General features: G+C 38.7%; 8 protein-coding genes and 1 long non-coding RNA gene across 25 annotated transcripts; 6 read left to right on the forward strand and 3 right to left on the reverse strand.

The window, feature by feature from the left end:
* Positions 1 to 1,666: 1,666 nt before the first annotated feature.
* LOC149927278 (uncharacterized) lies at positions 1,667 to 2,692 on the reverse strand. Its single transcript, XR_016473927.1, has 2 exons — positions 2,557 to 2,692; positions 1,667 to 1,960 (listed from the first exon to the last, which is right to left on the reverse strand). It is a non-coding gene; the product is annotated as an uncharacterized LOC149927278 (long non-coding RNA).
* Positions 2,693 to 11,245: 8,553 nt separating this feature from the next.
* Prp19 (pre-mRNA processing factor 19) lies at positions 11,246 to 14,747 on the forward strand. The gene is made up of 12 exons (XM_090158110.1): positions 11,246 to 11,374; positions 11,593 to 11,742; positions 11,808 to 11,884; positions 12,216 to 12,273; positions 12,342 to 12,484; positions 12,552 to 12,629; positions 12,696 to 12,812; positions 13,427 to 13,612; positions 13,684 to 13,909; positions 13,974 to 14,230; positions 14,320 to 14,381; positions 14,462 to 14,747. The coding sequence occupies exons 1-12, from the start codon at positions 11,356 to 11,358 to the stop codon at positions 14,601 to 14,603; spliced, it is 1,515 nt and encodes a 504-aa protein (XP_090014236.1). The 5' UTR covers positions 11,246 to 11,355; the 3' UTR covers positions 14,604 to 14,747.
* A 4,229-nt stretch (positions 14,748 to 18,976) lies between these two features.
* LOC149927280 (smoothelin-like) lies at positions 18,977 to 28,108 on the forward strand. 6 transcript variants are annotated; one of them, XM_090158074.1, is made up of 10 exons: positions 18,979 to 19,404; positions 21,058 to 21,194; positions 21,292 to 21,367; positions 21,445 to 21,801; positions 22,025 to 22,099; positions 23,687 to 23,759; positions 25,950 to 26,037; positions 26,094 to 26,245; positions 27,206 to 27,357; positions 27,390 to 28,108. In XM_090158074.1, exons 2-9 carry the CDS (start codon positions 21,123 to 21,125, stop codon positions 27,330 to 27,332), a joined length of 1,020 nt encoding a protein of 339 aa, XP_090014200.1. In that variant the 5' UTR covers positions 18,979 to 19,404; positions 21,058 to 21,122; the 3' UTR covers positions 27,333 to 27,357; positions 27,390 to 28,108. The 6 variants fall into 6 exon arrangements, 5 of the variants coding, with proteins under 5 accessions (XP_090014203.1, XP_090014200.1, XP_090014199.1 ...); XM_090158073.1 differs by having other exon boundaries at positions 27,206 to 28,108; XM_090158075.1 differs by lacking the exon at positions 18,979 to 19,404 and adding an exon at positions 19,973 to 20,450 and having other exon boundaries at positions 27,206 to 28,108.
* Positions 28,091 to 29,523, reverse strand: LOC149927281 (zinc finger matrin-type protein 5). Of its 4 annotated transcripts, none has more exons than XM_090158082.1 (5): positions 29,440 to 29,523; positions 28,925 to 29,054; positions 28,792 to 28,854; positions 28,636 to 28,710; positions 28,091 to 28,442 (listed from the first exon to the last, which is right to left on the reverse strand). In XM_090158082.1, the coding sequence occupies exons 2-5, from the start codon at positions 29,049 to 29,051 to the stop codon at positions 28,207 to 28,209; spliced, it is 501 nt and encodes a 166-aa protein (XP_090014208.1). In that variant the 5' UTR covers positions 29,052 to 29,054; positions 29,440 to 29,523; the 3' UTR covers positions 28,091 to 28,206. The 4 variants fall into 4 exon arrangements, with proteins under 4 accessions (XP_090014208.1, XP_090014207.1, XP_090014206.1 ...); XM_090158081.1 differs by having other exon boundaries at positions 29,272 to 29,517; XM_090158080.1 differs by having other exon boundaries at positions 29,135 to 29,517.
* On the forward strand, positions 28,585 to 44,103 carry LOC149927282 (uncharacterized). Of its 8 annotated transcripts, none has more exons than XM_090158071.1 (14): positions 28,624 to 28,712; positions 35,499 to 35,682; positions 35,761 to 39,061; positions 39,127 to 39,236; positions 39,304 to 39,540; positions 39,600 to 39,712; positions 39,773 to 39,951; positions 40,018 to 40,264; positions 40,337 to 40,472; positions 41,069 to 41,263; positions 41,330 to 41,504; positions 41,563 to 41,667; positions 41,748 to 41,826; positions 41,897 to 44,103. In XM_090158071.1, exons 3-13 carry the CDS (start codon positions 37,227 to 37,229, stop codon positions 41,782 to 41,784), a joined length of 3,369 nt encoding a protein of 1,122 aa, XP_090014197.1. In that variant the 5' UTR covers positions 28,624 to 28,712; positions 35,499 to 35,682; positions 35,761 to 37,226; the 3' UTR covers positions 41,785 to 41,826; positions 41,897 to 44,103. The 8 variants fall into 8 exon arrangements, with proteins under 8 accessions (XP_090014195.1, XP_090014197.1, XP_090014198.1 ...); XM_090158072.1 differs by having other exon boundaries at positions 43,031 to 44,103; XM_090158066.1 differs by having other exon boundaries at positions 35,761 to 36,752; positions 36,818 to 39,061; positions 41,748 to 44,103.
* On the reverse strand, positions 43,931 to 48,687 carry LOC149927283 (large ribosomal subunit protein mL63). Its single transcript, XM_090158083.1, has 4 exons — positions 48,566 to 48,687; positions 44,825 to 44,870; positions 44,220 to 44,331; positions 43,931 to 44,152 (listed from the first exon to the last, which is right to left on the reverse strand). The coding sequence occupies exons 1-4, from the start codon at positions 48,591 to 48,593 to the stop codon at positions 44,009 to 44,011; spliced, it is 330 nt and encodes a 109-aa protein (XP_090014209.1). The 5' UTR covers positions 48,594 to 48,687; the 3' UTR covers positions 43,931 to 44,008.
* A 17-nt stretch (positions 48,688 to 48,704) lies between these two features.
* mRpL44 (mitochondrial ribosomal protein L44) lies at positions 48,705 to 50,314 on the forward strand. Its single transcript, XM_090158078.1, has 9 exons — positions 48,705 to 48,830; positions 48,897 to 49,008; positions 49,073 to 49,257; positions 49,319 to 49,394; positions 49,459 to 49,543; positions 49,610 to 49,681; positions 49,740 to 49,888; positions 49,951 to 50,033; positions 50,107 to 50,314. Exons 1-9 carry the CDS (start codon positions 48,743 to 48,745, stop codon positions 50,262 to 50,264), a joined length of 1,008 nt encoding a protein of 335 aa, XP_090014204.1. The 5' UTR covers positions 48,705 to 48,742; the 3' UTR covers positions 50,265 to 50,314.
* Positions 50,315 to 50,760: 446 nt separating this feature from the next.
* Positions 50,761 to 53,730, forward strand: 14-3-3epsilon (tyrosine 3-monooxygenase/tryptophan 5-monooxygenase activation protein epsilon). Of its 2 annotated transcripts, XR_016474096.1 has the most exons (6): positions 50,761 to 51,050; positions 51,791 to 51,990; positions 52,129 to 52,235; positions 52,318 to 52,667; positions 52,805 to 52,963; positions 53,019 to 53,730. XR_016474096.1 is itself a non-coding variant. In XM_090159391.1 (5 exons), the coding sequence occupies exons 1-5, from the start codon at positions 50,987 to 50,989 to the stop codon at positions 52,858 to 52,860; spliced, it is 777 nt and encodes a 258-aa protein (XP_090015517.1). In that variant the 5' UTR covers positions 50,761 to 50,986; the 3' UTR covers positions 52,861 to 53,730. The 2 variants fall into 2 exon arrangements, 1 of the variants encoding a protein (XP_090015517.1); XM_090159391.1 differs by having other exon boundaries at positions 52,805 to 53,730.
* Positions 53,731 to 54,597: 867 nt separating this feature from the next.
* Snr1 (SWI/SNF related, matrix associated, actin dependent regulator of chromatin, subfamily b, member 1) lies at positions 54,598 to 56,567 on the forward strand. The gene is made up of 6 exons (XM_090159390.1): positions 54,598 to 54,916; positions 54,989 to 55,094; positions 55,157 to 55,549; positions 55,608 to 55,774; positions 55,842 to 56,164; positions 56,223 to 56,567. The coding sequence occupies exons 1-6, from the start codon at positions 54,842 to 54,844 to the stop codon at positions 56,260 to 56,262; spliced, it is 1,104 nt and encodes a 367-aa protein (XP_090015516.1). The 5' UTR covers positions 54,598 to 54,841; the 3' UTR covers positions 56,263 to 56,567.
* The last annotated feature ends 11,471 nt before the right edge of the window (positions 56,568 to 68,038 follow it).

The following is a 68,038-nucleotide window of genomic DNA, read 5'->3' on the forward strand; positions in this document are numbered from 1 at the left end:
TTCCAAGGGCTGTATTTACGCGTTATTCCAAAGGCAGTATTTACGCGTTATTCCAAGGGCTGTATGCGTTTTTACAATGGCTGTATTTACGCGTTATTCCAAAGGCAGTATTTACGCGTTATTCCAAGGGCTGTATGCGTTTTAAAAATGGCTGTATTTACGCGTTATTTCAGTGGCTGTATGCATTATTCCAATGGCTGAACGCTTTATTTCAATTACTGTAAGCGTTATTACAATAGCAGTACGCGTTATTCCAATGACTGTGTATCAGATTTGTAGCCCGGTGTACCGCAAACAGAGTGCACACCACTGGAAGTCCTCATCATAATGCCCTACGCCAGCGTCCACAGCCCGGACAGGTGACAGAACAGACAAAGCAGCGAGAGAACCCTACCGCTGACGGTCTCACCTTCGACGCAACCCGCTTAACCCAGCAGAAGGTGCAAACTAGGAGCAACAAACACAAGGAGAACGCAGCTAATCTTTAAACACGCTAACGCAGTGTTGTGTACAAATTTCATTGGACGAGCCTTTACGCTGAACGTTTTACGGGCTGGGGTAGACAATTTACGAATTTTCCCCTTCCGACCGTAGCAAGCGCTAAAGCGTCTAAGCAATGAACACTGTACACAAGAAAATGCACGACTTTTGACGGGTTGCGTTATCCTTGAGTGGGGTTCTGTGTTTGTTGCTCCTAGGTGCAACAATGGGAAGACCAACCCCTCACTTCGCACTTAGCAGTTGGAAAAAGAGCGGATGCCATAGCAACACCAGCCGGCACCCTACCTTTTGTAGGTAGAGAGCCATACCCTTCAGAAAGAGCTCCTAAAGGGAAACGACGTTCACACAGCGGCCCAAGTAACCCGGCACAGCTGGCAATGGTGTTGCCCCAAAAGGCCGGGAAACAGGGCCCCTTTGCCTCATACGGAGCAGGCTACACAGTCCTCCATGGCGGCCAGTTTTCCTGGACCCTCTCCGTTTGCCAGAGCCGAAGCCCAGTTTCAAGCCCATACCTGACCGAAGTCGGAGATGGAGATAGGACCACTTGATCAGACCGAACATCTCCCATTGCACCACCGCCCTTAAGGTTTACAAGAGCTGGACCTCGACTCCCCGATAAAGCCACCAGTTATTGCACACTCCAACTTCTTAAGGGTCTTATTCCAATGGCTGTATTAACTCGTTATTACAACGGTTGTACACGTTATTCCAACGGCTGTAGGCGTTATTAAAACGGCTGTAGGCGTTATTCCAACGGCTGTATGCGTTAATCCAACGGCTGTATGCGTTAATCCAACGGCTGTACCTGTTATTACAATCTCCCCGTATCTAGTATACTGCCAGCCAGTAGCGACGCTAAGGGTGGGCTGAAGTGGGCTGTAGCCCCCTGCATTTGTGAGAGGGGCCACATATTTATATTAAAAGGGCCACATATTTATAATTAAGAGGCCACATATTTGAATTTATGAATTTTCTTTATCACTAGAGAGATATTTTTGTTCAAATCCACATCTACGTTTCAAGTAAATGAAGCTTACGAAGAAAAATCATTAAAGAACGCGCCAGCGTATTTCTCCCGCCGTGTCAAACTGCCAATTTAGGCTCCCATTCAATAGATTGTATTCACTCAGATTTTAAGCCTAACAAAAGAAATTGGACAAATATATGACATTGCAAACTTTTATTGAGCGAAGTTCTACAATTGTTTTGAAAGATTTCTAAGAGCATTTGTACTGGACGCTTCCTTTGCACGCCTTGTTGCCGCAGTGGTGAGTGACGCTGCAGGGGCAATTGCCGTTCTGGTCGTTCTTGCAGTAGACGACGGTTTTGCAGTGGCAAGTGCCATCTTCGTCCCTGGTGCACTGGAGGTCGTATGAGCAGTCGAAGCCACCTTTGCACTGCACTGAGACACTGCAGCACTCCTCCGCGCTACCAGCTCCGCTTTTGCAACATTGTTTGTCTGCAACAAACAATGATTCAAAAACAAGAATTATATTTCAGATGACAAATGGTTTAAAACTTAACAATGGATTTGATAAACATAAAACAATGTACAGATATTACCAAGCTATTTCTATCATCAGGGGCGTAGGAACCGGGGCTGGGCAGAAGGCATTGATACCAAATATATTACTTGGAGGGGCAACGAAAGAAACTGCCCCTCCAACTTGTAGCTCGGTTCCCAAGTCAAATTAACGAATTAGAAATATAAAATGCTAACCTTAATGAAACTAAAATCACCTGCGACCAGTAAAGTTAACTTTTGAAATTGTACTTGACATTTACTAAAGTCAAGTCCTTTTTGATTGCAAAAAATTTCAAAAACAGTCATGTTGACTTTGGATATTATCTATTTAGAATGACTTTCTTAACGATTTTTTTTAAAAATTATCTATAAAATACTCTTATATCTAAAGAACTTAAATATGTTCTGAAAAATTACAACGCAATGAATATAGCCCGTGCCTTAGAACTGTTTTTGGGTTAAACAAATAACCGCAAAAAATACTTGAGAGTAGCCGCATAAAAAATGTTGCAAAACATAATGAATATTACCAGCCATGTCGACGAATTTCCAAGTTGTTTCTCGATGAGAGAATGAAGTGGTTGTATAAAGGCGTTCAGTGGATCCGCCCTATTTATAAAGCGTCGTTTCGCTGAGTCACCCAGGAAAGAGCGACGAGAAACACGCGATGTCGCACTCGGAAAGTTCTGTCGCGTACGAGAGATAAAACGCGAAGAGTGACTCGGCGATTATCTCTCAATGCATTTTCCCCGAGCTTGTTTCGGAGATAAATGAGTTGATTGGCATTTTTATCCTTTCTCTTTGGGTTGTACTGGAATTTGTTATTGGGAGATTTAAAAAACACATAAAAACATTAACAACAATTAAACAATAATAAAAACATTTTTCCAGGTAGCAAAAACGTCAATTCGTTGGTTCATTTGGACCAATTTACCAAATTTAAGTAAATTTAGTAAAAAAAAACTCTTTCTGTTTTATCATTTCAACTAGGGATAGAGAATATAGCGAATGCGACCAAATAGTACTTTTAAGCCGCGTTCACACTAGACACTTTGGAAACGTTTTAGAACGGTTTTGAAAGATCATCAAATTGTAAATTTTTTGTGTCTAATGTATTTATCGTATGCATATTAATACCATTGACACATTTTTTAAACGTTTCCAGGCTTTAGTCACCATAGTGAGGGTTCAGAAATCAGGAAATACAACTACTCCAAAACGGTAGACTTTATCACGTCTGGGAATTGAAAGCCTATCTAGCTATTCGATAAATTATTTTTACCTCTCCGAGGGGACTTTGTACCCTAGGAGGGGTTATACAACCACCGTGTCTGTCTGTCTGTCTGTGGGTCTGTCTGTGGGTCTGTCTGTCAGGCCTGCGAACGCGTTCGCATTTTCGGGGCAAAGGGTAATCACTGCGTACCCAGATTCTTAGAATCAGGGAAAAGGTTTTTCCAAAAGCGACCTCTTTTTGTCATTGGGTGTAGTATAATTTTTTAAACGGCCGGGATTTGAACCCGAGCCCTCTTGCACGACAGGTGAGCGTTCATTGTTTTACTTTTGTGATTCGTTAATATTTATAATTTATTTTATATGCATTTTTTTGTTTTAGTGTTTTAGTTTTGTTATTCTTATTTAGATTCCTATAAATTTTTGTTTTTTTAATTCTAATTTAGTTACGAATATTAATAATTAAAATTTAGTTTTTTTCTTGATTATGCTATTGCTTATGTAAATTTGTTTCATTGATCATATTACTTTATTTGTTTTTGGTTTTCAGTTAAGGTAATTTGCTTTACTAAAAATAAAAATTTAAAGTAAGCTATTTTGTGTCATTTAATGAATATACATAAAAGAAACGGGAATTCGAGAGGGAATTACACGAGTGAAGCCCCATTAATTTTATACCGACAGGCCTAGTATAGTTGGCTCGCGTCCAGACGGAAGTTTAAACCAGTTCCGATAACGTGATCGGTTCACTTCGTCGTAGTGTGAACAGAACTAGCTCACTTTATTATCAAACCGCGATTGGCACGGCTAGAAAATGTTCGGCTTAAAGAATGTAGTTTTTTACTAATAATGTTTTTGAAGTACCGTATACGTAATAGACCTAACAGATATTTAAATAACAAAAGAAAGAGAAAATATAGAATCGAAAAATTAAGTCTTCTATTTAGGAATGCCCATTTGAATTACAAAACAAATTTTCTGGACATCATTTCATCGATGGTTATCGTGAAGAAACGGGTAACATTTTTATTTATATTTAGGATGAATGATTAAAGTTAAATGCTTGATCATTTTGACAAACCATTCGTCGTTTTTATAAAAAAAATAATATCAGACCTTAAATTTTACACATACTTCAAAAAAATACGATAGGATAGACAATATTTATTTTTAATAGACTATTCACAAATTGGCGATAAACCACGAGTCTGAACACCGTCATACCGATATTGATAAAAGTATAATATTAGGGGACTCAACGATCATCTTGGGTGAGAAAAAGAATTCAATTTCAATGGTTTGAAGACGAAGTCATGGTATTTTGGTCACAAAAGCTTTGGCTTCAAAATTTCCGTATGACGAAATCTACCTTTTTGATTATCCGCGATCAATTAAAGCCTTATATTGAAAAACAAGATACGCAAATGAGAATGGCTGTTCCACTAAACAAACGCGTTGCAATTTCATTATACAAACACGCGACGAATGTATAGAGTATAGAACAATTGCCAATTTATTTTGTATAGGTACGTCCACTGTTGGAATAGTTGTTCTCGACTTTTCTCGAGCTGTTACCGAAAACATCATCGAAAATTATTTATTTATGTGTTTTGGCCAGGAAAGGTACATGACGCCAGGGTTTTCGCTAACAGTGGCATACGTGCAGATATCCGCCATGGTTCCCTTAATGCACAAAACAAAATTGAAATTGAAAACACTGATATTCCGTACATGTTAATCGGTGACGAGTGGATAACAATCTGAATAATGTCAACGACATCGTATCTACCTGTTGGGTTTTGCATAACTTATGTGAAGTCGAGGGCCTTGTTCCGATAATTTCTTTGATTAAATTGAAAAATTTGCATTATTTTCTTCCACGACCAGAAAAATTATTGTTGTCAACTGCATCTCTATAATCTTTCTTTATTTTTTTTAATTTTATCGCGGTACATACAACTATTTTACCTAAAAAAATGTGCTTAGCAGTAGCATTTATAAAGAAATGACCGAGGGTTATTAAAAATTGTTGTATTATTTAAAAAAATTGCTCGATAACTTATATTTATTTTAGATAAACGTTCACCTTCATACTGTATATTATTATTATATTTAAATAGACTTAATTTTAAAATTTTTAATATTTAATATGTTAGGTAACCAAAAGTAATATATTACTAACTTTATTCGAAATAAATATTTAATTTAAAGATTGCCAAAGAAATACTTTTTAATAATATGTTACTGGCACGGTTGGTGCGTCCGCACGCACTTTAAAAATGACGGAAAGCGCGCCGAATACGGTTAAGCCGGGTCGAGACTACCTCTCTGTGGGCCCAGGATCTCCAAGTCCGGCCCTGGTATGAAGTCTTATCAGACTTTTGGTTACACGTACAGTCATACGAATAAAGAGTTACATAAAATCACGTAACGAAATATTTAAAGCAACACGGGACTATTTTCGGGGAATTTAAAATACGAGTAAATAATGCCTGTTTCAAATGATTGTAGACCATTGGACCGAAATCCCATTCGTCCGAAAGTACCATTCAACCGAATTCCAATCGACCGAAAACCCGGTTTTGCGCGGTTTTCATTCAATATACCGTTAGTGATACATATTTAGATATCGTAGGTTACGTGACGATAGTATATCTAATTTGGACTAAACTATGTCTTAAATATTTATTATTTCGTACCGACGTGTATTTTTAGACCTTTTTTCCCTTGAAAATTTGATATTTTCCGGGTTTCATTTTGGAAAATAACCTTGATAAGACCCGACGTGAAATAGTTGCCTGATTTAAATTTCCCATTCCACTGAATCCCGCCATGTTGGGCTATAAAGGAAAATACTTTTCGGTTCAATGGGATTCGGTCCAATAGTATACAACCGTTTCAAATAGATCATTTTACCTCAAAATTACAAGTTTCTAACATACAATATTGAAACACCTTCTAAAACCTTGACTTGCTTTAACGCCGTTGATGATCTATAACTTGGACCCTATAAGTATTTGAAGTACTGGGCCTCCAGTAGTCTAAATCTGGCACTGATTCCATTTAGTCTGACTTCACAACCGCTACGATTTGTTACTAAATCCAATCATCCCTAGCTTTTGTAAAACCAGTTGGCAGAAATGTGAAATTCATTGATCGACCATAAACATGGAAGTTCCTACTCTATTTAAATATGGTCGCTTTAATCCATGGTGATATATACGTAGAACTGTGGTATTTTTTAACTGACACCACTGTTGTATTAATCTGAATATCATTTTATTTCCAACCTTTTTTTTGGAACTTTGCGCCCGGATAATTCAAAAATGTATGGCTCTCCCATTGGACGAAGCGATCATGTAGTTATACAGTTTAAACTTACGTTCCCTGTTTGACAGCCATCTATTCCCCAACGCTTATGTCGTCATTTCTTCCAGGGGAACTACGATGCACTCAACTCTTATCTCCTAGCCATCGACTTGTCGGATACTTTTTTCTTCAAATAATATTGACCTTGTTTGGAACTCATTTAAAAGTATACTCCTCCGCGGTATTGAGCAATTCGTTCCCTTTCGTATTCCTTTTGTGTCTAATAAGCGAGGGGCTAACCACTTCCCGTAATCGGTGTACACTCGGTTCAAAAAGTCTTTGCCCGTGGGAGATTTCGAACATTTTCACCCGTCATTGCTTGTATAGTTGCATCAAGTCGAAGCGGACATCGGTAATAGATTAATAAAATGTTTAGCTACAAATTGGCCAAAATCATTTTCTGGATAGACTTATAATTTGGCCTATTTTGGCCTAAAAGAGGGGGTGTCAACTTGTTTATTTTTTATCTCAGGTCGTTTTAAACCCGATTTTAGTGTTCTACGGGGTTGATTTATATTTAGAAAGTGTTAGAATTATTCAAATCGACGCATTGGTTCAAAAGATATTCACCAAAGAAGTTTTCACAGAAATTGAGAAATATCTAAACAACTCACCAAGCCATTTAAAATAATAAATGTTGACGGGTTTTGTCGCCATCTATAGTTCCTAGAAGTAATCTTTTTTGTTTAATTCTAAATATGTAACAAAATTCAAGGTTAACATAAATATTTTTATGTGCTCATTTGAGAAACGAACAGGGGCGACGCCAGAAAATATTTAGGTGTAGGCAAAGATTTTTAAAAGTGGGCTAATTGTTCTTCAAATACTTAAAAATTAAATTTTTAGAAGTTTTTTTTATACATTGAAAATAGTTTTAAATTTATTTTACAAGTGTTAACTAACTTTAAAATATAAATTTTAAATATAGTGTTTATTTTAGTTACAAATTTGAAAAGTTTTATAATGTTGCGGTTTTTAAACTTTTACAATTTTAACTAATGTCGCAGCAGCGCGTGAAGGCATCTTAAGACGACGAAAACAAATCTCCGCGCTTCACCCTGAAAAGTGAGAGGCGCTTAAGGTAACAGGTTAAAATCGAAATAGATAATTGAAGGTAGTATCGTCTGCTATGCTATTTCGACGCCCCGAGATAAAAGTTGGGCAGCATTTTCGTTGAGCCGAGTTCCCACTTGGTTACTTTTGATAGTTTCGCGACGAATTCAATTTTCGCCCTAGTAATTTTATGCGTAGGCGTAAGTCCAATTAACGAAAACTGGATTACTCGTCTGTAACAATTTTAAAGTTTTGGGTTGCCTGTGTACTCATTGTAATCATTCTGTACTCATCGTAATCATTCTGTACTCATCGTAATCATGTGTACTCATCGTAATCATGTGTACTCATCGTAATCATGTGTACTCACCTTAATCATCTTTACTCATTGCGCAATCATGTGTACTCATCTGTACTCATTAATGATTACGTAATCGGTGTACAGGCAAATTCTTACTGGTTAGCCCCTTGCTAATAAGTACACTCACGCAAGAATATCCATGTCCCGTAGGCATGCATAGATTGAATACTTGAGAAATACCAAGTATAATCCTGAGAAACTTGCGGAACTTCACTCTAAATATAAATAGTCCCGTAATGCTTAAATCAATGCGTCACGAAAATGCAAACGTAGGGAAGAAAAACCCTTAACCGGACAAATATCTTTGAATACTAAGGTCTTCTGGAGCCATGTGCGAATGACGAAAACCTCACGTTTTACAATTTCGGAAATGGCACTCAGTGATGGCTCCCTGACCATTGATGTATCCTCCAACGTACCTCCTGCTCCTACCGTGGATGCTCTAACAGTCAATCACTGCATATCTTCAGCTGCACTCCTCAATATGTCATTCGTTTATTACGAAAATTACAAATTACCATTCAGCCGGTACAGATGGCCTTCATCCCGTTCTTTTAAAAGCTACTGCCCACTCTCTCTGTGTGCCTTTTTCTAGGCTGTTCAATATTAGTTTTTCCTTAGGGAAAGTACCAGAAGCCTGAAAAATTGCTCACGAACTAAGAAGGAAAATTATAGGCCTATTACCAAAACCAGTCATATTTTTCGTGTACGTGAGTGCATATCTAAAACCCAGACAGAAGAATTTCTCACGGAATCAAATTTTCTATCTGATGCCCAACACGGATTCAGGCCCCGCCACTCCTGCACTACCAATCTTCTACCAGCAACGCTAGAGTACGTTAACTAGCTCGCAGTGGCGGCTTAAGAAGGCTGGGTCCCCGGGGCGGCGGCAGTGTTTTGCGACACCCCCCAGGAAGTTTTCACAATTCCGTCTTCTTCAAGTGTAATCGTTCTGATTTGCACCCCCCCCCCCCCTAGAGCTCCTCTGATGGCACCCCCTGCTGCCCTGGTACCCGGGGCGGACCACCCCCCCCCCCTTAGGCCGCCACTGCTAGCTCGATAGTGGGTCACCGGTGGACATTACTTCCCTAGATATGAGCCGTGTGTTCGACACTATTCCTCACAGTCATCTGCTACGGTCTCTCTCGGATGCTGGGATTTGCGATGTGGCCCTACGTTGGTTAGGCGATTTCATTGAAGGTCGCTTCCACCACGTAGTCCTTAAAGGCAGCTCTTCTCCGCTACGTTCCACCCTCAGTGGTGTTCCATTGTTATTTTCTATCTTCATTAACGCTCTGCCTAAGTGTATTAAGCTCTCCGTTCCACACTTGTTTGCAGATGACACTAAGTTAGCCAATAACGTCAATTCTGCTGTAAATAGGGAGGGCTAGCATACAATTGGACCTAGATAAGGTCGTTGATTGGGTTGACAAATATGGTATGAAATTTAATGCAACAAAAAGTGCCGTCCTTCACTTGGGTAACTCTAATATTCGTCATACATGTACAATGGCGCGAGACACTATTTCTAGTGTGCTTGTACTACGCGATCTTGGAATTCTTTTTGATGAAAATCTAATATTCTCCGAGCATACCCAAAGCGCCCTTAGTCGTATCAATTCTATCACTGGACTCACCCACCGAAATTTAATTTATCACTCCAAGACCCTAATGCGTGTTATCTACAATGCTTTAATCCTTCCCTCTATCGACTATGGCTCTGTCATCTGGTCTCCCTCACTCGCTGGTGACCGTGAAATCCTATCGAAAGCTCATTAAGTGGTTCAGTGTTGAGGCATTTGGTTGAGGCCAGGCCTTACAGTTTTGCCACACGTGACCGTAAATTTTCACTTAATCTTTTTGACCCAGTTTACCGTCATAGGGTTAATGACCTTGTATATATTTTTGAAATTTTGAAAGGCAACGTTTCCCTGAACTTTTGAAAAAAATTTACCCTGAATAATACCAGACGTACGAGCGGTCATTCTGCGAAACTTTTCAAACCGCGTGTGAACTCCACCGTGCGACAACACCAACTCACATTTCGGGATCTAAGCGACTGGAACTCACTGCCTCAAGATATCCTCAACAGTCATTCAAAGGGTTCTTTTCGTGTTAAATTAATAGATTGGGTTAAGGATAATAGACGCTTAAATAATACCTGTTCAGTGATTGGCCTAGAATGAGCCTAGAAGTAGTAACACAGAGAGCCAGGACATACTTGTAAAAGCGTTATATTTTAGAGCACGCGCTGCTTAATATTGCAATACCGAAGGGCTCGTTCAATTACGCACGCGCCTCCTGAAAGAAAATAAAATCAACTTAAGCCTTACCAAGAATGTATTTATATATTCTCAGCGAGAATGAATATGTCGAGATTATTTTTGGCGTTTCTCCAATTCCACCCGTTGGGCCCCCCGGTATGCTCCTCCGCTTTAATAAAATCAAATAATACTGCAATCTCATTGGTTCTTAAAAATTACGTTTTTCGACGCGATTAACGCTGCTGCGAGGACGCAAAAAATAAGACCGCCTCCTTTTTCCCTCCCCCCCCCCTTAGCGTGACGGGGTTAGGGCCTCAACGTGTCCGTCGATCCATAGACAGTTACTTAGGGATATGTACTGTCTATGGTCGATCATAGTCTCGACATATTCATTCTCCCTGAGTATAAATAAATACATTCTTGGCCTTACAAATAAAACTAAATAAAACACGAAACAATTTTATTCAGTGACTCGCGCATGCGCGTAAAGGAGGAAAGAAAAAGAGAGTGGCATTTGTTGAAGGACCTATTAACTAATTCCCAGGGCCGGCGCTAGGATTTTTTGGGCCCCTGGTAATTTTTACTCCAAAATTTTGTTTTTTGGAAATAGTCAGAAAATTTTAGTTAGGCACCCGTCCCGGTGGGCCCCTTTCGGAGGTACTTTTGTCCCGCTTACCCCCCCCCCCCCCCCCTAACGCCGGCCCTGCTAAGTGCTAACTCCTCGTGTTTCTTACCATTGTATTGTATATATATATATTTTTTTTCCCAAAATTATTATTTATTTTAGGTGTATTTTTGTTTTTGTGTGTTTTTTTCAGAGGGCGCCACAGAAGCTTCTATTGGCTTAGGCGTATTATGTACCCTCTTAATGAATAATAAATAAAAAATTCTAGTACCATCTTAATCTTGTTTTTTTCTCCGTGGTTTTAGGCTTTTTGAATTTTTGCGGGCTACCGAAAACTATTGCTACGCCAGTCTTTAACAGCATCTATCGGAGACTTCAGCAAATTTTTCATTACTTTGCACAGTTCATTTCGAGGCGCGTGTTAAAAATGGCTCTCGTGTGCGCAAGTGAGTGTTTTATACTATTTTAAATTAAATATGATTTATTTATAGCTGTATTAAACAACTACTTTTCAATACATATAATGTTTAAACTTAAAATTGTCAAATTTTATTGATAGAACGTTAATTTTATTGTCATCTTTACCGGCACTGTACAAATAGCCAAGGCTTACGAAGGTTATAATAAAAGGCATCTGGTTTTAATATTATTGTATGTTTTGAAGTTACCAATGAAGTTCCTGAACATCCAGTTGTCTCACCTCTATCAGGAAGTATCTTCGAGAAACGTGTCATAGTTAAATACATAAATGAAAATGGAACAGATCCTATCAGTGGAAAAGACTTAACAGAGGAAATGCTAATAGATGTAAAAGGTAAATTCAAACAGATTTCACTATTATTTACATTTGTTAACTAAAATAACCTTGTTTCTTTAAAGTTCCATCAATTGTAAAACCTAGGCCTCCTTCAGCCACTAGTATACCTGCAATTTTGAAAGCTCTTCAAGATGAATGGGTTGGTAATCACTTGTTAATTAAGTTATGGCTTTTAAAGATTGAGATAATTTTTAAACTCTCATGAAAGCGACAGTTTCTTATCCTACATTTCCATTGGTTGGAAAACTTTTTTCAATCAGACTAGACTGAATAGTTCATTAATGATAATCTGTGGCTAATCTGTCATCTTGTAACCCAAACAATCAAGTGATGAAAGTCTCTTGATGGCTTAGGTTAAGGTCTACTCTTTTTATTAGTCTCTGTAGGGTGCCCAAATAAATTTAATCCCTGACCAATACTAAAACATGGAGTGTCATATGCTAAATAGCTATTTAAAATTTTTCATTTAGGACGCAGTCATGTTACATAGTTTTACACTTCGACAGCAATTGCAAACAGCCAGACAAGGTACATAGTATATAGACACTTATCATCATTTATAAAGGAGTTAATTTAATATCATATTCCATTTTTAGAGCTTTCCCACGCCCTTTACCAACATGACGCGGCTTGTCGAGTTATAGCCCGTTTGACAAAAGAAGTTACAGCTGCCAGAGAGGCCTTGGCTACTCTCAAGCCCCAAGCTGGTATCGCAGCTGGTCCAGGAGTTGCTCAACCGGTAGGGCAATATTATTTGAGATAAACCTTCCCAAACATTTATTTAATGAGTTTTTTGTTTTTTGCAGCAATATGCCAATGAAGCTGGTGCGGGTGGTGAGATACCAATGGATGAGGCAGGAATGACTCCAGAAGTCATTCAAAAAGTATGTGATAAAGAACCAATCCCGCGGCTTTTAAGTTACCTAAGTAATATGTTTAATGTTATGTAGCTTCAAGAAAAAGCCACACTTCTTACTAGTGAGCGTAAAAAGAGAGGGAAAACTGTGCCAGAAGATTTGGCCAAAGCGGAAGACTTGCGTTCTTATAGGACTCTTGCTTCTCACCCTGTGAGTTTTTGGTTTTTATTAATAGCCTTTCTTTTGGTTGATGACTTTCGTTTTTAATTTAATGTTTTGAAGCCTTGTTGCGTTTTTAACCTGAAATTACACTAAAATATCTTGTATGTGAGAAATTTAGGGATGCACCGATATATCGGCCTATTTTTCTAATATCAGTATCGGCCCATATTGGCCCATACCAATTTTAGGAAAAATATTTTATTTTTAGAAAAACATTTAAAAATAAGAAAATTATCGATTTAACTAACTATTAATAACTACTGTTATGATAGATAACGTGGTTAATAACGGTCAATATATCGTCCGATATTACCGTCGATATATATCAGCTGTACCCGTATTGGTGCATCCCTAAAGAAATTAAGTCCTCTATTATCCTATATAAGTTTTTATGTCCTATATAGTCCTACAAATTGAGAAAAATGAAACAATTTTTCCTATAAATGATTTAAATTTTTGGAGGCTAAGACAAAGAGGCAATTTCCTGCCATTTAACTTACACGTGTGACGTGATCCTACCCAAAGTCATACCATTATGATTTAGTTAGCTTAAAAATTTTATAACTTTTCTTTATTGATTGGTCCTTATATTATTTATTCAGGGTCTGCACAGTGCTAGTATACCTGGTATCTTGGCCATGGACATTTGCCCCAGTGACACCAGTAAAATTCTAACTGGAGGAAACGACAAAAACGCCACTATTTTTAACAAAGATACGGAACAAGTTATCACCATTCTTAAAGGACATACTAAGAAAGTCACAGCTGCCATTTACCATCCGGAAGAAGTAATAAACATAACTTAATTGTTAGCCTTTGATTAAATTTCAATTAATTTGCTTTTTTTTTAAATAAATAGGATACAGTCATAACTGCATCACCTGATTCCAGTATTCGAATTTGGCATGTGCCGACTTCTCAAACACTCCATACCATTCGAGCTCACGATGGTCCTGTTACGGGACTTAGTCTTCACGCAACTGGAGATTATCTACTCAGTTGCAATTTCGATGAACATTGGGCTTTCTCTGACCTTCGAACTGGCCGCGTCCTTACCAAAGTTGGTGATACCACCTCACAACATGGTCAGTTAAATATGTCTTTTTGTCATCCTTTTGAACTTGCTTCATGAACTATTTAATATTTCAGCCCTAACTTGCGCCCAGTTTCATCCTGATGGTTTAATTTTTGGCACTGGAACATCTGATTCCATGATTAAAATTTGGGATTTAAAAGAAAGAACTAACGTAGCTAACTTCCCTGGACATTCTGGACCAATATCAGCCATTGCTTTCTCAGAGAATGGATACTATTTGGCTACTTCAGCTGACGATTCCGTTGTTAAACTGTGGGATTTAAGGAAATTGAAGAATTTTAAGACCATCACGTTGGATGAAGGCTATGAGGTTTGTTTACGTATTGTTTTTTTGGGTTAACTTGGTGGTAAATAATCATATATTACTTGTTAATTTACAAATATCAATGTTGGAAATAGGTTAAGGACTTGTGTTTCGATCAGAGTGGTTCATACTTGGCAGTTGCAGGAACTGATATTAGGTATGTGTTGCCATTTATCTAAATTTACTCTAATCTGGTCGATGAAAATAGCTTAAGATTGCCCAACCTTGAATTTTTAGGTTGTATTTGTGTAAACAATGGGATAGTCTTAAGGTGTTCACCGATCATACTGCTCTAGCCACTGGCATTCGATTTGGTCAGCATGCGCATTACGTTGCTTCTTGCAGTATGGATAGAACTCTTAAAATATACGGACTCTAAAAAAAAACTTTTCATTTTGAACTTTTCATCATTTATTTTTCATTTTAAATGCAAAAGTGTGTAATCAATTTTTAATATCAAAAGCGATAAAGTGTCGTGAATTTAGGCGTACATTTTGACAAATAAACTAAAATCATCCTTACATCGCCTGGCAGTTGAATTTTTATTGAAACAATCACTATTTTAACTTTTATTAGACCAGCGGTTCCCAAAAGGTCATTTGGTCACCGTTCGCCGCCTTTTCAAAGTTACACTCTGGTAACGTTTTTTGAATTGACTTCCGACCCCCCCCCCTTGACACGGGCGGCCCAGCACCAAGCACGTCATCATGCTTCTAAGTATATTCCGTTAAAAGGCAACTCAATCCATTAGGCTGCACCAAAAATAATTAGTGTGTTGGTGAGGTTAACGGTAATAGTTAGTGTAGGGCGCTGTTGGTTCGCGTGGTATCTAGGAGCAACCAACACAAGTAACTCAAATCTGAGAAAAATCGGTTTTTATTTGATGTTTGCTTGATGAGCGCTTATCGTCGTAGTGACGTGCTCAAAAAAAATCGTACAGTAACAAAATGTTGGCATCGATTACTCAGCAATGTTTTTGATGAGCGTTACTGCGCAGCTAGCCTTTAAACACGCTAACGTAGTGTTGTGTAAAAATTTCATTGGATGAACGTTTTACGGGTGGGGGGGAAGACAATTTCCGAATTTTACCCGTCCGACGGCAGCAGGCGCTAAATCGTCTAACCAATGAAAAATGTACACAAGAAAATGCGCGACTTTTGACGGGTTGCGTTCTCGTTGTGTGGGGTGCTGTGTTTGTTGCTCCTAAGTGGCATGAAGTTCTTGCCACCACCCTCCTACCCATTGAAACCCGGCCACCTGAATTAATGGCTTTAAAATTCATTTGATGACTTAGGCCTAAGGGTGCTGCCTTGGGTATTAGCCTAGCGGATGATTATTATTAACCTTACTCCAAACACAATCTGTCGAAATAAGGTGGGAATTACTTGCTTATTCGATAAATTACGGTATTTTCCATTTGACCGCTCTCGAAATCGCGCCCAAGGTTCGTAAAAAAGGGAACTATAAGGTTGCCTCGATCGCATGGTTTTTTTATCAAAATATTACGGCTTTTGCGTTGCTAGGTAAAATCGTGACGAGATCGTATTGAAAATCAACGGAGGCTCATCTGGGTGACGTCATCAATTTTAACTCGTACACAAATTGATCGAGACCCCCTTGAATCGCGCCGATCAACATTTCAATATTCCATTTGTGTGCTCGGATCTACTCTAAGCGCTTATCGCGTGTTCCATTTGCGTGCTCGGGTGTGCTCCAATCACTTATCACGTGTTCCATTTTTGTACTTGGATCTGCTCTGAACGCTTATCGCGTGTTCCATTTGTGTGCTCCAATCACTTATCGGGTGTTCCAATGGCGTACTCGATATTCGCTTCTAATGCATCGTCGACGTCAATGATCACACGTACACCGCTCTAGTGTGAAATGGAATAGGTTTCCATGATTCGAGCGCTTTATCCCAAGCTAAAAAGGAGCACGGGAAAAAATTTGGTCCGACCAGACTGAGCCTTGGAACATTGTAAAAACTTGCTCCGACCAGACTGAGCCTTGGAACATTGTAAAAACTTGCTCCGACCAGACTGAGCCTTGGATCATTGTAAAAACTTGCTCCGACCAGACTGAGCCTTGGAACATTGTAAAAACTTGCTCCGACCAGACTGAGCCTTGGAACATTGTAAAAACTTGCTCCGACCAGACTGAGCCTTGGATCATTGTAAAAACTTGCTCCGACCAGACTGAGCCTTGGAACATTGTAAAAACTTGCTCCGACCAGACTGAGCCTTGGAACATTGTAACAACTTGCTCCGACCAGACTGGGCCTTGGAACATTGTAAAAACTTGCTCCGACCAGACTGATCCTTGGAACATTGTAACAACTTGCTCCGACCAGACTGAGCCTTGGAACATTGTAACAACTTGCTCCGACCAGACTGAGCCTTGGAACATTGTAAAAAACTTGCTCCGACCAGACTGAGCCTTGGAACATTGTAAAAACTTGCTCCGAGAACAATCTCATTGCGTTTTCCATTTAATTGCTCGAAATTCACTCCGAATCGGTCTCTGATGTCATAGATCTCGCTCCGATCGACTAGAGTAAAACCGCAAGTAGAACATTCCATAAATATATTCCCGCGCTTTTTTGTTGTTAGTCTGCTAGCATAAGTAACATAATAACCATAAGTATGACAATTTACGAGATTTACAAACAAACTGATTTTCATAGTTATTGCGTAATCAAGAGGTTTTCTCAGCACAGAGCCCTCTAGTGTCTAAAATACGCGAGACTTTCGCTAAGCCGAAATATCTGGTTTCCGATAGATAGGCGGAATATTAGGCTAAAATGATAAAAATTAAAAAAAGTTTTTCTCGAGCTCATGTTTTTTTTATCCCCTCGCGACTCCAGAACGTTCTCTCCGATATTACGCTTAAATTTTTATCAAAAAGTAGTCATCCAAAACGGTAAGTCGCGAGTCCAAGTCACTTGCCGAAAAGAGGTTCGGTTAGAAAATTAGCATTAAAGCAATAGGAAGTGTCATACTTATTATTATTATGTTACTTATGCTTTCGCGTCTTTCTAAGCCTTGGTCTGCCATTTTGCCAAAAAAAATCTAAAAGGAAAACGCAAAAATTTGTTCGATCTCGATCCGTTGATATGTCGAAATCAGAAGATCGGTTTTGGGCGATCTCGGAGCACCCGAGAGCTGGCAATGGAACCCGCGAAAATTCCGAGCACGCAAATGGAACATGAAATTTTGATCAGAGCGATCTAGAGCGCTCGAAAGTAGTGAATTGGAAAACGCCATCAATCTGTCAAATTTGGGATATCGGTTTAGAGTGATCTTGGAGCGCTAGAGAGCACTGAATGGAGCCCAGACAAATTCATCGAAGGTGATCCGAGCATCCGCATTAGCAAATTAAACGTTAATTATGGGAATCTCGAGCAATATTCTAAAAATTAATGAACGGAGTTTGATGGAGCAAACAATCAGATCAATCATACACGTTTAATTCTTGGAATGCTTGACTAATTTGGTCGGCGTACTACGCCGTACCTTATAAACTATAGTTTTTAGTATTTAATTTCTGATATTTCATCAATATTTAGCCATGAAATCAAACAATTTGAAAAGTTTCTGGAATGTTTATTTTTTGTTGAATACCCATTGGTAAATCCCTTGACGAAAGTGATAGTGTTTCTGGGATGACATCAGTGAAAGGGTTTTTAATATGTCAAGGCGAATAGGAAACGAAATAGCATCATTATTCATCACGTCTGCAGTCCTGACGCTGCAAACTGAAAAGGTGGTTTTCAGGGTTTATGGGGTAGGAGTAGGCAAGGAAAACCGTTGGACTTTCCTCTGTGGCCTCCAATCAGGCGTGGTACCGCGGCTCTTAAAACAGAAGACATACATGGCTGCTACCCCGATCTTTTTTGTTTTTAGTGGTGCCGTGCCAAAAATTACGAGCATTTACAGTTTTCCCAATTTTTTTCACCGAGTATAATTTTTAAAACGTTAAAAATTGGCATCATTTTTTTTTATTTCTTTTTCGGAGCCTGGAAATTTATACTTACTAGGGCGTGTTTGTAGGCGTAAAAATATTGCTGGAAGACCTTGGGACACTCTTCTTGACTGAAATGACCAACGGCGTATCCGTGTCAACCGCTATTGGGCGTAGCTTTAACTATAATAAATTTTCATAATTTCTCGACCCTGCTGAAATTTTACAAATTTGTGTCTACGCCACTGAAAATGAACAAAAGCCAATTCAATAATTGTGACTAAGTGGCGATTTTGTGTTTAAAATCTCGGGCTTTTTATCTAATGTGTTCTTAAAGAAGTTAATTGCTGTTTGCAAGGCTAATTTTAGGAGAATATTACGCAACATTAAAATCCTTAAGATTTCCGGCTTCAATGCGGTTATAGACGGTGCCAATTTCTACCGTAGACAATTCGCGATGTTACCCAACCGATGGTAATCGCATTTCGCTCTTGAAACAATTGAATTTCGGGCCCGATCTCCAAAAGTCGGAGAAAGAGAATCATTCGTCTTCGAGTGTTACCGTGATCATCAGCCTCGTTTCTTTGGCTGGTTGGCAAACTGGGACTGGAAGAAGTGAGTCACCACCTGAAGAACTCCGGGTTATTATGGAACTAAGCGAGTTTCCAAAGCGGTGGAGAGTCTATTTTGAGGTTCTCCTCGTAATGTTTTTAGGTCTACTGTTATGCCAATCGGTGGTGGTCGGGACGTAATTAAATTTTTAAAAAGTACCGCGACACAAATCCCAGTCTTTGCCGCGCCGTACTTTTGATGGATGCTAGGCCTAACCTATATGGAACTTTGTAGATTCTTTACTCTGAAACACAACCGAGGGGATTGGTTATGTTTTGAAATGAGAGCGGCCAGGGAGTTTCTTTTTAATAAAGATAATTCCGACGAGATGGTTGGGCAGGGGTAAGCAGGAGGGAAGGAGTTTGGTGCTATTTTTAGGGACTCCGCTCTGCTCGGATGGTGACGCCGCGGTTGTGGGTGTTGAAGAGCAACATAGGTGCTTTCTCCGACCCAAAGTTGCGTTTCTTTCGACATCAATTCCGGGCTAGAAAGCGGGAGTTGCTAGCCGGTCCGCGGGATTATTAGCGACGACCATCGAGTACGTATCTTGGTGGAGTGCATTCGTTTGAAACCCAGGAATACAATACCCTCTTTGCTCATATTCCGACGTAAGTTAAAACAACTCTTTTTTTTGTTCATTTTATCGCTGTTTCTGTTTGGCCTTCTATTATCGAACTTCGACTACCGTGTCCGCTATACGTCTATCTCGCTTTTTATTTCTAAATGGTATATCGGCGAAGGTCATTTTGGGAATGCGATCCTATAAACGTGGGTTTGTTAGGGGATAAAACGCGCGGTACCCTTTCACTCTTTTTACGACCCTTCCAAGAGAGATTTTGTTTGATTATCCACTGAAAAGGGATTATGAATGAATTATTATTGTGCCCCGCGGGATATTATCCTTAAAAACTATATAGACGTAAAGTACTGGCTATTCGTTCTTGCCCTTGTACGTATCTCGAGTCTTGATTAAAAGTTGGTAAACTTTGGCGGCCGAGAGGAAAAAGACGCGAAAGTAAAAAGCACGTCATATTTTCTTTTAAAACGATCGGCGACGCGTTTTTAGATCGGTTTCCTGTCAGCCAGGAATCGAAAATGAGTGTAGAGAACGCGTCCCCATGTATGGCCTCTCGAAATTCGATACCTTAACGAAATGACATTTGAAAATTCGACTTTGAAAGAAGCCATCAAATTTAGACGAGGCGACGAGAAAGTTAGCCAACCTCAAGTACCGTTTATCATTTGAGTAAAGCCCCTGTTTTCGAAAATACGTCGTGAAAAATGACTTTCTAAGCAACCCACGTGCGTGTATTTATAGTTACTAACAGCTCGTGGTACAAAAACGATACGTATTATAGGGTTGCCGATGGTAACCCGAGCCCTTAATCCACCTTCCCATCGCGGCTAGACCAAAGTGAAGTAACTTCGCGAAGAGAAACAATGAGCCTGTAGAGAAACTTGGAAAAGGGCGCCTCTCTAAACAGCCATTAAGTAACCGACCGTGACTTAACCACGAACAAGCGTTTAATTGTCTAAATTGCCAAATCCTTGGCTCGGGTATATCTGCACGCGTTAGTTTTACCAGATATTCGGTTGAGACCGAGACAAGGGTGACTTTAACCATGATACTCCCGTTTATTCCGGTAATTTAAAGGTTAGTGACCCAACCTTTTTTTTATATATATTTGCATCCTGGGATAGGTAAGCCAAAACAAAGCTCCGGAGAATTCTGGAAAACCTTTAAGGTTTTAATCAGCCCAGCGGGTTATCCGGGCTCAGAACCATATTAGGTTGAGACGAGCGCTTTTTAAAACAAACACCCAAGGAAAAAGCTATAGGTCTTGCGCGGGAGAGGGGGAGGAACTGACGGTATAATTCGCACCAACATGTTTTTTTCTTTCGTAAGAAAACGAAGAGACTTCGTCCCAGTTGGCGAAGATCATCCGTTGCTGTTTTTTCTTTCGCGAGTGGGAGTAAAACCCGGCTCTTTCCCTCAAAAAGATGTTGAGGGTGAGATAATTTTAGCAACGAATCATCCCTGCGATTTTCCTTCGTCTATTCTCTCTCTTTCTCGCTCCTCATCTTCTCCCACACGTCAGATTCTACGAATTTGAAAGAGGAGAGAGTTAAAAAAAATGTCCTATTTCTCTGTACTCAAAGAACCCGTTGTTTTCCACACGAATCGCGTTTATTTTTATTTTTTATTTATTTTATTCCAGTTAGATTATAATTATTTTGTTACATAAAATTGTGACTTACAGATTAAAGAGTTTGAAGAAGTTTTGGTTGTAAAAACAGTCCAACCACACATCGGCAAATCGAAAATATGGCGGATGACGAATATGGAAATGAGGTGGATTTGGATTCTATCGAGGATGAAGCCACTCTCATGCAGTTGGTACGATATGACGACTTTGCAACCTTTGACCCTGATTTTTTTAAGGGTACGAAATATTTTTAGCTGGTACCAAGGTCATTGTTTATTTTTTCCCTAGCTGGATGAAACGGAAGATTTTGATGAGCGTAAAATGATCAGAGCGCGTTTACGAGAAGTGCAGCAAGCCAGTCGAGGTATGTTCTTACACTAACACGGCGTAACATGTAATTAGAATTGGACAATAATGGTCGCAATTGGATCATATTCGCAGCTAAACGAGAAGAACAAATGAAGAAACGCGAACAGGAACGCGAGGACGCCATCAAAAGGAGAGCCCAAGAATCGGCCGACCAGAAAAAGAGAACGTTGGCCATGTACGACCAGATGGCCAAATCGGCGCCCGCCGGTGGACCCAAGGTTATGGACATCGGAATCTACAAGAACGACGGTTCGGCACCGACCATCATCCAACCCAAACAGGACCTGGTTGAGGACGCCATCAAGCAAAGACATAAGGAGGCAGAGGACCGTAAGAAACGGATCTTGGCCGCCTTCGACGACGCCGCCAAATCAGGACCCGCCGGGTCGGAAAGGATCGTTCGATTCGACGCTTTCAAAAAAGCCGATGGTGAGACCACCATTTTATTATATTCTTTAACGCTTTACACGGAGATTCCTTAACCATAATCCATAAACGTTTGCAATCGCGTTATTTCCATACTAGTCGAGCTTCCTGGATAACGGGGGGTTTTTTTAACTTCTTTAAACGCGCTTACATTTATAAGTCGACGTATTGAAATGTCATTGCAAAGGCTTAACCGTTTGGCATGTCGGTATTTTCTTTGATCCAGTTACAGAATACACTCCACCCACTCCCGTCAAAACTTGTACCTTTGGAATGTCCGGGGGTGTTTCCTTGAACCGGGGTGAGTTGATCGCCATTACCCCCCTTAATCTGTGCCTTGGTTGAAAGACCAAATTCACTCTGTCCCGCATCGAGCCAAATCACGAATGTGATTACCCCAAAAACCCGCATTAATGGTTGCCTATCTCTGTCTGTCTCTCTTTACCGCGATTTCGACCCTGCATTAGGAGACTCCCGCCCGTGCACTCCCGCGAGCCCCCCGATTCTGCCCGGAGGTCCCCGTTTCCCCCAACCCATCGACCCGGAAGGCCACTTGGACCCGATGGAGAGAGCCATCCGCGCTCGAATCAAGCACGCCGACGAACAGAAACGAAGAACCCTGGCCGCTTACGACATCATCGCCAAAACTGGAGCTCCAGGCCCAAAGATGGTTATTCTCGAGGAGTTCAAGCACATGGATGGTAAATTCAACATTCACCCACGGAATCCAACCCAGAAAGAAGACTTGACGTGGTCGATATACCTATAAATGTATTGGTTTTTAAAGGTCTAGTTGTCTTTAGCGTCGCGGTCTACTTAACAGCTGGTCCGTACGAATAGGTCTTGGGTCGTCAAGCTATGTTGGTTCAAGCAGTTAGGCCATAATTATAAAGTATTATTTTATTTCATAAGAGTCTCATTTTAGTCGAAATAATTACTATAAATGTGTGAAATGACGTATAATTGACGTCATATCCAAGTGGACTTAAAAATAGAATAAGGTATTAGGCTTAATACTAGAAATGGATTTCGGTAAGAATTTAACTGGGCGATCTCAGATTACGTCTTTACTCGTGACACATCTAGTTGTTTGGGTCTAGCAAGCGTATTTACCCGCGTTTTAGATCCTAACGTGTAGAGGTATTATCACGCGCAAATGCATTTTGAAATTTGCCAATTCTAACCATATGGCTTTGCCGCGTGACTGGGTTTTTGGAAAAGGTCGAAAGTAATATCGTCATCCGTTTACGGGCCAAACCGCGTCCCAGTTCCTTCTTTCTTGGCTGCGATTCCGACCGGGAATCAGTCGGTGTGCTCGGTGTGTATAAACATCTCACCCGCTGTTATTTTTTTAACAGTACCGGAACAGGTAGATCTTGGCAGCAAACACAGAGCTACCAGTTCTTATCGTGGCGGAGTTTTGACTCCGGGAAAAAACGAAGCTGTTCCCAACAAACCCGCTGGGAAAAGTTGCTGCTTTCGCGGCGTGCCCAAATTTTAACCATCACGTAACGCCACCATCCGAAGATACTACTTCACGACTCGAGAAGCAAAATATATATTTCCCCCGTCAGATCTCAACTTTATTTATTATATAATTTATAAACTTTAGCTAATTGTAAGGGGAATTTGATGGATAACCGCGATATAGGAATCTAACTCCGTTTCTCCCTTCTGTATCTTTCCGATTCCTTCCGTCTTCGAATCTTCTACTTAATTTTTCTTCTGAACTTTTGCCAAGAAACCATCGTACGAACTTAATTGTTTCCCCGTGGAAACGTTACAGCGTCAATTTTTTGAAATTTCAAACAACCCTTATAGCCTAAATCGCCAAAACTTTGCGATAAAAAAACACCAAATGAACCTTAGCTCAAAAATGTATTTGCAGGTGCGCCAAAACCCGTTTCTGCTCGGAACAAATTCCAACAATTGGATTCGGCTGCGCCCAAAGCCACGCCGAAGTAAGTTGGCCAAATTTTTGGGTAACTTAAATAATGGCGCGCAATTAAAAGAGCGGAGCGCTTTCGGTAAAAATAGTCCTAAACCTTCAGAAACGGGTCCAAATATTTCTTAACTTAGTATATCTAAAAAAGAATTGTCGAAAAAGTTGTAAAAAAACGAGAAATGTTTGTTACGAACTCACGAAGTTCTAGCTTAAAAAAAAGCAAACGTAAAACTGCTCCCTGAAAAAATAATAAGTAAATATAACTCAAAACGAAACGAATATTCAACTCTAGTTTCTGTGTTTTATTCATTTTCAACCTTCATCCTATTTTTCTATCACCTTTTTCAAAACACTGAATCTACTCGTCTAATTTCTTAATAAAGTTAACAACGTGGCTGTTGCTTGAACTAAAACTCTACTTTCTTAGTAGGTCTTTGAAACTAACGTAACCAGAACCTAACCCAAATTAAGATTTTGTTTTTGCAAACGTAATTAACAAATTAACTCTTAAACCAATACTTTCGCTTTCGGTCTTCGTGTAAATCTAATTAATCTTTTAGCTATTACGTTAATATTTCTTCACTCCTGATAAATAACGCTGCGTTTTCTTGACTATTTCCTTTAGCTGTTTTTACGTAATACCCAACATCCTTGTCATTTGTACGAGTAAAATGTAAGATCTCCCATTTTCTTGAAATTAATGGTTCTAGCTTTGAAAGTCAGCCAAACCACTTTCGAGGTTTTTAATTTTTCTAGTAGATACAAAGCACATGGCCCTATCACGTTTAAATTTAGCCTTTTTATACATTAATTTTTTATTTTAAAAGTTATTTAATTTCCGTTTTAAATTTCATCGGCTCTTTTTAATCAAATTTAAATCTAAGTACGTAGGCTATATTAGCTCTAACTTTGAAGCATGACTCTAAAAATTTTCGAAATTAAGTAGAGTAGACAAAGTGCCTATGCATGGCGCTATGTTAATTAGCCCAAATCGTATGGATCAATTAGTGAAAACAAGACTAAGGCTAATTATAGCTGTATCAAGAAGAGCTTCACTAATTTACTAAAAAACACAATTTACCCGAAAATATTTTAAACTATATTCTCGCTGTAAACGATATCTAAATTACCGCGTACAAGACATAAATAATTTCAAAGTCTAAACCCAATTTTTCTAAATCAACAACTTCGCATTTTTACCCTCCCTCAAATCAAAAAGCACTTATGTTAATTCCTGAGGTCTCTGACGATATCTGTTTGTGTCCTGCTAAGATAAAATCTTACATTTTCTATCTTCTTACTGTGTAAGTAAAGTCCATCCCCTCTTTATTGCTTGTTTATTCCGTAGTCTTGCTTGTCTGTGCCTCAACTAACTAACCATTGAAAACATTTATCTCTTAAAGAGTAACAACAGTGGTGTTGGGAAAACTAAGTGGCAGAATCTGCACAAACTGCACAGTGACAGTGAAGCTCATACTTCTAACAAGTGGACTCCCTTAAAACCAGATCCTGTCACAGTTTCCCCCTTTCCACAGTGTCACGGTGCCGTTTGAACAATTTCTGCCGCGTAGTTTTCAACCACGCTACTTTTGTTGCCCTACTTGTCTAAAAAGTCTTCAGTAGCATGTGTAGGTTTATAGTCGGTAGATTTAGGCGCTTTCTAAACGCTGTAGATCACTAAATAGACTAAAACATTTACTGACACATTTATGATTTATCCCACGATCAGGGACATGCGAGTAGTTCTTAGGCTTTTGGGACTGGTAGGTTGTCTTTCACATATCAGCGAAGGGTTGTGTCTATGGAAATATAAACTTGCCAGTCCCTTTAGTTAGCTAGTTTTAATTGGAATTTATCCTTACCTAAAGGGACACACTAGCGTTTGAAATTTTTTGGAATATATAGTAGTTACCACTCTTCTGAACCGCGCAGGGCCGCCTTATCCATAAGGCAGACTAGGCAAAGTGCCTAGGGCCTACGAAAAAATTAGGAGAAATAAGAGCCCACGATTCCATGTAATAGGGCCCACGAAGTTTCGAAAAGTTGGTAAATTAGATAATTTTGCCTAAGGCCTACGGAAAGGTTAAAACGGCCATGGAACAGAAAATGCAGCCAATCCTGAGTTTGCGCGGAAAACTAGTAAAATTCAAACGCTTGTGTAGCCCTTGGATAATCTATGAGCTGGTTTAACGATTTTTAATTTAAGTTTCAGGGCATCGAACGTCAATCGGAGCGCCAGTGACATCAAGGAGATGCTACTGTCATGGTGTAAGGCGAAGACTAGGGAATATGAAGTCGGTAATTGCTTTTTCCGTGGATGACCAGTTGTGCTAATGTCCTCCATTTGTAGAACGTAGAGATCACCAACTTCTCATCCTGTTGGTCCGATGGTATGGCCTTTTGTGCCTTGGCTCATCATTACTTCCCAGACGCGTTCGATTTCAGCACTTTGGAGGCCAAAAATCGGAGGTCAAACTTCGACCTTGCCTTCAAGACGCTGGAGTAAGTGTTATTTATTTATACTTATAGGGAAAATGAATGTTTTGAGACCATGGTCTAGTTATCCCCTTTAAAAGACTGGAGGATAGGAAACGAAGGCATTAGCAGTTTTACGGGCCTTAGGCAAAGTCTTCTAACAGGACCCAAATGTACCATTTTATTTTTTGCCTAAAACAACTGTAAGGAAACCTACCTTTTAGGATCCGGGGCCCTATGCAATTTCTTATAGCGTTTTCCATTTGATTGCTCGAGATTTGCTCCGAATTTGTCTATGACGTCATAGATCTCGCCCCGATCGACTAGAGTAAAACCCGAAATGGAACATTCCATAAACATATTCCCGTGCTTTTTGGTTTTAGTCTGCTAGTAATTGGAATTTTCGCCTCGTTCTAAGCGTTGGTCGGCCCAAAATCTAAAAGGAACACGCAAAAATTTGCTACGATCTCTATCTCGATCCGTTGATCTGTCGAAATCAGCAGATCGGTTTTGAGCGATCTCGGAGCACCCGAGAGCGGGAACTGGAACGCGCGAAACTTGATTGGAGCAGATCCGAGCACTCAAATAGAATTGTCCAGTCAGTAAAGCGGCACTGATTTCGGTGCATCGAAAGACATAAGTTTTAGGGAACCAATGAAATACCGTGTCCATTTGATACGCCATATATTAAAAGGTGGATAAAAATGCCGACCCAACCATCAAAATTTGAATTTATATGACAGACCAATAAGAAACTGCTATTTCGATTCACGTCGTCTGAAACGCAGACGATTTCAAACCGAAAACACGAATCTACGTAAGACAGGAAACTCGTTTTCATATAAATTCAAATTTCGCAGGGTGGGTCGACATTTATACCCATCTCAACATATTCATTTTCCCAATAAATATAAATCTTGGTTTGGCCTAGGCCCACCTCTAGATAAAATTAAAAATAAAACGAGTATTGTTTGCTTAATAACTTAGGGACAAGGCAGACATTAGTCCGCTTTTGGACACGAATGACATGATCATAATGAAGAATAAACCCGATTGGAAGTGCGTTTTCACCTACATCCAAAGTATCTACAGGAAACTGAGAGAAATGGATTGATAACAAATATTTAGAACCATCATTTGTACAGACCATAGACAATGTATTTTGTCTATGGTACAGACATTTTGTTAACATTTGTGTGTATAATTGGTTTTTTGTTTGGCTGAGGCAGAGAGCGTTTTAATTTATATATAGCGCCATGTTTTTATTAGTTTTTAAAATTTATTTGGCGAAGTTCGTGAATTACTGCCGCAGTAGTGTGTTTTCATGGAGGTTGTCACCCATTAGATTGATTTCTTAAAAAACGCAGGCGGCTAGATACTTCTAGGCCAGCGGAGGAGTCAATAATGCAATTTAAGAAAAAGAAACACCGAAACTTTTGGTCTCAGATGGAGATAGGGCATCTTAAATTTTTCGCTCAACATTCACAGGGGTTCAAAAGTTAAAATGCGCTATTTCGCTTTTGTTAGAAGAAAAACGGTCACAAAATAGTTATAATCCAGTACACTTGCCTTCTTTCTCTAAATAGAAATAGTTCTAATCAGTAATTCCTAGTTTACTACACTACGAACATGTAGTATCGCATTTTAAACACTTGCCTTTTATTTGGCATCAAATCCTATTAAAAATCAGTATTAAATTTTGAAAAGGACAATCCTACGCGCCTTTTAAGTAACGAAAATTAATTTTAATTGAGGAATTTATTCAACAAATGTGTAAATAATTGTTTCCTGCACATGTTTTTTTACTAACATATATACGCCAAGGCTTAAAAAAAAACCCAAAACGCTTTTCTACACTAACTACTTTTTTATTTATTTCGTATTTTAGAATGCTGGGCATTCTCTAGGGATAACCAGTATATTTGTACAAAACATGTATTTAAAAAGAAAAGAACAATCTTTAATAAACTGTTTTGCTGAATACATTTTCATCCCCAAGTTGCAAATTCGGCGTTTAATAAATCAGTGGGTTTAAATGGCATTAAACTCGGTGGTAAATGAGCGATGGAGGCCATAGATGGCGGTAAATGGTAAGACACAGAAGCCAAGAGATCCGAGTCCTTATTATCTTCTGCCGTTTCTTCTTTGCTTTTCTCCTTATTTTCCAACCATTTGTTCAGATCCGGAGGCGGAGGAAGTTGTATTGGTTGTTTTTCCAGCCAAGCTTGTAAAGAGGGAGAACGCGTTAAATTTAGACCTTAGCTACGTTTAAATAATTCCTAAGAAGTGGGTCACGTCAGTCCAGCTGTACTTTCTTAAAGCAGACGACGAGAAAGTCAAACTAGGGAACATTCTTTTCCGGTCGAGCTTAAGTGTCTCTGTTTTTGAAGTTGATTAATGTTTTGAAATTTAATCACCTTGTTCCTGTAACCGCTGAAAATCGGCTGTAGTTAAGTGAGAATATCTACAAGAAGGTCCAAAGTCGCAGCTTCCTGTAAGTAATTTTCAATTATTTCGGTTAGCGTAAGAAATGACATTTAGGCCTTGGCATTTTCGCGCCATTACCAATTTACCATTTTGATTAAACCTCCTGCATGGATTTTTAGATTGTTCTTCTTTTAATATGGTTTCAGCGTCTAAATTAATAGGCGTGCCGTTAATTACATTTAGTGATAAATTTTAAGAAAACGGGCATAATAGGACTACCTCTAAACGAATCGTAATGCAATTTTCTTAATTTCTGATGATGAACGGAAATTAAATGTTTCTTTCTGTTTTCGGCACCATCAGGGAACGTTCTTTCACAGTAATCACAAAAATACCTCTTCCCCATTTTCTATTTTCAATGACAAACGTGTAAGTCACTCGCTAGGGAATTTAATGGCTTAGGCCTTGGCCGTTTAGCACTTCACGAACCCCCTCTATTCTTAATTAGTCTATGATACCCCTACTTGTAGAAAACGAGTTTTTCGTGATTGTATGAAATCGACACCAGATAAGAAAATTGTTCAGTCATGAGACAATCTCACATGACGAAGCGAAATAAACGTTACCCGATATAGACACGCTACTGAAAAATAAGGTCCCTCGAGAAGTTCCTTCGCGATACTGAATTACTGATTTTGTACTCTGCGGAAAGTGCAAGGCCTCTGCCCTCGAGTAGTTGGGCTATATTTTTTGGCTGCGTAAATTCAACCTGTAAAGATCAAAGGGTGTAGTACCGAAGAGCCGCGACAGAGGCAAAGGCTATCTTATTGGTCAATGCGCATAACAGTGACCCCTCGCCTCGCCAGACACAAAGCCGCGACTCGCCCAGTACCCAGTCGGTAGAGTATATGAAATTTATCCCATTGCTAAAGAGGGGGGACGAGAATTAACAGTTTTTCTGCCGTGGCTGGAATCGCGCTGCCGCTAAAACCAGCCGACAAGGAAACATTGCGTAGTAATTGTTATTCAAATTTAAATTTCCCTCTACTGATAATCAGGTAGGAAATTACTCTTTTTTTTTCGTAACAGCGTGAGCAAATAGCTCTCCGAAATATTTACAAATGTTAGCGAATCGCGATAAAAATGTATTCTCTATCGCCGTAAAGATAACGCCCTTCATTTTAAGCCTTTGACATTCGCGAACATAAAAATTCGGTGATATTACAAAAATGTAAAAAATATGTGCATACGTTTTTGGGGGGTTGATTTCTGCTAGACCGCTATGGGAAACAGATAAGAATTTAACAAGGATATATCAACAAAAGATAGTATTAAATTTGATTATAATAAATTTGTAATTGTTTTCATAAATATATAAGGAAATACTTATCGAGTTAGATTGCGAAAGAAGTCATTAAAATTTTTATCCATGTTTAAATAAATAAAATAGAATTTTATTCATAATATTATATTTACTTAAATGTCCGTATGTTCCCTCTTTAATATTTAAGTTTAATTGACTTTCCATGGTCCAAAAAATATTGATGTTTATGTCAGTATTTCTCAATTGGTTTTTGCCCAAAATGTTACCGCTCCACGTGAGTAATCTTCAGAATCAAAAAGTTCTCTCAATTTCTTACAAATAATATCCTAATTTTTGTCGAATTCTCAAAGGATTTGGTGTTAATTAGTTTTGACCTGATTTATTCTTTATTTTTCATTACGATTATACACTATTTGTTGGAATTATTCCATAGGGGGATGGTTATATATGAATTTAATTGGACATACAATTTGACTTCAATCAAAACGTGTCGAAATGGAAAATAAACGGATGGCGATTCTAGGTTTTGCATTTGAGCTGGTATTTAGATTTTGTTTCGCGACGGAAAAATTAGTTGGAAGCAAAAAAATATAAATGGTGGGGAGGGTGGGTATAATCGTTCTAACCCAGTTTGCGCTGTGTCGCAGGATTTTTTTCTTTCGTTTTATTCAAAGCTTCTAATGATAATTAACGTAGGAAGGCGACGCATACATTTATTTTCGCTCGAGTCTGCTTACGACATCGCGTAGAAATCATCAAAGCACCATAAAGGCTGGTTTTTACTAGGGCAGAAATGGAAATAGCGTTTTCCATTTGATTGCTCAAGATTCGCTCTGAATCTCTGACGTCATAAATCTCACCCCAATCGACTAGAGTAAAACCGCAAATGGAACATTCCATGAACATATTCATTTTCATCTGCTAGTAATATTAATTTTCGCGTCTTGGTCTGCCATTTTGCCAACAAAACTAAAAGGAACACGCAAAAATTTGCTCCGATCTCGATCCGTTGATCTGTTGAAATCGGCAGATCGGTTTTGGGCGATCTCGGAGCACTCGAGAGCGTGAAATGGAACACGCGAAACTTGATCGGAGCAGATCCGAGCACGCTAATGGAACATAAAATGTTGATCAGAGCGATCTAGAGCGCTCGAGAACAGTCAAATGGAAAACGCTATATAGAGAAATTCGAGAGGGCGGCATTACGGTTTTTTGAAATCCAACAGATGGCGGTAATATGGGGAAAATAAGAAGCGGGAATTTTCAAAGTTAAAATTTTGTTTCACCCTAAGCCTTAAAATATCAATGTAATTATGAAAATATAACAAAGTACTTTATCACTTAAAGCATTTTTTATTGTGAAAATATCACAAAATACTTTATCAGTTAATATATTTGATTTTAAAAATATTAAACAAGTTAATAGAGTGAGTAATATCACAATATATCACAGCGCATGTTTGTACAAAATTTTCACTAGGAAACGCTTACTACAAATACGCTTATTTTCGTCTAAGTTCAAGGTAACTGGTTTATGTTCATTGTCATTAGGAATCTTCTCTAAAATTGTCCGTTCCCATTTCCGTCGAAGTTTTCCATTTTGAGGAAATTGTGAAAAATAACTTTAGTTAAAGCAGTGTCAGTTTGTTTTTTAGTCGACAAGCAATTTTTGATCAAACAATAATGAACCATGTTGGAACTAAATAAAAGCAGACAATTCGTTCATGTCAATAGTCTTAGTCGATAGCTACGCCGCAAAATTTTCGTTTTGAAAACGAAAACATTTGAGAGAGTTGGCCGTTTTCGGTCTATCGAAATCTGGCAGCCTTGCCTGCTTTCCGGCCTGTATCTACATAACGAAAATGGCCGACGATTACGCCGCCGAAAATATTTTACTTAACTCATCGGCGATGTTTTTGACCGTTATTTTGAATTATCGACTAAGAATATTGCATTACGTGTGTAACGTTATCATAGAAACTTAGTAAACAAATAAGCCTTAGCTAGATGTATTAAAACCAGTGTTACCTAAATGTCACATTTTTAGAATAAAGTCCATGTCAGTGGCATAAAGTGGAAAATATGGCCAAAAGTGGCAAATATGGCAAAAAGTGACAAATAGTGACTAATAATCAATAAATGCATTTAAATGATGTAAATAATATCTTTCAGAGATGTAGCATCACTTACATGTGAGATAAGGTTTCAGTTTTTCACAAAAGAACCATTAAAAACACCTTAAAGATATATAGCAGACGAATTCAAACTCAGGAAAAATCGTTGAAAAATAGCCAAAGGAAATTACTAGATTGGGCTATAATTGAGTATCTAGCCCAAAATCTGACAACTAATACAGTATATTTGTCTAAAATAGCACAAATATATTTTTCCTTTCGTATGTTTTTTTATTTTGATTAAAAATTTTATCGGCCACTATTTGGCATATTAGCCAGTAAAAGTATTATTCGCCATGTCGGTATTTACCACTTTTTGCCACATTATTTGACACCTGACATTTACCACTTCGGAACACTGATTAAAACGTTAGAAAAATCACACGCGCTACCGTTTAAATGCAGCAGTTGACTAGCAAGCTGACGTCACACGGGTGGTTTTTTCTCCATATTACCGACATCTAGCGGTTATCAAATGCGGAAGATAAGAGCCAGATTTAAAAAAAAAATTATGTTCATAATATGGCCTGTATTACAGACGGCTATGAAACTCTTATAGCGTTTTCAATTTGACTGCTCTCGAGTGCTCTAGATCGCTCTGATCAACATTATATGTTCCATTTGCGTGCTCGGATCTGCTTCGATCAGGATTACCGTGTTCCATTTCCTACTCTCGGGTGCTCCGAGTTCCCCTAAAACCGATCGGTAGATCAACGGATCGAGATCGAGATCGGAGCAAATTTTTGCGTGTTCCTTTTAAAATTTTAGGCAAAATGGCAGACCAAGACGCGAAAATTCAAATTACTAGCAGGTGAAGAACCACAAAGCCCGGGAATATGTTCATGGAATGTTCCATTTGAGGTTTTACTCTAGTCGATCTGGGCGAGATCTATGACGTCAGAGACAGATTAAGCGAATCTCAAGCAATCAAATAGAAAACGCTATAAGTGTCTTTAGAGTGGTGGGCAATTCGCATTTTTAAGCACGCCTATGGCAAATCGTGAAACAATTTGTCAACACGCGTAATAGGGGGTTTTGGACCCCGCTGAACACGAATCTGCCTGTTGTCAGACCAAATTCGGGCTCCTAAGCGACCAAAAACAAGATGGCAGCCAAAATGGCGCTGAAAATTCGATTCTTGGCTAGACGCGCATTTCTTAACTCTTTCTGCTTCAAATGTGATAGTCTTTGATGTAGAAATACTTTTTATGGACTCCTGAACATTTTTATGCCCTGTCCTATTAAAAATAAATTGCCCATTAAAACAAAATGGCGGACAATTTTGAAATTTTTGGAAAATCGTATAAAGTCGTCTGAAGGCTCTTTCCCGATGTTTTCTGGGGCGCTGAACACCATGGAATAATTAAAAGTGACTCCCGATGATTCCTAGGGCCAATTTGAGCCTGTGGGATAATTGTTACGGTGCATTGATCAACTTTAATCATTTCGCTTCAGATTATCCAAATCTTGCTACCCTCCGGTTTTACTTTAACAATTACTTTTTCCATGGCAGATGAATATGTTTAGACAAATAAATAAAAAAATAAAACAACTAACTTTTATTTACGTTGTGCATTGACAAATCACAACAGCTAGTCGGGATCGTCTGAATCATCCGAATTTTCTTCTTCTTCCGTGAAAAGATTTTTTTCCATCCAAGGTATCCATTTGTACGTGTATGTTGTCAGCCGTGACGTGGAGAATCGAAGGCAAAGTATCTGCTTCCGCTCGTGGTTTGAGGTTTACGGGAACAACTGCACCTATAGATTAAAAATAGAAATAAATAAAAATTTAGCTGTTCTTTGTTTTAAAAAAATACGTGTGTTTATATTTTGGAATAGTTTTTGTTTACTTTACCTGTATCTGGGTCTAAAGACTTTAATACGACTTGGCACATTCCTGTTTCAAGTTGTAGAACTTGTTCGTAATTGGCTGTATGTCCAGCCTTTGAAAATAATTCAACCAGCTCCTTTGACCTCGTTTTGTGGTGTAGAGTGATACCCAGCGCAACATTCTTAGGAGGTAATTTCCTCCCCTTGCTGGTTATGTAAAGTAAGTCTTGTGCCACTGAAAGAATTCGAGTCTTCTGTAGGTCTGTGGCGGAGGAATCTTCGCTTCCCGCCAAAGTGTCCTCTAGTGTAGCTTCACCGCCAAAAAGTAGATTTAAGAATAGGTAAATGCTCTCTGGAACGACAGAAGCTGCCTCGTCCACACTGATGTTAATTCCTGGTTTCATTTCATCTACTGCAGTTTTAAGTTCTTGCGAAGCTTCATGGCGACATGAATAAGTTCGCTAAAGTCAGATTGTACCGTGTGATCCGGAAAGATGAGATCATTTCCTTCATACACATTTTGAACTGTAACATCTTTTTGAAACTTGTGAGCGATGAGTAGAGTACCTCGTTCAGTGACTTCTCTGTTTAAAGGACGATGGAATTGAAAGAGATGACTCAACTGACTCTCAAGTTTCTCACCAAAAGAAGAACGTCTCGTGAAGTACGCATTCGGGAGAGTTTCTGAGACGTGACTTGCCAGCGTAACATAACGCTGGAATGCATCCTCCAATGTAATAACCTGAAAATATATAGACATGTTTACCTTTTTCAAATGAAAAAGGATAGCCTCTACATAATGATTGATGGGGCCTTTAAAAAGTACCCTGGCTTTGAGTCAACCGTTATAATTCCAGCTTACTTGTCCTTTCGCAGCCGCTGCGTGTAGTTCAAATAATAGTTGTTGGTAGGAGATATTCGGATCAGTGCTATCCTTTGGTCTTTTAGAAGTATATCTCTCTTTGTTACTTAGGCAGTAGGTGTGATACATCATGTCACCAGCCATAGCATCGTAAGCATAAGTAACTCTTCTCAGGAGCGTATAATCTGAATTGCTCAATTTTAGTATACGGTCGCTTAAAGGAAACGTTGCCACTCGACGCAGCTGGTCTTTCTTTCTGTCAACCTGGAACAAAGGCTAAGTAAGACCCTAGCAGAAAATTCAATGCAGTACAAAAATAATTTGTATATTCACCTGGCAAAATATGCATTTGTTCTTGTCAAAAGACTCACTAACAGCTGACCTAAGAGTTCGTTTGGGTTCGGGCATTGCCTTTCCCTTATCCTGCATTGCCCTACTCTTTGTTAATCTATCCAAAAGAGTTTTGTTACTATAGTTGCTGTAACACTGTCTATGGTAAAAGAAATAATTTTCCACAAATTTGACTTGTGAAATTCTTTCTATTTTCTCTGCATTTTCTGCATCTATGCACTCGGCTCGGATTTTTGTCGCGTTGGAGAGCGTTTCCCAGCCAGTTAGAGATAGTAACGACAAGTTTTGCCCTCTCTTGTTCTCTTGACAGATTAAGCAGAGTTCATTCCTAATGGCACCGACACCACCTCCACCTACAGCCTGCATATTCTATACGAATCAGAAAGCAAAAGTAAGATCTGCGACCGTACTGAACACCATTCAAAAATAAAACTGAACTTAACTTAAAAACTGCGTGCTGGGCAGTTAAAATTAAACTAACGACGTAAGTTAAAGTAAGCACTTCCGTTTTTCACCAGACAGATTGCGCAATCACGGTACCTAACGCAGCTCTTTTGTTTACATCCTTGAAGTCTCGCAGAGAGTACGTAGAAGGAATGAGAAATGCAGGAGGAGGAGGAGGAGGACGCGCTTAAATTCAAACAACAGAACTGTCAAAGCGGAATGCCGATGCACCGTTACAATTATCCCACAGGCTCAAATTGGCTCTAGGAATCATTGGGAGTCACTTTTAATTATTCCATGGTGTTCAACGCCCCTGAAAACATCGGGAAAGAGCCTTCACACTACCTTATAAAATTTTCAAAATTGTCCGCCATTTTGCTTTAATGGGCATTTTTTTTTTCGAATAGGACAGGCCATAAAAATTTTCAGGGGTCCATAAAAAGTATTTCTACATAAAAGACTATCACATTTGAAGCAGAAAGAGTTAAGAAATGCGCGTCTAAACAAAAATCGAATTTTAACCGCCATTTTGGCTGCCATCTTGTTTTTGGACGCTTAGGAGCCCGAATTCGGTCTGACAACAGGCAGATTCGTGTTCAGCGGGGTCCAAAACCCCTTACTACGCATGTTGACAAATTGTTTCACGATTTGCCGTTAGATTATCGATGCTGAGTATCGGACACTGCACTACTTGCCACGTGTATCGGGAATTAGGTCGATTAATTATCATGGCGCTTAAATCTAGGAGCAACAAACACAAGGAGAACGCAACTAGCATTTAAACACGCTAACTCAGTGTTGTGTACAAATTTCATTGGACGAACCTTTACGCTACACGTTTTGCGGGCGGGGGGAAGACAATTTCCGAATTTTTCCCCTTCTGACGGCAGCAGGCTCTAAATCGTCTAACCAATGGAAACTGTACGCAAGAAAATGCACGACTTTTAACGGGTTCCGTTCTCCTTGTGTGGGGTGTAGACCGTGCAGCGATCGTACGGGGTGACATTTGAGTCCGGGGTCGGGGAGAGAAAAACCGGGTCGGGTCGGGGTTTTTTGGAATTTTTATTTTTAAGCGTTTCCTAATTACAAAAGTGACGCTTCAACGGCCGACTATTTAAAAGTAAAACCATAATTGTAAAATATTGTTTCATAAGTGTGACACTTCCTATTCTTCACATTCAAAAGTTTCAGTAAGAGCTACTCACAGGACAGACGGCATTACGGACTTCGTCACCGTTTTGCGTCTCCACTTGCTCCCGCGTCACACGTGGCCTTTGACCGCGCCTCGCTAGGGGGAGATTTTCTTCTTGTTCTTCTACTAGCTCAACGTTAAATATTCCCCAAAGTGACAAACTTATAGAACAATATTATAGACTTATGCTAAAACCAAAAACTAAATAAAAACCACGGCGAACGAGAGGCGAGCCAGGCGAGTGTGACGCGACCTTTGTACCGTCGAACGAGAGAATAGGCTGCTGGCTTGCCCCGTTCTTCTCCGTTTTTGTTTTAGCTAAGCGCTCGGGGTCAGGGTCCCCACTAGTGGGGTGCTGTGTTTGTTGCTTCTGCTTAAACTGACTCAATTTATAGATAAATCATGGGTCAGCAAGGATCCAAAAAGAAAACCAAAAGTGGTAATGAAAGTAAAGGGTTGTTTGGCGACCTGGCTGAAGCCGCGGAAGGAGCCACTAGCGCTCTCACCAAAACCATCGAAGACACCAGTCATCAGGTGACGAGTAAAATCGACGCAACAACCAAGTCAGTGACGGAGGCCATCGATAAAACGGCTAAAAATGTGACTGGGACGGTGGACGGTGCAGTTTCGGACGCCAATAAAAAGGCGGACGAAGTTGGCAAAAACGTAGACGACGCCGCGGCCAATTTGAGGGCCCAGGCGGAAGCCGCGCGAAAAGAAGCCGAAGACGCCCGTAAACAAGTGGAAGGCAAGGCTAAAGGTCTTAAAGACGCGGCGGATTCTAAGGCCAGGGAGCTCGAAGAAGCGGCCAAGGCCCTAGAAGACGCTGCCGAAGCCAAAGCCAACGAATTAGAGAAAGCGGCCACCGACAAGAAGAAAGAACTCGAAGAAGCCGCCAAAGGTTTTCAAGCGGCTGCCGAGGCCAAAGCCAATGAATTAGAGAAAGCGGCCACCGACAAGAAGAAAGAACTCGAAGAAGCCGCCAAAGGTTTTCAAGCGGCTGCCGAGGCCAAGGCGAAAGACGCCGAAGCAGCCGCTTTGGCCAAGAAAAAGGAATTGGAAGACGCGGCCGCTGCGAAAGCGAAGGAAGCCGAGGAAGCCGCCAAGAGGATGAGGGATGCCGCCGAAGCCAAAGCCCAAGAAGCCGAAGCCGCGGCGCTGGCTAAGAAAAAGGAATTGGAAGGCAAAGCCGCCGAATTGGAGAAGGCCGCCGCGGCCCGCAAGAAGCAGCTGGAAGAGGCCGCCTCCGCCAGGATCAAGGAAGCCGAGCTGAAGGCCAAGGAAGTACAAAAGTCCGCCGAAGAAGCGGCCGAAGCCAAAGCTAAGGAATTGGAAGACGCCGTTGCCGAAGCTACTAAACAAGCCGAAGCTAAGAAGGCGGAATTGGAAACGGCGGCTTCCAATAAGGCCAAGGAACTTCAAGGCCAAGCTAACGCCGCTAGTGATAGCTTAAGGGGGAAGGTAGCCGGAGCCCAATCTCAAGCCACCAGCCTCAGGGGTCAAGCCGAACAATCGGTAGCCGATGCTAAGTCTCAATCGCAGGCGGCCATCGACGAAGCCATGAGTTCGGCGCAAAAGATACAAGACGACATCAATAGAACCATTGGAGATTCGAAACAAGCCTTGAGTGACGCGCAGAAGCAGGCCGAAAACGCCAAGGCCGGACTCGGCGATTTGGCAGGCAACACCGTGGGTTTGCTGAAAGGGACAGCCGAAACGTTGACGGACACGGTCAAGAGTACCGCCACGGCCGTAGTTGACCAGGCTGTGACCATGGCGTCCGAAACGGCCAAGAGATCCGTTCAACAAGTCAGCGGGACCTTAAGCAAAGCCACGGAGGACGTCACAAAGGGAGTTAGCGGAGCCGTCCATAATGTTTCGACTAGCGTAACAGGGGCAGCTGGAAACATGGCCGCTGGGATGTTGGGCAAGGCCGGAGCATTAACTGGAGCATTGGCTCAAGGAGCCGCGAACATTTCGGACATGACCAAAGGCGTCGCCGACGATACCGCGAACCGAAAGGCTGATCTGGACGATATCGCGGACAATTTGATCCAAGACACCACCGACAAGACTAAGAAGGCTGCTAGCAATGTGGATGACATTGCCGATAATTTGATGAAGGACGCCTCAAAGGTAACCAAAAAGGTCAAGGATGAAATCAAAGAAGTTGTTGCCGTTTTTGACCCGGCAAACGCCGCTGTAGTTTGCAAAGAGAATGAACTCAAGGATGGAGAGTGAGTTGCTTTTTACTATTTTACACTTCTAATGCCGTTATTTAAAATGAAATTTATTGTTTCAGAATGAAGGTTTTCCCGCTTGGAGAAGGAAGTATCTTGCTATGCAGAGATAAGGGAGTGTACTCCGCTATCGGTACCAAATGCTCACACTACGGAGCGCCCCTTTCTAAAGGTAAGAACTCGATGATTCAGCTTTAGTGTTATTAAGTTCAATTTTACAAAAAAAAAATATTTTTCAGGCGTGTTTTACAATGGTAAGATCCGATGCCCGTGGCACGGGGCTTGTTTCAATACATCCACGGGAGACATCGAAGATTCTCCTGGTCTAGACAGCGTACCTTGCTACAGCGTCAAGGTTGAGGGAGGCGAGGTCAAGGTTAGCGCTCCAGCCGACCTCTTAAAACGTAATATACGCACCAAAGAACTGGCCAAAAGAAAATCGTCCGATCCCCGAACTTTCGTCATTATTGGCGGAGGTAAACGCTCATTTCCAACATTTTTACAGCGGAAATTTAATTGGTTATAATCCCAACAGGTGGTGCTGGAGAAGCCTGCGCGGAAACGCTGAGACAACAAGGCTTTTCCGGTCGAGTTGTGGTGCTGACCAAAGAAAACGACCAACCTTACGATAGACCGAAATTGAGCAAGGTACCTGATACGCGCTTGATTCGAATTTTGCTCTTACTCACTCTTATCATTTACATCTAGGCTTTAAGTTCAACGGGAAAAGATATTGCTCTAAGAAGTCCAGAATACTACAGCGAAGGAGACATAGAAATTATGTTGGGTCACGAAGTAGTGTCAGTAGACGAAGCTGGAAAAACGGTCCAATGCAAAAACGGAACCAAAATTAGCTACACTGCTTTAATGATAGCCACAGGCGGGCGGTGAGTCGTTTACTAGCATATTTTGTTAACTACTTTGCTCAATTAGCGACTTTTTTACCAATCTAGTCCAATAACCTTGAACGTCCCGGGTGGTGATTTAGAAAACGTGTGTTATTTGAGAACGCCATCAGATGCTAATAAGATTGCGGACATTGCCAAAGACAAGAGCGCGGTCGTTGTTGGTACTTCATTTATTGGAATGGAGGTCGCGGCCTACCTTCACGGTAAGGCCAAGTCCGTCGACGTCGTTGGTCGCAGCTCGACGCCGTTCGCCAACGTTTTTGGACCCCAAGTTGGTGAAAGGTTGACCAAGGTAAAATATTTGCCATTACTTCTTTACATCGTGAATGGTCGTACGTGATTCTAAAGATTGTTTATTACGTAGCTATTCGCCGAGAAAGAAGTCAATTTCCATTTTGAAACGGAGGTACAAGAATTCATTGGTGAAGGCGGCAAGTTGAAGGCCGTCAAGTTAAAGAATGGCCAAACTTTGAACGCGGATGTTTGCGTGGTAGGAATTGGTAAGGTTTACATCTGATTTTACTCACCAAAATTTTAGGGCTGTGTGAATACTCGAACATCAGCGAGTACTCGATCTCTACCTCGACTAAGTAGTTGAAGAAAACTCGTTGATTATCAAATCATAGTCGGGTACCCGATTACTCGAATAAGCTGCTCTCTAAACTCGTCGAGTATTGGTTTTTCTATCTGCATTGCTTCAAAGTTCGAAGAGGGGTTTTTAAAAGATTTTTGGGGGAAATAAACAGTACCTACAAAGTTAATTAATTAATATTTTTCAGCATTGAAAGTTACTTTATACTCCTTTTAAATTCAATTTCATAATCACTTGAATAAAACCAGCTCTTAATCAAGGACTCGATAACCCGACTCGTTAAAAATATTACTCCAGGTTTTTTTTAGTTACTTGACTCGAATAAGAGAAAGTTTACCCTTAATCAAGTACTCAATTACTTGAATCAACTTCAATATTACTTGACTGGAATACTCGGTGAAAAAAAATTTGATACTCGATAATCGACTCGATTGCCTAAAACCACTAATCGCATAGCCCAACAAAATTAACTATTACGCTACAAATTCTTTGTTTATGCCTTAGGTGTTCGACCCGCTACGGAATTCCTCAAGAGTAGTGGCATTTTAATGAACGAAAATGGTTATATACCCGTCGACGAGACCCTGAAGACATCCTCAGACGGAATTTTTGCCGGTGGCGATATTGTAGAGTTCCCGTTGTCCACCTACGACGACGAATTTGTCACGATCGGTCACTGGCAAATAGCCCAAACACACGGTTAGTTGACTTTTGCTTTTATAATCCTATCGCTTTAAAACTCAAGGTCAAAATTGCGCGTTCTAGGTCGAACGGCTGCGAAACACATGTTGGGAAAAGGGAAACCTCTACACACAGTCCCGTTCTTTTGGGCTTCCATGTTTGGAAAGAGCTTGCGATATGCCGGTTGTGGTCTTGGCGTTGACGATTACGTCATTGACGGTGACCTTGAAGCTATGAAATTTGTCTGCTACGCGTGCAGGTAGGAAGTGAAAACGCCTAACTTTTTGAGAACGAATGAAAATGAGCTTTTACTTTAGCGGAGACAAAGTGGTGGCTGTCGCGGCGATGGGAATGGACCCCGTTGCGTCGCAATACGCCTCGTACGTCAGCAAAGGGAACGTACTTAAGAAATCGGACATAAAGTGAGAGACAATTCCAATTGCTTTCTAGATCTTTGTTTCGAGTTTTTCTAAGACTAACAAACTCTCTATTTTTTGCAAAGATCAAATCCACAAGGGTGGATCTCAGATATGTGTTAAACTATGACAACAACGTCATTTGGTCAACAATTATTTAAATACGTAAAGAAACCAATATTCCTACCTATTTCACACGGGACGTTATAATGTTGACGTTTCTTTTATTGAATAGGCCCTTTCGTTTGACATTATTTGTTGTTGGACTAATTATCTCCTTGTCCCCGCCCCATTAGTCCAATTAATACTATTGTTGTCTACCATTTCTTCCCTCAATGGACAAAGCCTGTTTATTATAATTAATGTTACAAGTAATCCATATGTACTAGCTGGACCATTTAACGTCATAAAAATATCATTGACCCTTTCTAAGAACAATTGTTAAAAAATGCAAAAAATAATCACAAGCTCTGCGTATTTTAGGGAGATAAGGTTTTTCTTTTTTACCAATGCACCGATTCAAGTAAAGTACTTGCATTTGCCTTTCATCACTTTCTATTAGATAGACATAAGTGAAGATGATTGAAATGTTTTGGCCATTCGTTCCAATAGGCCTTTTTCTCTGCTCCATTTTCTCTAATGGTAGGGGTGCGCCTGTTATTGCACTATATTTTTAACCATCAAACTTGGCGTTTTGAAAAAGTTCTATATGGTATTTCTGCCAGGGTAAAGTAAGAAAATTTAGCCTATTTTGGTACATTTTGCTGCAAAATTCTATATTTATTGTAAAGATAGATTGAACAAAAATAATATGATGCACTTGATACCAGCAAATATTGGTATGCGTGATTTACCCGGTAGAAATTAATTAAACGTAGTTTGTAATGATTGAGATATATTAATAGGTTATTGCGTTAAGTACTATTTTTGTTAAGTTTAATTTCTTGTAGCCTTAGAAAGGCTTGTTTTTTAATGCCAAGATTTTCAAAGGCACTGTTTTTCTATTTGTTAATTTTTTTTAAATATGAAGCTGTTAGATTTAGGTTTATTGTTTTGGAATTTGAATTTCAGTAAGAAAACTCAGCCATGTGTAAACCATGTTCTCTGATCCTCAGAAAATCTCATTGGCCTTAAAACCTTATTAATTTCCTTGCCAGATTATTATTAGTTTCTAACCAATTGGGAGATTAATCTCAAAGTAACGGAATCTTCTTTGCCAACGTTCTTTTAAATTTGATTAGTTTTATTCTAGTCTCGCGAGTTAGTTATAATACCGTAAATATATATGGGATTGTTCATAATGCTTCAGGTTGTGGTTATTTTTAAGTATTATTTTTTAAATGGATTCTCAGATCTGTTGTTTTTTCAGGAAAAGCTCAAGGTTTAGTCAAAATCTTAAAAGTGCCTAACTTTGAAACTATAACGGGCTTTTCAATATCCTTATTTGGACAGTTTTTAAATAGCGCATAACAATAGACAGCTGCCATAATAAAAACCAGCTAAGGTATTATATTTTTAACATTGTTATTTTTGAAAAGCTGTTCCTCTAATGTCATAATTAAATTTTTTTTAAACTAATCCCTCCTTATAATGTTATATGGGACTAAAATTATTAGTCTTGCAATGTCACAATCTCGTAGTTGTTGGGTTTGGAAGATCCGCAAACTGTTTAGAAAGGTGAAATTCAGTTCATTTTGAAGCACCCTGGGAATTATTCTTTGATTGTGCCTCTAGAAATTCATAACACCAAAATGGCTTTACATTTTAGATTGCCTATTGCGTAAATTGTGATATTTAGGACCAAAAAAACTAACGATGTAGGTCTAGAAAATGAAACATTACTTATTAGGAGTCTTGTTTCGTATATTTGAAAAGGATTTTGTTAAAAATTTAACATTGAAATTATATATAAAAGAAAACAAAACTTGACCTATTTATTAGGAATCTCAGTCCGTATTCTGTATTTTTTTGATAAATTTAACAAAGCTTAAGCCTTTCACACCTCACAAAAGTAAATTTCACAAATATTCAAAAGATTTTTAATATTTTGCTATAAATGTAGCTTTTTGCTAATAAAAACCAGTAGCATTAAAATAGCGTAAAAAACTTTTAGCCATTTTAATAAATTTTGCACATTCCAATACGGTATTCATACTAAATTTTTGTTGGTGCTATGTTAAAAATACTAATTTAAAAAAATGATAGGCCGAGGTTATAAAAAGTGGATGCTTTTGATGTTTCTGAATAATTTGTTATAGAAAGTACAAAATTCGCCTTTTATAATAAAGTTTTATTTGCTTTAAATAATTGACATAATGAACTATTTTAAAATGGTAACGAACACAAATTATTCCCAAGGCCGGAAAGTGCCTAAATAGGATAAATGATCAGTTGATAATCTATCCGGCATGTGTGTTTTATTAAACAGTTTCAATTTCTTTATTCTTTCTTGTGGTAATTTCAGTTCTCTCGTATGCCACAGTTCCTGTTCCTAAATTATAATTTTCATTTAGGTAAGCTGACAAACAAAATTTTTTAATATTTGCATCTCCACCCACTTGCGTTAAATAAGGTCGGTTAAGATAAACCATATTCTCCTCTTCAACAGTGAGTTGATAATATACCTTCATTCTATCACCCATTGTAACTGGCGGCACAATTCTATTTTTACTGAAAAGTGTCAAAAAGAGGTAAAAATTATTGGTAGTAGTATCGTAAGTTTATAAATATAAGTGTATAAGTCCTTTATCTTTTCCCGTGTTACATTTTTATTGAGAGTCATTTCCTAATATGTGCAGGAAGCTGTACCAAGACGTAGTAATTTCTTTTTAAAGAGCAGCAATAATAGGGTAGGGAAAACTACATGGTAGAATCTAATTTGTAAGGAAACCCCCTGAGGCGCTGGTGTGCTACATAAGAAGTATGAGCATCAGTGTCACGATGTAGTTCAATTAAATCCAGACACTTAGTTTTATCAGCGCCATTTTTGTTTTCCATTAAATTGCGTATTTTTCTCGCTAGAAGCGCTATTGTCTATGTCAGTAAATTTTCCAATTGAATAACATACTTGTTAAAGATATGTATAGACTTATGGTAGTATGATTAACTTTCAATGTTCACATTGGTTGTAACTTGATTTAAATGAAAATATAACTTTAATTACCCTTTATATAAGTTTCCTGGAACCCTTTTAATGAAGTGGAAACGTCCTGAAAAACGTTATTGCAATAAGATAAGTAACAAACCAATGATTAAGTATGACACTATTTGGCTTGCCTATACATTTTTTCTTATTATAATAGGCGCTTAAATAAAACACCTTCAAGGAAATCACCAAGAAGTAATATATCCGAGAGCCAGGAAGTGCAAGTTACTGTTTTTATAGTGCTTATGAAAATAATGGAAACTTTTCACCTGTAAATCGAACATCGTGTTTTTGCTTAAGCCTTAATACGTCAGAAAAAGCTACCTAGTTAATATTAAACACGTATAGCATAAGTTACAGGAGAAAGGTTTCCATTATTTCAACAAGCTATATAAATAGTAACTTACAGGTCCTGGCTCGGTAAATATTACTTCTTCTTGGCGATTTCCTTGAAGATGTTTTATTGAAGCGTCTATTATTACCTTGCTTCGCCACTAACAATCTCTAATTGGAAATTTAGTTTATTCCTGTTGACCAAATTACAAATGGTTCGCCAAAGAAATAAAGACTAATATAAATTTATCTCGTTATATGTTAGAGCTACTCACTTCCGGTAATGTTATGGCGTAAGCTTCTTGTATTGAAATATTATTTACTGAAAGTTTGTCAAAAGCAATAGCTATCAATCGTTGAAAGTTTTAATGCCTTCTAAAAGCTACGGTTTCTATTCCTCTTTTATATTTTCTTTGGGTGTTCCAATTTCATTTTTAGGTTACCAAAAATAACGATATCCAACTTAAAGTCTGGAGAAAGTAGAAAGAAAAGTTTTTGGTCCATTTAGTTAGTTTTAATTTGAATTTATCCCTTCTTAAAGGGTCACACCAGAGATCTTATAGCGTTTCCCAGTCGGGGATTTTGGATTATTTTAACAAGAATAACCATTTGACGTCATTTTACTGATATTTGGTGGAGGTGAATAGTTAGAGTTAGATTAAAAACGTGGCCATTTTATCAGATTAATTCTGGATAAACAGACGATTTGATCAGTTTACTCTCAACTCCCACTTTTGAGGAGTAAAAGTGTAGCCCCAATACGCTATCGTCGACGAACAGTAGAATAGTGTAATTCTCTCCACCAGAATAATTCTAAACAAACTAATAGATTATTTTGGCGGAAACGTCGTACAAATTTTTATTCCAGAACCAGCTCTTCTTAGTGTCTGTTTCAAGAGTCAATATTATGGAATTATTTATGGTACATTTTTTGTGATTCGTTGGGATATGGTTTTGTAAAAAAGCATAATTCTTTTAACGAGTAATGGTTACTGCTGTCGCGATTAGATAAATATTTGTCGATTAGTTTCCATTACCTCACGTAATATTTTTTTAAAGGGTCATAGAATCGTTTGAATGTCGGAAATAGAGCTTGAAAATACCAAATTATGATGGATATACGGAATAACGTGTAAAAGATCGAGCCAGTGGAATAACGTGGAACCTGAATAACGTCATTCCAGTTTTTGTACCTTCCACGAAATCCCAGTTTTGGTACCTTCCACATTATTTCAGTTTTTGTAATCTCCACGTTATTCTAGTTTTGGTACTTTCCACGTTATTCCAGTTTTGGACTTTGGTACTTTCCACTTATTTCAGTTATTGTACCCTCCAAGCTATTCTAGTTTTGGTTCTAAATTTTCGTTATTCCAGTTTTTGCACCCCCCCCCCCTTGCGTTATTCCAGTTTTTGTACCTTCCACGTTATTACAGTTTTAGACTTTGGTACATTCTATGCTATTGCAGTTTTGGAACTTTCCACGTTATTGCAATTTGTGCATTCAATGTTATTCTAGTTATGGTCCTTTCCACGTTATTGTCCTTTCAACGCTATTCCAGTTTTTATACATTCCACGTTATTCCAGTTTTTATACATTCCACGTTATTCCAGTTTTGTATATTCCGCATTATTCCAGTTTTTATACATTCCGAATTATTCCAGTTATTGTCCTTTCCACGCTATTCCAGTTTTTATACATTCCACGTTATTCCAGTTTTTACCATTTCTACGTTATTCAGGCGACACGAACCTACAATCAAAACCCACGGGTGGGTATATCGTTCAGGTGGGGTATTTTTATTGACAGGGGGGGGGTATTTTCATATTGTGGGTTGACAATTGTGCATTGGTAACTTTTTGGTATGCTAGTGCCCACCTCTACTTAAGATCCACTTCCAGTGCCTGAGTTTTCATTTTAACAAATATATTTTTGGCTTCCATTTGGCGAACCCGCTATAATTAGTGGAATATTTCCATGCTGGCAAAAAGAGGAAGCAGATTTTGAGGGTTTATTACTCTCTACTATCGACCATATAAATGCGGCGTTAAGCACTCTGTACGCTGCCAGAGCTGTGCAATAGGGGGGAAGCTTGGGGCCAAGTAAAATGGACCAAAAAATATTTTAATTAAGTTCCCACCAACGTGTACTTCACCAGCAGCCCAAACCCAAATCCTCCTCCTCCACCTCTGGAAATTTTGGTCAGAGGGGCATGTTATTGCATAATTAGCCCCTGGGCTGAAAGTACCAAAGAATCTTGATTTCCATTAGCACGTTTCTCAACTTTGGCATGTGAAAAATTTTAATGCGCGTGTAAAACATTTAAGCGGAAGGCAATTAACGTAATATTTATATATTAACGTCATTGATTTCATTCTGATCGAGAAAGTACTGGAATATGTTTTGAAGATTTAATCAATTTATTAATGATATGAAAAAGGAACACATGAAAATTAATTCGAATAGAAATTGGAACATCCAAAATTCTTCTCCCGAGTGCCATATTGATCCATTTATCTGCAAACGTAAGAAGCTCATAAACTGCTGGACTTTCCTCTGTTAAGCTGAAGCTTTTTTTCATAGAAGAAAATTCAGCAATTTATGAACTGCTACCATTGGCCACTATGTATACTGAAAAGGCTAATAGCGTTTTCCATTGGGCTGCTCCAAGCAGTCTCGTATCAATCCAAAACACGAAATGTATTCCATTGGGAAAAAAGGAGCAGTTCCGAGATGGATTTAGGTTTTCCATTGACCCTGTTGCTCTCTCATGGATTGATCCGAGCTACCCCATCTCTCGAGACAAGTCGAAATTTATGGATCATTTGGATCGCCAATGGAATACAACTTCATACACTTTTGCTTGGCTTTCGGAAGGGAGCAATTTAGATCGGTCCTCCAAGCACCTCCGATCTAGAGCGATGATGTAGGAGACCAAATCCCGCCACTCTCTGAGTAGTTCCAATGGAGAACGCTATAATTAGCGGATTGGTTTCAAGTAATCTTGAAGCACTAGAGAACAGTAAATGGAACATGACAAAATTCATCAGAGCAGAGCAGACCCGAGCATGCAAATAGAACTTTAGATTTGAGAGTTTCCAAATGGAAAATGATATTTGAAAACCTACTCCTAGTAGGTTAGCCACAAAATTAGCTTAGGCGCATTATGTACCCTCTCAATAAATAAATAAACCAGCTGACCGATTAAATTGCCAGAAGTATAGTTCACGAATTTTCAACTAGGTAGCTGTGGCTCTATTCTAATACTTCTTTAGCTTCACTATTCAAAAATAATGCAGTCATCAAATTACACTAGTTTCATACTTATTAAAATTATTTTACTTAGGGTAATAATAATATGAAACGGGAAAAGCTTAGAATTGTATGAAATATAAATGGAAACATTCGTGGAAAAACAGTTATGTTACCTCTAAATAATACTTCAGAAAGCCGCATAATTAGTTTTCCGTTAGATGAACTATTGATTGAAGTTTAATGACATTAAAGTTGGGAAATTTCAAGTTTCTTCTGCTTCAAGTGGAAGCAGACGATTGTTTTATAACTTATGACCTATCTGTAATTCTGTATGACCCCTTTGATAAGTAATGGCGGCTTCCATCGCCCGGTGCTGCTCGGGGACTTTTTTTAATTTGTTAAGAAGAAATGTAAATTTTCATAATACTAATTTACAAGGTAAGTTATTATTATTATAGTTTTGATAATGTTTATTTTATTTACATGTTTTATTTTTTTTTAAAGACATTGGTGTAAGAGGAGTCAAAAGATGGCAAGTAGCCGTGTGGAAAGAAATGAAATCAAGGAAAAAACTGGAAAAAGAAGTATTCAGACCACGATCAGCATTTGTTAACTGGTAATTGCGTTTAAAAAAAGTGAAGTTTGAGTGGTTTTGCCATTAATGGTATTTTTATCACCAGGAACCATTCTGCAGAAATATTTGCTTTTAATAAGAGGATAAATGAAAACCTCTGCGAAGAAACTCTGCGTCAAACCCTTATCCATCCATCATACATTGAAAAAGAATTAGAATCCAGGAAAGAGTTGGGAATAGCCTCTGATGCGGTATTAAATCTAGTGGATAATACTGATTTAGTTAAAATTGGTAATTAAAATTATAACTGTATTAAAATTTGATTATTTTTAAGGTGGCATTTTTTTAATAGGTGCACCATTTATGTCAGACTTTGTGTTTTCGTACTTAAAAGAGCAATTACCAAACTTGCCCGAAGATGGATTAATGTAATGTGTAATGTTTAAATTGGTAGAATAAATAGCTATTTTGTAAACTAAAAACCATTTTTAGAACGCTACACAATTATTTGATGTCTGAGGAAAACCTGTCAAATATAGCTCGGAATATTGGAATGACAGACCTTATTTTATCCGCTGTAAGTTTAGATTTTATGATTTTATGGATCAGTTATCAATGTTAATTTTTTTGTTAATATTTTAAGGATTTTCCTGTTAAAAATAAAACATTATCTTTAACTCTGAAAGCTTTAGTCGGTGCAATTGTGAAAGATGAGGTTTGTGCATTCAATATCAATAACAAAATTGCAGAAATTAATGTAAATTATTTTACAGGGAACTATTAAAGCCAAAAAATTTGTCTTAGAATTAGTTATAACAGAGTTAATAGGTAAAGATATAATGGATATTTGGGATATTCCTTATTCAATGGGAACACTACGTAATATTTTAACTAAACAAGGGAGAGCAGAACCAGAGGCCAGGTATAATGTCATTTTCTATTCTTCAAAGTAATGGTAGATATTTAAAATAATATTTTTTTTAGGCTGCTAAGAGAAACGGGGAGAAACACGATTTTTTCAGTTTACATAGTTGGCTTGTACATAGATAAGGAATTAATAGGACAAGGTTCTTTTTATGTTTTATTAATAAAGTTTTAATATAATGTATGCGTGTATGCTAATTTTTGATGTGTTTAAAGGGCCTGGTGAAACAATTGAGACCGCTATTGAAATGGCTGCTTTGGATGCTTTAAAAATCATATTTGGGATAAAAGATAGCAGGACCCCTTTCAATTTTAAGCTTTCAACGCGAACTGAAATTGAGAGCGGTGTGAAAAAAGAAGAAAATTCAAATTAAATTTGTACTGTCATTACAGTGAAAAATAAAGTTAGAATTCTTTTTAGAAATTTTTTTCTTCCCGCCTTTCTGTGAATTTCCCTTCATCATTCCCTTTACCTTGGCACCCTCCCGCTAGGGGCTGAAAATTGGCGGGACGCCATGGAGTTTTCCCCAATGACGTCATGATAAAATAGGTGTCGGTTTATTCTTTGAAAGGGAGTGAGCTAGCCTACCAGGTGTGCCAAATTGGCGGTTATTCCCTTAATTTGGGCGGCTTATAGTCAAATTGATTCCAAAAAATAATTCTTGCCTCGTTCCCGGGTAAATGATTGTAACCTCCCGTGTTTAGACGTAATTAAACCCCAAATATTATATATCTTAAAATATAAATTTGTTTTTTAAGCGAAAACTTTTAACTATTCTATTATTTTTATTTCGCATCGACCAAGAATTGGTCGCTTTTTTAAAATTTGTTTGGCGAAAAATGACATAAGTCATCTGACATCCCTGTTTTGAGCTTGCGCACTGCAGTCGGCGAGTCTCGTACGACGTCATTCTGCTGTTCACCGGCATGCTGCATCTCCTCCATTAATTTTTCTAGGCGGTGAAAGAATTCGTAGGACGGTAAGAGACTCGTCTTGAATTTTGGAAGATCTTAAAGCCATCTGCGTGGTCAATTCTAAAAGAAACTAGCTCTAGATTTCTTCCAAATAATCTGCTATTCTCAAATTCCGTAAAGAATGGCGGATAGGGAAGATAACGTGTACAAAGCCAAACTGGCCGAACAGGCAGAAAGATACGATGGTAAGTTGAAGTTCTTAGAATTTAGGCTTAGTGCCCCTAACTAACCCTTGGTTAATCTAAAACTGAAGCTTCGGTATTATCGCGTATATAACGTTTCGTTTTATCGTAGTTTACGCTTGTGAATTAATGAAATCTCATCTTTAAGCAAAATGCTCTTAATTCGACCTATTGATTGCTTTTCTAATAATTTTTCGCGTCTTTCAAAAATAGGCCTTTGATATCGAGGCCCTGCATAAGTCCTTGCGGTATTATTTTCTGCGTCTAGCGCTTTTTCGGGAGCAAGGCCTTGGTATCAATATTTAGGGTTAGGCCTTTTCGGCGCACCTCCTTGACTCAATTTCCGTAGACAAGTCAAAATGTTATGTAGGGCAAATCTAATTGACCTAGTCCCAATGATAGACTAATGATTAAATGGTAACCTAAACATTGAATCTAATTATAAGGTAATGAGGGTGTTAGCTTATTGTGATAGCCAAAGTACCATCAATCAAAATTTGATTTTTCAGATTACTTTATCTTTGACCTTGAACTATAGTTGGTTATGGTCCTGGTTATCTTTAACTTTTCAGTGTTCCTAATCAAAATATATCTTGTTTCCTAGTTATTTTTAGATCTCAATTGTATAGGTATGTTTACTTAAATTTGTTAGTGACCATTTAATTATTTGACCCCTAATGTTTGATTCAAATAAGATATAACCCTAATTAGTCGCTACCAATTTGAGTACCTTGTTCTTTCAGAAATGGTGGAAGCTATGAAGAAAGTTGCCTCTTTGGACGTAGAGCTAACGGTAGAAGAAAGAAATCTCCTCTCAGTTGCCTATAAAAACGTTATAGGAGCACGAAGAGCCTCGTGGAGGATTATTAGTAGTATTGAACAGAAAGAGGAGAATAAAGGATCTGAAAGCAGGCTTGAAATGATTAGGCAATATAGGCTACAGGTACTATAACATTACATATTGGAAGCTAGTCATCAGCAGCAACTTTGTAACTTGTGATAAATTTATAGAGCGGCAATAATTAGGCCTAATTTTTTTCTTCAATTTGTTAAAAAAAAATTATTTGATAAACTACACCAGGTCGAAACTGAATTGAAAGATATATGCCAAGATATACTCGATGTTCTTGATAAACACTTAATCCCAACAGCCACAACTGGTGAATCCAAGGTTTTCTATTATAAAATGTAAACTCTATTTTATGAATTTTTTTATTTTATTTTTTGGCAGTGCTAGGTGGTTTTTACGATTTAATTTTTTTTTTCACAGGAAAGGAGATTATCACCGGTATTTGGCGGAGTTTGCCACAGGTAATGACAGAAAAGAAGCGGCGGAGAACAGCTTGGTTGCGTACAAAGCGGCTAGTGACATAGCGATGACGGAGCTACCACCCACGCATCCCATTCGGTTAGGCCTAGCGCTTAACTTCTCGGTCTTCTACTACGAAATATTGAACTCCCCAGATAGAGCCTGTCGCCTTGCCAAGGCTGCCTTTGACGACGCCATTGCGGAACTCGACACGCTCAGCGAAGAAAGTTACAAAGATTCTACGCTCATCATGCAGTTGTTGCGAGATAATTTAACATTATGGACATCTGATATGCAACACGATGGGGAAGGTAAATATATTTTTTAATTTTGTTCTGTACCATATTGTTGGAATAGTTTTTTTGTTAAAGGAGGGGTGGGATAGAATTTAACTTAACTTGACTTGTCTTGAAAAACAGTTCGTACAAGTTGAAATGCTCTTTATTAGGTGAAGGTGAACAAAAAGAGCAGCTTCAAGATGTCGAAGACCAAGATGTGTCTTAAGAACCTTAGATAGCACCGTTGCCACCTTAAAAAAAAATCCCCATCTGTTGTGACAATTCATCCTGTTGTGACTTACAGGTGTCTGTATTTTTGTTGTGTAAATGTAGGTTGCATATTTTGCTCATCTGGTCCAACCATTAATATTTTTTTCTTAAAAGGAAAAAATTTATGAAATTTACGGGCACCCATTTTTTAATTTTTAAAACATGCGAAATGTGAATATAAGGATTGTTAGTTTTTCTCTCTCTTCAGTAATATGTATAACAAAAAAATCGCCAATGCAGTTCTACAGCAAAAGCTCACTAAAAGAGTTCCAGAAAAAAAGTTTGTCACACATTGCCAAAAAAAAAGAAATTAGTAATCATGAAGTAGAAGTTTTTTTAGGTGAAAAACTTGAGCTGCGAACTTAAGCGTAATTGATCGTAACTACTAGAATACTACTTTGGAATATTAAGAAAAAGAAACACAAAATACAAATATACAGGTCATTAGTGTGTATAGTAATTTTTGTCTCTCCATTATAATCTTAATTTCTTATTATACATATATAAATATAACTAAAAATAATTTTGTTTGACCTCTTAAATTAAAAAAAAAATTGTGCATAGCCATGTTTTATTGTACTTGTCAGTGCGTTATTTAAGTGCTTTGGTGTCTCTGTAGGGGTTTTGAGAACTTAAGCTCTCGGTTGATTTTAGGCCAGTTGATGTAGTCTTTAAAACCTAAAAGGATTATTCATCATTCCAAACTTCAAAATAAAATTAAGCTTAATCGCTCAGGGAAAGAGCTTTTAGATTAAAAAAAAAACTGTTTGGGAGTTTAAGCTTTTTTTTCCAATTTCTATATAAAAATAAACTTTTTTTCTCAGAAGTTGTACAGCCTTTTTGATAACATTTTATGAGTTTTAATTTATTTAATCATTTTTCTTTATTTATGGGTGCCTATTATTTACAGTTATTATTTTTCCTTTAGTTTTTTTAATATTTCTTAATCGCGTTTCTACTAATCTTAAACATCTTCGATATATCAAACTTTTTTATAATGGCAAAGAGTTAAAATCACAGTTTACTGGCAACCTACATTTTTTCACAATTGGTTTTTATTTTCGGCTCGTGTTCTGTGAATATTTGTATTCTAAAAAGAAAAAACCTAGTGCATAATAGCTCATATGCCTTAAAACAAAAATCTTTTAAAGAAAAAATCTCTGCTGTCAAAAAAAAATGCATTCCATTATTTGCAGAGTTAAAAAAATTTAATGGAATATTGCAATATTTGCATGTTTTCATTCCAAAAAAAAAATTTCGGCTGTGCGCAATTTTCAGGTCATTCCCTTAACAAAACAAAAAAATAATTGGAGGAAAACAATCTATGTCAATTATTTGCTTAAATGTATTTGCAATTCGAGCCCATTAAATTGAGAAAATTTACAGAACTTGTTCAGTACTTAAAAAAAACTCATCACGCATCATGACTGTTTGATCTTTTTATTAAATGAATTATATATACTAATATAAAAAGAAATTCCCGCATATTTGTAAAGGGGTTATTAGTCATTAAAATAATAAAGGTTAATTGTAGGCAGTTAAAAATACTCTGGAAACATAGAGGTAGGAGCTGTTAATACGCTCGAATAAAAAATGTATTGTGAAATTTTAGTGACTCCAGTAAAGTTTCTATCTTGACAAAAAATATCAGTCTAGAAATTTTAATTCTTTATATATTATTCTTAGCCAATCCTGAGAGTAAAGAAATTAAAGGGGGTGGGGCAGGTCGGAAATGTTTGAAATATTTTCATAGAGATGGCGACAGTGTATTTGCCCCGGCATAAAAAAAATGGTGTAAGATTTCTCTGCAAAGCTAACGATTTTAGGATACGGGAAGGTCCTGCTGGCCGCTGGAGAAATGCGATTAGTATTTTGAGAGATTGAACAAAAGATTCGTTTATTATTTTCTTTTAACAAATAGTCTAATAACAAAAACCATGAGGACTTTTGGTGAAAAACCGACAGCTTTTCAGCTAGAAGAGAATAGCGAATTTTTTTATATTGGATCTGAAGTAATACTAGATATTTTGATACTTTTTGACTTATGGTAACTAATTTTTTTTTGACGTTGTATGAACGTTTAGGTGGGAAATTATTTGCGTATGTTCAGAGGTTCCCTTTACAAAAGATATCCGAGTTTATGGAGAAGGCTAGTAACTGTGGAGGAGAGAAAGAAAATTGCATCTTTAGGTAAATCTCGCTAGCTGAAGAGTATTTTGACACTTCTTGTTTAACTGTTCGGTTCATTCTAGGATTGGGTCCTCACAGTCTCGCTACTAACATAACTTTACTAAAAGCCTCCGAAGTTGATGAGATATTTGAAGGGAAAGATGACAAATATAAAGCTGTATCAATCAGTACCGAACCACCAGTTAACAGAGAACCAAAAACTAAAAGAGGAAGCACTTGGATGCCGGCTATTCCAAATAGCTCTCATCATTTAGACGCAGTCCCTTGTTCAACTCCCATTAATCGAAACAGAATTGGAACTAAGAAAGCCCGCACCTTTCCTCTTCTGTATGATGATCTAGATCCTTCAGTTATTCACGAGAATGCGGCGCAGCAAGAATTTTTGGTTCCTATCAGATTAGATATGGAAATTGAGGGTCATAAACTTCGTGATACCTTCACTTGGAATAAAAATGGTATATTTTACAAAATCGTATAGCTTTATTATTGACTTAAACTTGGTTTGTGTTTCAGAATCTCTAATAACTCCAGAGCAGTTTGCTGAGGTTCTTTGTGATGATTTGGATCTTCCTCCTCTCACATTTGTTCCCTCAATTGCTCAATCTATTAGACAACAAATTGAAGCTTTCCCGACAGATAATTTATTGGAAGATCAAGCTGATCAACGTGTTATTCTGAAGGTAAGTGTGGTGTTTTTGAGACAAATAATTCATAAAATGGTTAAGTTAACCAATTATTTTCTTCTAGTTGAACATTCACGTGGGAAATATATCATTGGTGGATCAATTTGAATGGGATATGTCCGAGAAGGAAAATAGCCCGGAACAATTTGCCCTTAAATTGTGCTCCGAATTGGGACTTGGTGGAGAATTTGTTACTGCTATTGCTTACAGTATTAGAGGGCAAATTTCGTGGCATCAACGAACTTACGCATTTAGTGAGGCACCATTACCTATGGTGGAAGTGCCATTCCGAAACCAAGCGGAGGCTGATCAGTGGTGCCCATTCTTAGAAACACTCACTGATGCAGAAATGGAGAAGAAAATTAGAGATCAAGACAGAAATACAAGGTACATAATGACATCTTTCTAGTATTAACACTTATTATAATAATTTTATATTTTTTAGACGTATGCGGCGTTTGGCCAACACTGCACCAGCTTGGTAAACATGTATTCGTGTATGGAAACAATAAAAAATGCAAGAATCAATTGTAACACATGTATTCACAGTTTATATCTATTTTACCATTTTCTGTATTTTATTTAAGTTATAATACAAATTTTAAAAATAACATTTTGGTTAATCTTGCGGTTTGATGTCTTCCCATAATTTCTGGAAAGAAAAAGCCTTTAAATAAAACAAAGGCTTAAATTAATTTTTATAAATTGCTCAAAATGAGCTTACTCCTTTATTTATTGTTCTATAAGTATACTCCGCTGCCGAGTCAAAGGCTCGCTCAAAGAAAAATGTGCCGCCAATGATTGCAAGGGCGAAAGTTGACGTCCTTTTGAAGATTGTATTGTAAAGGGTTAAAGAGAGAGACATCTTTGGATCTTGAAAGGTCAACTAGCTTTTTGATTTTAATTAAATCACGGTAAGAATAATAAACATAATTCACATAGTAATTTTAATATTTAAATGTTTTGCATACCTTTTCGCCAAAGCCAATAAATTAATTTACCAGTATTAATTGAAGCTTGTTATAAATATAAAGATGGCCTTCGCGAAATTGTGTCCTTTCGTTCTCGATCCGTATTGGTCGTCGAAATTTATTCATAATTCATCTCAAAAGCCACCTAGCGGAGAAAGTATCGATATTAGTCAGCGTTGCCAGCCAATACGATAACTATCGTTTTCTACGATAATTTTATTCAGTAGTCAGTACCAACAGACCGTATATTTTCAATAATTCCGATAAGACTTACCATATTGTCAATAAGTTTCGAACCCCCGTTTGAGCAAAGTTGTATAAATATTGAGAGGCGTCTTTTCATATTCGCGTTAAAATATGTTAGCGCTCGAACCTTAATTTTGTTTACACCTTAAATGGTACCCCACTTAATACTACTCTTTCGTAGCGGGATCTGGGTGTGCAGGTTGACCCTACCCTAAAATTCTCCAGTCATGCCAAGAACTTATATATGTAAGTTCTTGGTCATGCTAACAAAGTTGCCAAACGTGTCCGGGCGGTCTCTGGTTTAGTGCGGCGGAATCTATATTTTCGGTCGCCCCTTCTTGTTAAATCGCTTTATAACTCTTTGATCCTTCTAATTTTTGACTATTGCTCCCCAATTTGGACCCCGCATCTGACCACCGACCAGTTGGCACTGGAAAAGGCTCAAAATAAATTCACTAAATTAGCTACCAAATTTTCATCGCGACCTGCTCCTGCCCGATTAAAAGCCCTTAAATTACAACCTGTTTCAGCGCGTCACAAACTTAATAATCTGTGTCTGCTCCATAAATTTTTTAACAACAAATTAGATCTAGGTTTCTCTGATTATTTTTCGCTAGACACAGATAACCGCACTAGAGGTCATTCCCTTAAACTTAAGAAACCTCGTGCCAACACGGCTTTACGCCTTAATTGTTTTGCCCACTCAGTAATTAACGATTGGAATAAGCTTCCGCAGGATATTGTTGCAATAAACGACTATCATAAATTTAGAACTGCTGTAACAGACCACCTCGCATCCCATCCCTAGACTGTATGTCTAACGTACCTGTAATTTGTTTTTTTTTTTTTTATTATTTCATTTTTTATATAATTGTATGTATTTTCTTTTTTATTTTGTTACTTTATTGGTAATTTACTATACTGTTTCTTTCTGTCAATGCCTGCGCATAAGCCGGATTCGGCTTGGTTGGCAAAGTTCCTTTCTAAATAAATAAATAAATAAATAATTTTCAGAAAGAACCATAGAAATCTCATAGGTGACTAGAATGCTGCCGTGTAACTGGCAAATGGGCCAAACGCCGTGGCAGACGATAGCCAGATCTCAGTCAATCAGAGCTCAAAGAGTGGTTCTGCCAAGAGTTAAACGTCACCAGAGAGAATGACGTCACCTAGCTCATTATTTTTCATTACGTTACCAAAACCGAATTTGATCATAATTCTTCAAATACGGCGCTCTCGGCGAACGACAAGTTTTCTGGAGACCTAACTTTTTTAATTATTTTTAATATTTTATTTATTATTTTATTTACAAAAATGCCTTCGCTGGACCCGGACCCTTCCGCCGATCTGTTTTTTTCAACGAGTCCAGAGGCGAAAACTATTCGCTAGTTTTGGAGTAATTTTTAGGAAACAGCGAGAAACTTCAAAATACAGTTTGGGTGTTATTGTATGGAAGAAGTTGGTAGTTTGGGGTAAAAGGTGTACTCTTTTCGTCCCAAAGTGAGTGAATAGTTTTGGCTTCAGGACTCCGTGGCCTAGCGAACATCCAGTATACAATTCGATTTTTTTTTGTATTCTCAGAATTTTCCCCTTATTTACACAATTTACGATATAATTGGAAGGAGTCCCGTGTACTCCTTACCCCTTTCTAAAGATATTTTTTTAGGAGTCCCTTGATTTTTCTAAGGGGTTTTTGACGCATGGACTGCCGCTATTTACAAGTCTGTCCACGCGTCAAAAACCCTTGAAAAAAATCACGGGACTCCTAAAATAATGTCTTTAGAAGGGGGTAAAGAGTCCACGAGACTCCCTCAAATTATATCGTTAGCTGTGTAAAAAGAGGGAAAATTTCGATTCCTAAAAGTTAGGCTTAGCAAAATTATATAAATATATTTTATATTTTAATTTCTCTTGCAATTTACGCCGAAGCTCATAGCGGCCGCGGGTTTCCATAATGGCGAAAGATAAACCTTTCAAGACTTTTTTTTTTTTTATTCGATTGTGACGTGTGGGACAATTCAGTCCTCTCGTCCATTTGATTAATCAGGGCGAGATATGTGTAACGGCCACGCCAACGGGGGGATACGTGGGGACAGGGGTGGGGGATTGGTGGTGGTCCTCACACGGCCATCCACAAACTCTGCCTCCCGGACGCCTGGGATTACAGGAGTGAGCCACTACTCCCGGCACCTTTCAAGACTAAAAGAAAAAAGCGAGATATATTGGAACAACCTCTCGATTGGATCCGATGTGAAACATGTGCCAGGTGGGAATTATTTGACAATTCCCCTCTCCATGATACTATTACTTTCGATGAGGTAGATGATGACACCTCGTTTGTCTGCAAACTGTGTGCCATTTCTGAAAACCATAGGCTCCTCCAAATGGAGGTGTCTTTCCTCCGCGATGAAACCACTTCTCTCGGAAAGCATGACCAAACTATTGACGACAAAGTGTCATATCTCGAAACTCTCATGCAGACTACGTTGAGTGATATTAACCAATTTAAAAACTGTGTCCATAATCTTGAATCTGCACTGACTAAACTCGAACAGTCGCATGACGCTAAATTTGACTTGTTATCTAACCAAATCACTGTGGAAACGAATGCGTTTAAAGTCGGCCTTGATTCACGCCACAATATCCTAACTGACAAAATTGACACTCAGGCTTCGAATATTGCCTCGGATGTCTTCGCACGCCTGGATTCGGCCTTACAATCGCGTGAAGCATCCTACGTTTCTAAAATGGAAAGTCTGATTGACATCTCCAAAATAACAAATAATGTTTTTGAGAAAATTGATCCTCTTCTTCAAAAACGAGAAACGACCCACTTATCTGAAGTTAACGCTAAGGTTCAGGAGATTGTCGACAAACGTCAAGAAGACTTACGGAAAAATAATGTGCTACTACTTAACGTCCCCGAAGATCAACAATCTTCTGATGATTGTTCAGGACGCGCTCAAGTTGCAGACTTATTACGTCAGTGCGAGCTACCCCAGCAGATCAAATACTTTCGCCTCCCACGTGACCGTCCTTCGCTCTCGGGTCATCCTAGGCCTTTCAAACTTTTATTTGACAATGGACAAAATAAATCTAAGTTCCTTCAACATATATCCTACCTTCGCCAAGATCCAACATTTGAACTACATACTCGCCCTGATCGTACAATAACCCAACAGCGCCTTTACCACTCTGCTGTAAGTGAATTACAGCGACGCCTTCAGAATGGTGAAAAAAATTTTCGCGTTTGGAATTACAAAGTTGTACCAATACCGTTAGCCTCCAAACCTCATCGAAATGCTACACCACGTCTCCCATTTCCCCCTACTCATACAACCGGAGCTATCCGCAAAGTACCTTCCCACCTAAACCATGGACACTTCAACTCTCAAAAACCTCAACAATTAGGGGTACATTCATCACCTACTCACTTTCCACCAAGTCCCCAATGGTCCCATCATGCATCGCACCATCCTCAACACCTATCGAACCTCCCACAATTCGTCATGCCTACCATTCCTCAACCACACAGTTACTGCTCAACTATATCCCCAAACTTTGTACCCTTGGGGTATGAACAATACTCACTCCCGTCGGCATCGTCCAACTCAGGGCAACAATGCCCCCGTCAACAATACTGACAAGCATTTCCTCAAAAAACCATACCGGCGCCACATTCTTTTACTCAAACAACAATTCCTGCATCACATTCATCTACTCAAACAACCATTCCTGCACTACATTCCTTTACTCAAATAACCATTCCTGGGCCACATTCATTTACTCAAACAACCATTCTGGCGCCACATTCGCACCCGATGGGTAACCTTCCTCCTGCGCCTTTCCCTTCCTCAAACTATCTACTTTTAAACGCTCGAAGCCTCCGTACCTGTGAAAAGCGAGGTGAGCTATCATTTTTGCCAACTTTACTAAATTGCCCGGAAACTGACTGGAAATCTCTAACTAACCCTGTGGATTCGTCCAAGCACGATAATGTTCTTGTCACGGCTATTGATTCGACTCAGGATGGTTGTCTTCCTGCGGTTCCTGTAAATACTGCTAATACTCCTCAATCTTCTTGTCTGAACCCCCTTTCGGGGCTGTTTATTCCCAACTCACTGAGTGACTCTTCCCGACGTCAACCGCTTTTGCTTCTGCTGACCAACCCCTGTACTCTAACCACCTACAAGACGTCGGAACTTGCCTCTATAATCTACACCAACCACGTCGATATAGTTGCTCTCACGGAAACTGGTCTCAAACCTGAGGTCTTTGATGGCGAACTGAGGCTGCCGCAGTTTACTATATTCCGCCGGCACCGCTCTGGTTCCCAAAAGGGAGGGGGTGTCGCTCTCATGTTTCCTACTTCCTGCACTGTGCTGCAGCACCATATCCTGTCACCATCTGACTCAGACACCCTCTCCTCCCAGTACGGGCTGGATTTCCTGATTGTTCAGTGTTCCGTCCCGGGACGTTCGTTCCTGTTCTGCCTTCTTTACCGGTCTCCCTCCTTTGACAACCACACTAAACTGCTAGACGTCCTACAAGCCACTCTCCGCTTCAATGCAACTCTTCGCTCGGAGTTAATACTGCTGGGGGACTTTAACTATCCCTACGTAAACTGGTCCTTAGGACGCACTGTTCCCCCAGCTGATGCCGCCACTAAGCGTTTTTTCGAAATGGTCACGGACGCCAACTTAACACAGTCCATCTACTGTCACACCCGTTTGGGATATGTCTTCCAGCGCCCTAGTACACTGGACCTTGTCTTCTCTATTGAAGAACACCTTGTCTACGATGTCAAACAGCTCCCTCCGCTGGGTAAAAGTGACCACAATGTCATTCTCTTATGCATCGCCTGCCCAACACCATCGGTGCCTCACCGCCAATGTCGTGACTTCTTCAGAGGGGACTACGACTCGTTCGGTACCTTTATCTCCCAGGTCGACTGGCGAGCTGAATTTGGCTCTGGCGATGTTGAATTCTGCTGGTCCCGTTTTTCGGCCATCCTTCATGACGGTATTCAGCGTTTTGTTCCTCTTCGGGTCATCCGTCCTCTTCGTCCGGCTCATTTCTCTGCACGCTTCCATAAATCTTTTTTTTTTCAAAACCACTACCTGGGAGCAGTACGTGCGTTCTAAACGCCGTGGGTACTCCCAATCTCGGGTTGAAAAGGACTACGCTGCGTACAAAAGTGCCAGGAATGCCGTAACTAATGCTAGTCGGAACTTTAAGCGCAAATTTGAAGCTGACCTCACTGCGCAAATTGCTTCCAATCCGAAGGTCTTCTACAGTCATGTTAATAGATTGCGGCGAACTAAATTCACCATTACAGCAATGAGGGCCTCTGATGGCCAACTTGTCACTTAACCTAGTTTGATGGCTACTATCCTCACTGACCATTTCATCTCTGTTTCCTCTACTGTCAATCAATCATTTTCGCCCTCTACTGTGCCTCCCACACCGGGCAGTACCCAGCCTTCTCTCGACTCCTTTTCTTGTACCGCGGCTGATGTACACAAACAACTGCTGTCGTTGAACTCTACCCAATCTGCTGGCCCCGATGGGCTACACCCGTTTCTGCTTAAACTCCTAGCCAATGCGCTCGCCTCTCCGTTATGCATCATGTACAATATGAGTTTCACTACAGGGATTGTACCCCAGCAATGGAAGAGTGCCAACATCACTCCGATTCATAAAGCTGGCTCCCGTGACAACCCTGCCAATTACCGCCCTATTGCCAACACCTGTCACGTTGCTCGAATTGGAGAACGCTTGGTTGATAAACCCATCCGTGCCTTCCTGGAGGCCACCAGTTTTCTCCATCCGTCTCAACATGGATTTCGCGTCAAACATTCTTGCACCACTAATCTCTTGTCCGCCACCAACGACTGGACCACCTGGTTGGATGAGGGGAAGCCTGTCGATGTCATTTATCTAGACTTCAGAAAAGCGTTCGATACCATTCCCCATCCTGAATTGATTGCTGCTCTGCAGAAAGCCGGAATTACGGGAGCTGCTCTCACATGGCTCTCCAACTTCGTCATCGGGCGTCGGCATTCTGTTGTCCTTCAAGGGTATGCTTCACCACCACAAACTCCTCTCACAGGGGTTCCCCAGGGGAGTGTGCTTGGTCCGATCCTTTTCACCGTTTTCATCAATTCCATGCCGCAGGTGGTCCAGCACTCTCGACTCTACTTATTTGCCGACGACTCAAAATTAGCAAACCAGGTTTCCACCTCATTAGATCAACAGCGCCTCAATCAAGACCTCCAGGCTGTGGCGGCCTGGGCTAACGCTCACAAAATGGAATTTAATGTCTCTAAATGTGGAGTGAACCACCTTGGGCGTTCTAATCCCTGTGCTTCGTACTTTTTGGGTGGTTCTACTATCTCGACCAGTGATTCTCCGGTGCGCGATCTAGGAGTTTGGGTGGACTCCTCCCTCAACTTCAGTCACCACTGCACAAAAGCTGTTAAAAAGATTAATTCTATCACCGGCTTGACACGTCGCTCTTTTTATTTTCGCTCCCCACGGCTGATACGTACCCTGTACAACTCCCTTGTCTTGCCCTATATCAACTTTGGATCCGAAGTGTGGAGCCCGCCCCTTCAAGGGGACCGGGACAACCTTACAAAAGCCCACAACCGTTTTACTAAACTCACTAAGGGCCTTGAGTGCCTTCCTCCGCTATTCTAGCTTTGTAACTTGTATTTTTCTTAATAATAAATAAATAAATAAATGAAATAAAAAGTTGAATTATTTTTCTCTTTGGGGCATCTGTATAGTGTATACTGACCGCCACTATTTCAGCTCTCCGAATATTAGTCGGATTCCCCACGGAGCTAGAACCATAGAAATCTCATAGGTAACTAGAATGCTGCCGTGTAACTGGCAAATGGACCAAACGCCGTGGCAGACGATAGCCAGATCTCAGCCAATCAGAGTGGTTCTGCCAAGAATTAAATGCGATTAAATGTCACCAGAGAGAATGACGTCACCTATCTCCCGCTATAGTAGCGAAATTAAGGAGGATTATTATCCTCCTTGGCGGAACCACTACGGCCTCTCATTGGCTGAAGGTTCAAAACGAACTGGTGACAAGCTCGGCCGTAGGCGGCAGCATTCTAGTTACCTATGAGATTTCTATGGCTAGAACTCCCCTATCTACTTATCTGTGAGGCCTATAGAAATTGACAATGATCAATGAAAAATTTATAAAACTTGGGCCAACCAGGGAAAAACCTCTTTTATCTTAAACAGGTGTGGCCCGTGTGGGGAATAATTTCCATACTTCGTTAGTCTATTCCATACTTCGTTAGTTTATTCCATACTTCTGAGACTAACGAAGTATGGAAATTATTAGTCCATAATTAATAGTCTGGCTCTGTATTCCATTAGGCACAGTAATTGCCATTGAAAACCAAAATTTTGCTTTATGAAAATGAATAAAGGTAGAAAAAAAATTTAAGCTCTATGGGTTTGGAATGAAGACTTTAATGGTTAAATTAATTGTGATAATATTTACGAGCATTTTAATTTACCCGATCACGATTATATATGAAAATATGTAAACTTTGATGTTGGTAATATATAATGAAATAATGCTGTAGTTCGATTACTGACTGTCTCTTTTATAATTACCATAAAAATTTTATAGGCTTTGCTTGGTTAGGTGCCATTTATTTTCGAATATAATATGTAGGAATAAACAGAGATTAAAGAACATATAAATTTAAACGACGGGGGGGGGGGAGGGCAAGAAAGAGGGAAGAGTCCTGGACTCGTCAAAAAAATAGATCGGCGGAGGGGTCCGGATCCAGTGGACTCTCTTAAAAATATACACTATTTACACGTCTGTTTTCAGGCACGGCCAACTTCGATCACGCGTACCGCGCTTTAGCGGCCTTGTCAATCGCCTGAATTTACCGTGTATATATTTTCCCACCAGGCTTTCGCTACGACCAAAATTTAACGTTAGTCAGATAGGAAAAAATCCACAAAAAAACAATTATTTTTAAATAAATTTTGAAAAACATTGAATTAATCCGAATGTAGGTTAATATTTAACTAATAGTATAATATTTGTTTCATGATTCAAATTTTTTAACGGTGTTTATAAATTATAAAAGAGTTAAACAGAAACCAAGAACATCCTCTAGATGCTGCGCGCAACATAGTATTATTGTTTAATACTTGAAACACATGTAAATAAATAAATAAAACAAAAAGCGAAAAGAAGATTCACTGTAACTTTAGGGTAAATATATTATTTTAACATTTTTTTATTAAATAATATTAAGTTAAAATATATTATAAGCGCAATAAATTATAATTTTAGGTTTCAACAAGTTTTAAGCTTTCATCTTTTTAAACCTAGAATAATATTGTATATTTAGAAAGGGCCGGTTTGTAAATTTATCTGACTGAAATTTTTTTCCATAATAAAGGTACAAACCTGAACAGATATCATCCTCCTTGAAATGCAGGCTGAAGACCATCTATCTTTTACCTATTTAGTTCCAAAGATGTACCTAAGCATCTTTTATCTTCAATTATATTAGTTTTAAGATTCTTACTCTTAAAACTAATATATATATATATATATATATATATATATATATATATATATATATATATATATATATACTATTAATAAAGATTTGTTATTATTAAAGATTTATAAATTTTAAGATAGACATTATTTACGCGTCAAAACGCTCGAAACACCTCTACAGCCTTCAAAACTATGTATTATAATATGGCGCCTTCGCTTAAAAAACGCGTATCTTTTTCTTCATTTATATTTATAAGGTAATATTTTTTTAAATTAAGAATTATACATAAATATATTGCGAAAAAATAGTTTAATTTACTATACCTTGTTTTTTCTAAATAGGAAAGTTGAAAACCGAAGAAAAAACATTTTTCCGCGATTTCGCTTGTATTCCCCGCCTTTGGTGATAGTAGTTTTTTGGTCTATGTAGCGCCCCTATCGGGATTATTCATACACGCAAATACTTCTTTCTATAAAATCATTCCCAACTGTCTTTCCCCCCTGCCGAACATTACTGCCAGAAGTTTAAAGACAGCTTAGGCAGTATAACGAAAAGCATGTTGTAAGTCCAGTCGCGGCTGCACGAACTCTACATTTGACTTTGATGGGGATTTTATGTAAGCACCTATTAACATTAGATGTGACGCGATTGACGGGGCCGCTAAAGCGCGGTACGCGTGATCGAAGTTGGCCGTGGTTCAGCCAATGCCTAAGAATGAGTTCATAAACTCTTTAGTGGCAGAGAAAACGGATCCACAGCTGAAGTGGGGAGGCAACATTTCAAAAGATGGCCAAGGTTATTTTATAAAAAGAACTATTGACTAGCGCGAGACCACTAGCGGAACCACTCTACGGCCTCTCATTGGCCGAAGGTTCAAAACGAACTGGCGACAAGCTCGGCCATAGGCGGCAGCATTCTAGTTACCTATGAGATTTCTATGGAAAAAACTGCTTACAACCCGTCGGGTTTTTAAAAGAGTTAATTAGAATTTTTCTAACGACATGAGCTAGTTTTCCTTAGCACGATAAATTTTCCAAAATACTATAGGATTGGTAACGCTGGAATAAGTCCATGCTTATGTCACACTAGAATGACTAGTGCGATATTTTACAGAGATGTTAATGTAATAGGCGCTTAAATAAAACATCTTCCCAGAAATTGCCAAGAAGTAATATTTCCGACAGCCAGGACTCATAAGTTATTATTTATATAGTGCTTGTTGAAATATTAGAAAGCTGGAAACTTTTCTCGAACGTAACATCGGTTTTTTGCTAAGCCTTAACATGCCAAAAACGTTACCTGGTTAAAAGGAAACACTTATTGCATACTGTACTGCAAAAGTAATATGTTTAGTTCTAAATGAATGAGTTTTCATCTTTTTCCAAAAGATAATTTTATAGGAAATGAATTAACTCTGCCTCCATGAGAAGCTTTAAAATTGCCCGGTATTATAAAAATATTACATATAATTTTAATTATTTATACCATAAGAGGATGATAATAATAACAATATTATCTTCTTATACTTAGTTTTAGTAACATTATATATTTACCATAAAATATATTATCGAAAATTAACATTAGTATGTTCCTTATACACGTGAGCCGACGCGTTTCTTATCTGACGCAAAATTCTCATGAGGGCAAAAACGCGTCTCCATTGGCTTAAATATGACTTTTTGGCTAGCCATTCTAACTGTTTAACCGACCGACCGGAAATAGTTCCTTCCCAGATGAATTTGGAGAGGGGAGTAGAAACCGAGTATCTTTTATTGAAGCGTCCATTACAATGCGCATTGGATAGTCAGTCGTTAACCGACGCCTGGTGAAATAAAATAATATACATAATTTATATACATTATACAGAGATATATATTAATGGTAAGTTGCGAAAAACACAGTGCGCGTAATACTCAGACGTTATATAGTGACTAGTAAAACTATATAGCCTAGTTTATAATACTATTAAAGGGGCAGTATAAAAAGAGAAAAAAAGATAAAGATAAAATCAATACAAAAATATTATCGATGGGCAATGACCAGTAAACAGTATTATACAGGTAATTGAATACAAATAATCATTCCTTTTTGAAGTGTTCTATTAAAGAGCTTCGAAATTTGGAATAGTCTTTGAGGGAAATAAGTTCTTGAAGCAAAGAATTCCAGTCGTTTATAACGCTGTGAGCAAATGAGTTAAGTCGAGCGGTAGTAAGAGCTCGGGGCTTATTCAACTATAAGGAATGACCCCTTGTACGCGAACCAACAGGTACGGTGAAAAATTCATCAAAGTCCTAAACTAAGGTTGTTAATTTTATGGCGAATTGAAACTGATTGAATTTTAAGAGATTTAAGTCGAGAGGGTGCGGGAAGGTATTGAAATTTCGAGGCTAATTTTGAAGAGTGGTTCTGGGCCTTTTGAAGTGCCAATTCTGTTACAAGGTGGGGGGTCCAAAGGGGAACGATAATCAAAAATTGGGAGAACA

The sequence above is a fragment of the Leiobunum rupestre genome, chromosome 9, assembly GCF_980474605.1.
Source record: "Leiobunum rupestre chromosome 9, qqLeiRupe1.1.hap1, whole genome shotgun sequence".
In the NCBI taxonomy this organism is placed as follows: domain Eukaryota; kingdom Metazoa; phylum Arthropoda; class Arachnida; order Opiliones; family Sclerosomatidae; genus Leiobunum; species Leiobunum rupestre.

Coding starts and splice junctions, on each gene's coding strand:
- LOC149927283 (XM_090158083.1), bottom strand. CDS start 48,593: ATGCGGCTTTCTGAAGTATTATTTAGAG. Junction 44,332..44,824: donor CCAGGAAACTTATATAAAGG/GTAATTAAAGTT, acceptor GACACTTTTCAG/TAAAAATAGAATTGTGCCGC. Junction 44,153..44,219: donor ACCGACCTTATTTAACGCAA/GTGGGTGGAGAT, acceptor ATTATAATTTAG/GAACAGGAACTGTGGCATAC.
- LOC149927282 (XM_090158069.1), top strand. CDS start 37,227: ATGGGTCAGCAAGGATCCAAAAAGAAAACCAAAAGTGGTAATGAAAGT. Junction 39,237..39,303: donor CGGAGCGCCCCTTTCTAAAG/GTAAGAACTCGA, acceptor AATATTTTTCAG/GCGTGTTTTACAATGGTAAG. Junction 40,265..40,336: donor TTGGTGAAAGGTTGACCAAG/GTAAAATATTTG, acceptor TTTATTACGTAG/CTATTCGCCGAGAAAGAAGT.
- Snr1 (XM_090159390.1), top strand. CDS start 54,842: ATGAGGACTTTTGGTGAAAAACCGACAGCTTTTCAGCTAGAAGAGAAT. Junction 54,917..54,988: donor TTTTTTATATTGGATCTGAA/GTAATACTAGAT, acceptor ATGAACGTTTAG/GTGGGAAATTATTTGCGTAT. Junction 55,550..55,607: donor CTTCACTTGGAATAAAAATG/GTATATTTTACA, acceptor TTTGTGTTTCAG/AATCTCTAATAACTCCAGAG.
- Prp19 (XM_090158110.1), top strand. Junction 12,274..12,341: donor ATTGCAAACAGCCAGACAAG/GTACATAGTATA, acceptor TTCCATTTTTAG/AGCTTTCCCACGCCCTTTAC. Junction 12,630..12,695: donor CTCCAGAAGTCATTCAAAAA/GTATGTGATAAA, acceptor AATGTTATGTAG/CTTCAAGAAAAAGCCACACT.
- LOC149927280 (XM_090158073.1), top strand. CDS start 21,123: ATGGCGGATGACGAATATGGAAATGAGGTGGATTTGGATTCTATCGAG. Junction 21,195..21,291: donor AAGCCACTCTCATGCAGTTG/GTACGATATGAC, acceptor TTTTTTCCCTAG/CTGGATGAAACGGAAGATTT. Junction 26,038..26,093: donor CGAAGACTAGGGAATATGAA/GTCGGTAATTGC, acceptor CTCCATTTGTAG/AACGTAGAGATCACCAACTT.
- LOC149927281 (XM_090158082.1), bottom strand. CDS start 29,051: ATGGGGAAGAGGTATTTTTGTGATTACTGTGAAAGAACGTTCCCTGAT. Junction 28,855..28,924: donor GCATTACGATTCGTTTAGAG/GTAGTCCTATTA, acceptor CTATTAATTTAG/ACGCTGAAACCATATTAAAA. Junction 28,443..28,635: donor TCAGCGGTTACAGGAACAAG/GTGATTAAATTT, acceptor CCTCTTTACAAG/CTTGGCTGGAAAAACAACCA.
- mRpL44 (XM_090158078.1), top strand. CDS start 48,743: ATGGCGGCTTCCATCGCCCGGTGCTGCTCGGGGACTTTTTTTAATTTG. Junction 48,831..48,896: donor TCATAATACTAATTTACAAG/GTAAGTTATTAT, acceptor TTTTTTTTAAAG/ACATTGGTGTAAGAGGAGTC. Junction 49,395..49,458: donor TTGCCCGAAGATGGATTAAT/GTAATGTGTAAT, acceptor AACCATTTTTAG/AACGCTACACAATTATTTGA.
- 14-3-3epsilon (XM_090159391.1), top strand. CDS start 50,987: ATGGCGGATAGGGAAGATAACGTGTACAAAGCCAAACTGGCCGAACAG. Junction 51,991..52,128: donor TTAGGCAATATAGGCTACAG/GTACTATAACAT, acceptor AAACTACACCAG/GTCGAAACTGAATTGAAAGA. Junction 52,668..52,804: donor TATGCAACACGATGGGGAAG/GTAAATATATTT, acceptor GCTCTTTATTAG/GTGAAGGTGAACAAAAAGAG.